General features: G+C 34.7%; 1 protein-coding gene across 1 annotated transcript; it reads right to left on the reverse strand.

Annotated features, from left to right (window-relative positions):
* Positions 1 to 48045: 48045 nt before the first annotated feature.
* Positions 48046 to 50647, reverse strand: LOC149236345 (aluminum-activated malate transporter 10-like). The gene is made up of 6 exons (XM_089368858.1): positions 50115 to 50647; positions 49797 to 49937; positions 49427 to 49699; positions 49083 to 49162; positions 48826 to 48969; positions 48046 to 48729 (listed from the first exon to the last, which is right to left on the reverse strand). Exons 1-6 carry the CDS (start codon positions 50452 to 50454, stop codon positions 48046 to 48048), a joined length of 1662 nt encoding a protein of 553 aa, XP_089224984.1. The 5' UTR covers positions 50455 to 50647.
* Between the last annotated feature and the right edge of the window lie 21442 nt (positions 50648 to 72089).

Below are 72089 nucleotides of genomic sequence, written 5' to 3' on the forward strand. Positions count from 1 at the left end.
TTTTCTAGCAATTTCGTCACTGGAAAACAATACCCAAAAATTGAAACTAATAAACTGCCATAACTATCCCTAACAATACCCAAAAATTGAAACTAATAAAAAAAAATATACTGCCATAACTATCCCTAATATCTCTAAAGAGATGAAGAAGTCGGAATTACGATATCCCACACTAATATACCTACTCCCAACTATGGTGGGACCCTACTGGAGGTCAGAGGTCGTGCTTACCTTTTCCGTGACTTTTATATGTCCGCGCACCCAACTTTACCAATGGCCCACCATGAGGACTTGGAGTCGGAGGTCCACCTTGAACAGTCCGTTCGGAATTTGACAATGGATCCGACTACACTACCCCACCTATGTTTGCGTTCGAAGGAAGAGGGCTCGATCTGACTTAAGGATGCCCCATTGCTCCCTCTAATATTTTATGAGCCACCGTGCCATCGTTATGCCGGTAACCCCAAACCAGTTTGAGCCTGCCATCTAAAGGTGGAAATAGTGTGTATCAAACACCGAAATATTTTATAAGGTATCAGTGTGGAGCGATAAGGAATCGTTCTTCATGCAAGGGCGTCTGTAGTTGGTGGTTTTTTTTTATTTGGTTTCACCACGCCACTAGAGAAGTCGCACTATTTCCCTGTGATGATCTGAATCGAATCGGATCAGATCTACCTTAATCATTTTATGGAGTCTATTTGCGTAGGGATCAGAACGGAGGCAACATTTTTCCAGGGACAGACTTAGAAGCCTCAACATTAGTGACAAGACGAGTAAAATAAAATCTTCTTTCAGCCTTCCAGCAGTGTCTGAGAAACTGAATCTGTATTGTGGTCAGAGTGGAGCATGGTCAGTGTGTGGTATGATTGAAGTTCACCACAGTGCAAACATTACTGCAATTGCTGCAGATCGACGCGGTCAACAGTTGATAGCCCGTTGGATGTTGACCTTTCCATAGAGCTACAAAAGAGTGTGAGCGTTGAGCTGTTGACTAGAATTGAGCACCGAGATGTTGACAGTAGCTTGTGGAGCTAACAACTGCGTGCAGTCTGTGTGTTGTTGTTATTTGTGGTGAGAAGTCAAAATCCATTGGAGAAGAAGATTTTTGCCGGCTGTGAAGTTTGCGTTTGCTGCTTTGTTTGCCAGATCAATAGAATTTGTGTTGCAGAGATTGAAGATGATTGCTGGAGGACTGCTGATCAAGAAGAGTAACATTGGCGGTTGTTTATTCAATCATCACTGGATGCGAGTTTAATGTGTATTTCTATACATAGAGATCTCAAACTGCCTGCTCAGCGTTTTGGAGTAAAGGATTTGGTGGCGAATTCAGCAATGGGTCAACAAAAGAGACTAAAACAATCTCGAAGGAAATGAAGGAGAAAGCATCAAGGACAGATGCAATATATTGTTTCGCTGAATTTTGTGAAGAGTTTCTAGTGGACGTTGATGGACTTATAGCTGATCAAGTCAAGGATCATGATGCGGATTTAGAATTTGATGAAATCGTTAAGAGGTTAATCACAGATCTACCTTTTTTTTCAGGTATGAATTATGAAAGCTCTGCAACTAAAATGAAAACAACATTATGGAAGGTAAATTTATTGAATTATGTTGAAGATGCTATCAATTTAAACTATGATAGCGGAGATGCATTAACATTACGTCTTATAACATCTACATTAGATTAAAACATCATGTTCAACATTCTACATGAATATGGTAAGATTCAAAATGTAAAAGTTTTGTGGGATATTTTAGAAATGAAGTAGAGTTTGAATGAGGCCAAAGATGATGAAGTTATTTCTCTTGAAAATAAAGATTGTGTTTTCAATCCCATAACTGATTGTGATACTGAACGTGTCAACATTAAAGATGCAAGGATGGGTGATGAATGTGTGCCTATAATTGACATTAAAACATGTGATGATGAAGATACAACCATTATTGTAGAATCTGAATTTCTTTGTGAAGAAAGCTTCCCTAACGTGGATACCTATGAATTCAAATCTGATGAGATTTATTTATATCATGGCGAATAGCTCAATCTGATGCATGAAAAGCATCTTATTGATGAGTTGTTCTTCAGTGAGAAGAAAAAATTATCTCCATATATAAATCAAATGCTGGACAACATGTTTGCAGCTACAAAATTTACTAACGAGGTTGAAGGCATGAATCAACAAACTATGTCAACAGAGAGAGATGTATAAATGAAAGATCTCTTGAAGGAGCAGGAAGACAAGAGCCAATATGGTCCTCTTTATGAATCTAAAATTTCTTTTAAGTGTGTAGATATTCACATTCAAGAAGAAACAATTGAAAATTCCCAACGACCTGCAACATTGAATGTTATTCTACAATCGAGATCAAGAAAGAGGAGGATAAGAGTTCAAGCGTTCTGCCTTTGGGGAAGAAAACATCAAAAGGATGAGAAGCTCCATCACTACCTTAAGGCAAGAAAAGAGAAGAGGAAACTTCATTGACAAATGAATAAGCATGGACTCTCAAGCAAGAAGACAAAAATGAAATTTGAGTTACCAAGTTTTTTATGTACTCGTGTAAGCCTAGTTGAGACTAGACCAGAAGGTGTATGCTATTTTTCCAAGCACCCTTTCTCCATTAAGGGGGAGTGTTGAAGATAATGGAGAAATATATTTTAAGAGGGAGTCAGTTCATTAGTTGATTGTATGCCTTTGATTAGGATTTAGTTCCTATTCCTTTGAAGGTTGTTTTGACTTCCCTATTTGAGTGTAAGTTATAGATATTCATGTGTGTAATGAAATGATGTAGAGCGTTATGCCAATGGCAGTCTCCAGCAGTAGTCTCTCACCTGAGAGCTGCCTTTAGAGCACATATAAATTTTTTTCTTATGGGCTTATTCTAATTGATTTTTGTTTGGTTTTTGGAATTCAAAAATATAATTAAGCAGATGGTATATTTATTTTGGAATAGGATTTTGGAGTTTTAATTTAGTTGTTAATAATTATGATGAAGACGTTTTTATTGTGATGTTCTTCTTATTAACATTGTAGAGATTATTAGGCCAACATTTTAGAGATTTTGACGAGGCCATGAAAACTCTAGGTGGTGTTTTTAGTGATTTCGATGAGGTCATGAAAACTCTAGGTGGTGTTCTTAGTCAGCCCTCCATTTAAAGTTGTGGCTAGTGAGCCCTCTGTTTAATGCCATGGGTAGTTAGCCCTCCATTTAAGGCCCGTGCCCTTTGTACCCTAAGGTGCAAGTGCCACTTTAATCATTACTTGGATTGTAGGATTTAAATTTCACTGAATATATATATATATATATATATATATATATATATATATATATATATATATATATTAGTAGTAGTATCTACACATTTTAGTTATAGTTATAAATTAAAAAATGAAATTTATTTTAAAAACAGTTATGTTTTTTTCTTTTTTAATTAAATCGATTAATTAAAATAAAATAAAAAAGATACATGAATATGAGTTATGGTATTTTGTATACATGTTATTAGTAAGCTATGGTATTGGCCCAAGTTTGCATGTGAGGATTATATGTGTGTGTGTGTGTGTGTGTGACAAGCCAAGTGGAAATGGAGGTTAGGGGAGGAGGGGAAGGCACGACATGCCTTTAACATTGCATTTAATAGGATAAGTGGTGCGGCCTTCCATCCCCATGCAGTGCATGCAAACATAAAGCCATTCTCCATGTTATGTACAACCTTCATCCATCCATTTGTCCTGTGCATTGAGAATTTGATGTTTGGAATTTATGGTGGATCTAGTCACCCTACCCACCACTAATGGAATCATTGCCTCAACAGTTTTTAAGAACCATACCAATTCTAGGAGGAAACTCAACTGATGAATGGTGTGACATTTGGATTATTTCCAAGTCTAGGTCACTTGCCTTTAGTTTTGGAACATCAGGGACTTGCATATGCATGCATTTCATTTCATCCCCCAAGTGTCAAAGGAATAATTGTTCAAATGAGAGTGGATGTTGGCCATGCTCCAAAACTCCAATGCTGAGCTTTTACACCAAGATATGCTGTTAGTGGTATTGGGGATAAGGTTTTTTACTGTTGGCAGTGCCAACCTTTATTCTACATATGAGATTGTGCAAGCTTCAGTGAAGGAATAATGTTAACAGTATTAGGTTTCAACGTTATCCTTCCTTTCATGTTGTTTACTGTTATGATTTTAAGTTAACTTGGTTCAATTTTTTATATTTCAATTTAATTCTTTAACAGATTCACTGGGATTGGTTCTTTGTTTCCACTAGCATGATGGGGTTTATATCAGGAGGTGGTTTTTCATTTGTATGGTGTATGGGTTGTTTTTTCCTACAGGTTTGTGTCACCTCGTTTCCTCTTCTCTTATAAGATTTTCTTCAGTTTTCGTTTATTTAAAATACTTCTTCTTTTCCAGAGTTTGGTATGTGTCATTTGTCTAACTTCGTTCTTTTCCTATTGTGGCATTATGCTATGGCAACACATGTGTAGCTGCAACGATGATGGGGGTAGAGGATAAAAGGGTTTCCTGCGTGCTGAAGAAAAGACCTAGGAAGATGCAACCATTTTTCACTCTGCCACTCCTTTGAATATTTGTGAAGAAATTCGCTACCTAGAAACCTACACTAACAAAGACTTCCAAGAATACTTTGACTCTGATATCATGGAGGAAGTACCGACTTGGCTTCTTAAAACTCTTCATAGTAGGGGAAGAAGGGACCAGTACCTAAATTCTCTCACCCTCCATTGGAAGTTAAAAACTCTTTTGGAAAGAGTTCAGAAACAATAACATGAAGATTATAATGATATTATTTCTTCCCTGAATGACATAAAAAGGGTGCAACATCATCAACACTCTTGTTTGGTTAGATCAGATGCTTGTTTGGCTCATATGGAAATCCATCTTGAATGTGAAATAAAGCCTTCTGCTCTGTTGGTACCAATGCACAAGATATTACTCTAGCGACCGCATTAGATTTTTTATCACCTAGCATGACTTATTGATCACTCGAGTAGACTCTTTATTTTGACTCACGTTATTACATTATCGGTCAATACATTTAATATTCCTCATGGAAGATTGAGACTAATGGTATGAAATTTGTTGATTTCAAATGTTTGGAACAGTGTAATATGAAACTTTGAAGTAATAAAAAAATTAACTTACAAAAAAAAGTTATAGTTTAGTTAGTTTTTATGATTTGATGTTGGATTATGTTACTCCTACTTGTATTAATTGTGAACATTGGCTCAATGAGCAATTTGACATTGTTCTTTATGGGTTGGTTAGTTTTAATTGGTTTAAGATATATTCTCCAACTAGATGATTTCTAGATTGGTGTGTGGTTGAGATATTGCTCAATTGATTGATTTCACAATCAAAGTATCTTGTCAATATTCAAAAATCATTATTGTATTTATACATGTCATTATAAAAAGATAAAGTGTACTTAACACATTTGTGCGTTTAATAATGTCTATTCTCCAATATTTTCATTTTGTATCATAACAAGTATGGGCATGACTCCCTTAGGGGAGGGCCGAGAACACATGAAGAGTATAATATATTGGTTGTGAATAGACTTTTTTTTTGTATCTATGGTTTGGTCCATCATGATGTGATTCATAGGCTTCAACATTGGGAAAGGAATCCAATAAATTTTTATTTGAAAGAGAAGGCCAAGATTGAGTTTGAAGTACTTGTATGAGAAAATAAAGTGATTGGAAGAAATTTTGGTGGTTGGATTAGAAGAATTTGTTGGATACTTGAGTGGCCATCATTACCAATTCTTCTCGTGGCCTAGAAGTTGAAAAACCTCCACTTGACTGCCAATGGTGCCAAGGGACAATTTTCCTCTTTTATTCTTCTTGTAATATGAATAATGCAATGACATTATTCAAGTTGACAATCACTTTGGAATAATTCCCCCACATTAAAGGGTTTGTGATTATTAATATTGGAGTCTCAAATAGCAGGTTCAAAATCGTGGATTGTATTGTCAAGTGCGTTGAATTATGGGAAGAGGCCAATAGTGCTAAGGGACAATTTGTCTTATTTTATTATTCTTGTAATATGAAGTGTGTAGTGACATTGTTCATGTCAAAAATGATTTTGGAAGAATTCCCCCACGTTAAATGGTTTGTAACTATTAATATTGAAGTCTCAAATAGCAAGTTCAAAATCGTGGATTGTATTGTGAAGTGTGTAGAATTATGAGAAGAACCCACTGTGCTAGCGTAATATCTTTCTTTCAATGGGAGTTTGGCAACTACCAGTGTCAATATATACACATAATAGTGTCCCCAATCTACATCATGGTCACACATGAATAAAGAATTAGTTCCAAGAATTGTCACTAGGAACTAGTCAAATAATAGTAATTCTATCCCTATAGTGTACTTATATACAAACTACCAGTGTCACTATCTACCATAATAGTCTCCTCGATCTACATAAAAACCTGTGAATAAAAAATTGGTTCCAAGCTCCTTTTGGTCAATCTGGAACAACTCCAACAAATCAAGGAATTTCCCACAAATGTCTAAATACACTATGAGAAAACATCATCTTATTGTGAATGGATTGAATCTGGTTTCCAGAGCACATTATCTTATTGTGAAGTTGTTATGCAAAGAAGCCCTTATGAAGAAGGAGAAAGTTCACATGAAAAATCCCATGGTTGGTAGTCAATGTCATGAGGACACTATTAGGACAAAAAGAGTTTTTGGAAATAGAGATTAATTCATTTACAAAATGTTTCTATCAATGTGCCTTCATGATACTTTTCATTGAGCACATTGATATTGTCATTCATCCCACAGTGAATGAACAACAAGTTTGTGATTTTTCAAAGATTCAAATATATGTATTGCATTCTTGAGACTATTTTAATTTGAAAAATCATATATAGAATGTATGTGAATATTCGATTAAAAAACATGTAAACGAAAATTGACCACTTATCATATATTGATAATATTTACTCACATTTGTTGGATAATATAATTCCAACCACCTACTAGGTGTCACATATTTCCATCCAAGTGTCCTAGTTCAGTTTCAATTAGTCTAATTTAGTTTAGTCTCACTGTAGTCATATATTGTTGATGTCCCCAATGTAATCTTATTTAATTAATTCATAATATTGAGAAGAGAAATAATCTTCTCCGGGATTTCTCTTCATTTTTTGTCATGGTATCAGAGCGTGGACTGCGTAAGACTCTTTAAGATCCGTGGAGAGAAGAGGCGAGGTCGCCTAAGACTGTAGAGAGAGTTGCATCTCAATTGTTTTTTGTAGCAAGTGTCGTTTGAGTTCGTGGGCAAAAAGCTGAGGAGAAAGTGTGAAAGCAACTTTGATTTTGCACCTGTGAATAAAGATAAGTGTGTCAATTTCACACCTGTGAAGAGAACCAAATGCGGCAATTTTACTCCTCACAAAAGGAAGAGTGCGTAAAAGAATCACAAACTTGTAAAATTGTAGAATTTTTACAATTAACACATCTGATTGAGAGAATGCACAAAATTGCCCATAAAGCATGTGTAGAGAACTCTTCGTGACCATTATTTTCTTAAAAGGCATAGAGAGAATTATTGTAACAAAGCCCATGTATTGTTTTAAAAGGAGGCATCATCCATATTTTTTTTGAAGGGGTCTATTTTAAGAGGTTTTGTCCATATTTAAAGGTCTAACTGCTCTTTAAATTTGTTTGTTTAAAGAGGATTATTTAAAAGAAAAATTAGAAATCGTTTGTGGGAATAATGATATTAATATAAAATTAGAAATCATTTGTGGGCATAATGATATTAAAAAAAAAAAAATTGTGAAAGCATTATTTTTGAAGAGAATTTGTAGAAATTGAACAAAGGAGTTACCACAGTTCGTTTTTCTTATTGAGTTGTAGTGAGCCAACACTTAACAAATGGGAAAAGCTAAGAGACAATGAAAATATAATTGGAAACAACTAGAATGAATGAAGCAAAGACAAGAAAGGAGGCATGTGATATCCTTGAGAAGAATTTTGGTGTAAGGGGTAACATTGAAGTTGAAGATGAAGGTCGATATATACAGTAGATCTACAACAAGATAAAAAATTTGTTGAATCCCACTGTGCACAGCCACAAGTGGATGGAAATTTGGTGATCCTAGGAACAGAGCTTGTTGATGACACTTGGTGATTCCAACAACAGATCTTGCTGATAAAAATTTGGTGAATCTAGCAACAAATCTTGCTGATGGAAATTTGGTGAATCCAACAACAGAGCTTGTTGATGACAATGAAACTGCTATTGGAGAAGTCAATATTATGGTGAATCCAACAATTCAACTTGTTGATGTTAAATTTGATGAGACTTGTTACCTCGTGATGAATGGTTGCATATGATGCAACAAAAATAGCATATCGACATAATGCTATTCAATGAGGGAAACCCACTTGAATATGAAAACCAAGTGGAGGACAACCTATCTACAACAACACAGATTAGTAAAGAAGTAAAAGAGACAGAGATCAAGACAAAAATAAAGGCAGAGGCAAAGAAGGAATCCCATAAAGATAAAACAGAGATATAAGAAAAGGTAGAGTAGGAAGCACAACAACATAATTCTCTCATTATAGAGAATAAGGAACAAAACCAATGTGGTTCTGTAGATGTTTTTACACTTACCATTGATTTCCAATCTGCGGGTAAAGAGGATGATTATGAAGAAGAGTTAAATTTCCTTGAAGCATGGATTGCAACACTATGCTTTGATAAAGTCCGCATAGAGGCTGCAAAAATGAATGTTGAAGACAACTTGGATGATAAAAAAATCAATGAAATTTTTAGGTATTGGAGTCCTCAAGAAATATTTTTTATTATAAAGTTATGTTGCAGCAAATTGATGATGAAGATTACAAAACAAGATATGACATGTGGCAACGATCCACATACAAGTCGATTTTTGAAGAAGTCCAGGACATGCTTAGACAACTAGGAACAATGGAACACCTACACCAGCAAATGAAGAAACTAAGGTTTGAAGGATACAACAAGAAGAAAAAGCTTAAACAATTTAGAGGCTACATGATCCAGAAGAAGAGAAGGAAAAATGTAAATCTAGTTGAAGTCAATTTCTAAAATTTAAGCCTAGCTGAGACATAGACCAACAAACATCTTAATTAAAATTTTATGTGGTTGTAAATAGGAAGCAGTTTTGGGGAATCTAATTCCAACCACTTGCTTAGTGTCACATTTGTTGATCCAAGTGTCCTAGTTCAGTTTCAGTTAGTCTAGATTAGTTTAGTTTCACTGCAATCATTTACTGTTGATGTCCCCAATGTAATATTATTTAACTAATTCATAATATTGAGAAGAAAAATCGTATGCTCCATGATTTCTTCTAATTATTTGTCGACATTTAATTTATATGTTTCACTAGTTATATGGATCATTGCATCAATAAACATAGAATTTGTTAAACATATTTGTATATGAAATTGTGTGTACTTTAATATTTTAATTTTATGTGGCTTAGAAAACTTGTTAAGTTAAAGTTTTTATTAGGATCTCTTGATGACTAGCCTATGGCGCATATTTGGGGAGCATGGCTTCTGGAAATATATTATGGTGTCTAAATACATTCCTTAAGGAGATTTGGAGGAGTGGAACCAAGTGTGATCTCCATCGAGGTCTTGCATTTCAGTCATATGGTGGAGCTTAAGGTGAGTGATCCCTTGGTTATGTAACAACCTTCTCCTGATTGTTAGGGATGGGCAAAGAATTTAAGTGGGTTTGGATGCAGTTAAAGGCATGCCAAGATGTCATCTTCTATCGGTTCCTTTAGTCAATTTTCCTAATTAGCAGAGATTCAACAATTTGGCTGGCATTGGGAGAGGATATCAATTCCCTCTATTTATCGCTTCTTGGTCTCGTGCTCGAGACATTGGTATCACTGCTTCCTTGGAGGCTAAATGGGAATCATATCAAGGTAATCTTTGCTACACTAGTATTCATTGGACTCCACATCCGGATAGAATTGCGTGGGGTGAACATTTGTTCGATGGAAGAATCATTGTATCAAAAGCATAGGAGCATATCATTTCTTGCTCACAATCCCTCCCTTTTGTTGAGCTGACTGTTAGGCTATGGGGTTGGGAGGTGCCTCTTAATATTTTATGCTTTTCATGGTTAATTCTCCATAACCGCATTCTCACATGGGACACCCTTCTGAAGAAGGGTTTTATCGGGCATGGAAGATGTTCCTTCTGTATGGCAACGACAGAGGATTGTCTCCATCTTTTCACTCTATTCCCTCTTGCTAGGGACATTTTGAAGTGGGTGACTTCTCTACTAGGCATATAGATTGTAGCTGATATGTCCTCGGTGACTGTTTGGATATTCTCTTGGGAACGCCAAAATAATGAGTATTGAGGTTTTCCTCTCTATATTTTTTGGGGTATTTGGTGGGCACATAATGAATATATATCTGAGGGATCCTCCCCAAATGAAATGTTGATTCCTGCCACATCGTTACTCTCTCTATGGAGATTAGACCATGGGTCCCCAAGGTTTCCCATCAAATTGTATTTTTATTAACCTGGATAATATTCATCTTATTTGTTATTTTTATGGGGCTTTCGCTGGAGGGCGATGTGGGTGTGGTGTCATACTTCATATAGACCATTATATATATTTTCCCTTCCAATGGTTTGGTGGCCTATGTGACAACTGTTGAGCCAAGATGTTGGCATTATGCGGTGCTTTACAAGTGGCCGAGTGGCTTTGTTTTGATAGCATTCGGGTGGTCGGGGATTCCCTTTCCACTATCTGATGGATCTAAGGTAGTTGCATTGTTCAGATTCCAACTCTTCTTAGTTGGATGCAACACATCTTTGTCCTTAAGGCTCTTTTTTCGAAGGTCACCTTTCAACACATTTACAGAGAACATAACACTTAGGTTGATTCCCTCTCAAATTGTGCTTTGTCTCTTTAGCCTACATATATGCACTTTGAACAAGTCATGGATGGTTCTATTCAAAGGGAGGGTTCTTTTGTAATTTTCTAAAGTTCTTGGTCTCTGCTCGGGATTCATTTGGGATATCCGGAGGTTTTCATAGTGGATGGAAATGTCTCCTTTTTGTCTATTTCTTTTCTTGTTTACTTTTGCTCGATTGGTAGTATGTGCACATGGTCCATTTTATTTATGATGCGATTGGAATCCTAATTGTGTTTTTGGCAAGCTGAGAGTATAATTGGGTCAGTGGATGATAAATCTGGAGAGCTACATGTTTGATTTCTCTCTTTGGATAGTTGACGATCATCTTCTGCCCTATTCTTGTTGATATTTCTCTAGTAATGTCTTTGTTCATGCACATATTATCTCTTGAGCAGTCAAATTATTTTTCTGCTCTATTTTTGCTAATATGAAGGGTAAGTTGATGGTGAGACAAAACATACTGATATGAACTATTGTTTTATAGTAAAAAGTGAACAAGATGTAAAATATTTCATTAACGAAAATGTTCTGTTTTTTCTTCGCTGAAAAAATAAAATGTGCTACATAGGATTATTCACATTTTATAGTTTAAACATGTAATTCCACCAAAAAAAACATACATATATATATATATATATGGAATGCACATTTTATAATTTAAACATGTAATTCTAAAAAAACCATATAAATATGTATGGAAGGAATGTCCATGTCCATGTGTGGACTGAATTCTACTGATTTGAGATCTGATCCATCTCCCAGTTATATTTGTCTGCATCATGGAGCACGCCACATGCGGAATGTTACTGTGCTAGTTGGTGGGTTGATGGTGAAAAACGCCTTTACAACTCTATAAAGTTTTCACCATTATATAAAATTATTTTATGTATGTGCCCACTCTGTGGCCCATATTGAATTCATCAGTATATCCGTCTTTATCTTCGCTGTGCTCATCATAGCCTTAGAGACTTGGCCGAATGTGCTCTACCACCCACATTCGAAATTCATACTTGTCATAAACTATAAATGCGACTTGAAAACCCTTTCTGGAGATCCACTTACTGGCCGCCTTTATCCGTTACGTCGTGTTTCATACTGAACAAGTCATTTTTTTGTACGTATTTGTACTTATAAAAGGATAGAAAGGAAACTATGTTGGGACATTGTAGCCAGGCCCTAAACGCTGCATCAAGAGGACTGTCTTCAATTTATTGGACTGGATATATATCCAAATAATTTTGAGAGAAAGAAAGAGCTTGAGTGATATTACAGAACCCAAAATCTGCCGATATATTCAAGGGTTTCTCAGTTTGAAGTTCAGCTCTGAAGCTCATGCTGAAACCATTAGTTGGTATGGGGGCCATGATGATCCAGTCACTGGAAGCGAATACCATCCCAGAGAAATTCTACAACCTTGTGTTTAGGAGAATTTCTCAAGCTTTCCACCAATACAAAAGATCTGTCATTTCTGTGAGCAGAAGGATTTGGCAAGTGGGTGCAGATAATCCTCGAAGAGTTATCGATTCCATCAAAGTTGGCCTTGCACTGTCTTTGGTCTCTGTATTTTACTTCGTTAGGCCATTGTTTGATAGTTTTGGTGGAAATGCCATATGGGCTGTCATGACTGTCGTTGTGGTCTTTGAATTCACTGTAGGTAATTATTCACCAAAATACCTCTCGATATCTTCACACATTTTGAATTTTGGTACGAGGGTTTCATGACTATATAGTATCATTAGACACGCTATTGGGCCTGCACAATAATAAATCAATGTTTTGCTCCTTAATGACATAATGCAGGTGCTACGTTGAGCAAAGGTCTGAACAGATCTTTTGCCACACTGATGGCGGGATTACAGTGGGTGGGGGTGAGGTATGTTGCAGAAGTTACAGAGAAAAACTGCGAACGAGTTATACTAGCTGTCTCTGTTTTTTCCTTAGGTCGATACATCCTCAATCCCAATTATGCAATTATGAATGATATGTTCGATACTTTACTTTTCTTATGTTTATTCTTCGATGATCGATGCAGGTACAGCGTGCACATATTCGCGATTCTTTCCTGTGATCAAGCAAAGATACGATTACGGTGTGGTCATCTTCATTCTTACCTTCAATCTCGTAGCCATTTCTGGTTCTCGCATTGGAAACATTTTAAAATTTGCGCATCAGAGGATAACTATGATAATCATATGGTGTACAATCTGTTTCATGATAAATGTGTTTGCTTTTCCTATATGGGTTGGAGATGATCTTCACAATTCGATTATACATAACCTAGAAGGATGGGCGGGATCTCTCCAAATAAGCGGTAGCCCTGAAAAACAACAAATCATTCATCCCTTTTATAAGCAATTTAAAATTTAGGAATATTTGGGAATCTTTACCTCCATCCCAGAGTTAAAACAATTTGTCCATAATTTGCTTGTGTATTTCAGATTTCACAATATAATTTACTTGTGTATTTCAGTTTTCAAAATATTTTAAAAATTTACATTATTGCAAATTCCAAAAATATTGAAAAAATATTCATTAATTCATGTACTTATAGAATGCGTCTAAATCTTAGAAAATATTTCTAACAAAAGTTATCTCAAACAATTCACTTCTTTCTTATTAATTAAATTCCAAAATATTTCTGAAATCTCAAAATATTCATTCATTTAATAATTGAATTCCAAAATATTTCTAAAATTTGAAAATATTCCGTCATAAATATTCATTTCTTGCAGAAGGCATGTACTTAACGGAATCAAAAGATGGCCCGGAGTCAGACGATGATAAGGTCAGAAGAGGCTATAAATGTGTGTTGAACTTGAAGGCCATAGAAGACTCACTGATAGATATCATGATTAATCAGTATACACTTTAACGAAGAACATTTAATTCTGCGGGCGAATTTCGCCAAATGGGAACCACTGCATGGACGTTTTTATTCAGATATCCATGGCGACTTTATGTAAAAGTTGGAAGCGTGACTCGATACTGTGCGTACTATGGGGAGGCTTTAAATGGATTGTTAAACGCTGAGATTCAGATAATGTTGGTCAAATTTGCATATATATTGCTTCTTATTTTCAGATACGAATCAACTTCATATAATTAATTATTGGTGATGATATTGTCTCATCAGACGCCAATTTCTCGGAGAGAATATTTGAAGAGGTCATGCATTGAAATAGGCAGAGAGTCTGACAATATTCTTCATGAATTGGCTGGCAGTATAAGGACAATGAGAAGTATAAATCCGATTTTAATAATGCATCGGTTAAAGGCAATGGCAGCGGAGCTCCAAAATTCGCTTAGAGCTTAGCCAGAGCTTTTCATCAATACCATGAGTTGGAAAATTGTTGAAGAGAAGCCCTCAAGTACATGAGGATATTTCCAAGAAGACATAACTATATCAGACGAATTCCATGACTCCTGAATACCCAAAAAGACAGAACAAGGCGACAAGGAAACTACAATGTCATTTCAAACTACTTGGGAGGGGGAGATGCGAGAAGACGTATCTAAGACTCAAATGAAATGAAACGGAGACAAGGTTAGAAAGTGTGATTGTGGCAGTAGAGGAGCTGGGAGATGAGGCCAAGTTTAAAAGTACAATTGAGAGAGTAAAATAATCCTCTCCACCATCTTTGACAAAAACAACCACATCTCTAAGAATTTTTTTAATTTATATTATATAAAATTATGTTATTTAATACGACTATTAAAATATTTTATATATGATTCAAACTACAATTTTCTTTTATTATATATATTATAAGTCAATTAAACATAGAAAGAATACACATTAGGTAAGAAAATAATATTACCCTTACATGCTATGTGTAACTCCATATTAAATATTGAAGTATTAAATATCTTTTTCTTACTAAACAATGTTTTTTTTATTTATACATTTAATCACCTTATATCTTCCTATAAAATTTATGTAAATTAAAATGGAAAGTAAAATATTTTATCTATGACTAACCATATTTTTTTTTGTAATTAGTACTTTTAATTTGTCAATAAAAATTTAATGTTATTTAAAAACATCTCCATGTAAAAATTTAATGTTATTTAAAAACATCTCCATGTCTCATGTCAAATTTAAAGGAAAAAATATATTTAAAGAAACTTTATTTAATATTGTTTTCCACATAAATTAATAACTTTGACATAGTCGATAAAAATTTTACAGGTTGTTGTAGTATTATCTTGGAGTGTGTAAATATGATTTTACTTAAAAGAACAAGTAAAATGAAACCCACTAAAAACACTAAAAATAATTGGTAATGTATTATAATTAATATAGATTAATATTAATTATTCAAGTATAAAGGTAGATTAAATTTTTTTGGGTGTTAATATTTTTTAGAGTGCAAAATTTCAAACAATGATTGTATTTTTAGAGATTTAATTTTTTTCATCTCTTGATAGATTTGTTGTTAAAATGGATGTATATTGGTTATATATATACCATGCATAATTTTTTATTATTTAAATTACATTTTTTAATGCATAAATAGATTCAATGCTGTGGAAATCCACTTGAGTATTTTAGATTGTTTACACTACATTGGTTAATAAATATTTGTTTGAAAATTTTGACATGAAAAAAATAACCATTTTAAAAATAGTTATTAGTTTTACTAATTAATTATTATTATTATTTCTATTATTACTTAATATTATTCGCTTTATTAATTACTATTATTATTTTTAATAATAATTGTAAATCCAAGGGATTTATATTAAACCCAAAGATCAATATTATAAATACATAAACCCTAAAATAATAATAATAATAATTATACCCGAATATTAAACCCAATATTATAATATATTAAACCTTAAGATTATAATATTATAAACCTAATGCATGTAAACCCTAAAATAATAAGCACATTAATAAATGTGGTTGATATACGTCGATACACGTATATCAATCACATGCACAACCACATTAGTAAATGTGATTGAAATACATCGATTAACATTAATGGTAGGCGTTAATAAACCCAACGGACAAATATTATAAACCCTAAGGATTAATACCCCAAAGGATTAGTTTTTAGATCCAAGAAATTAACAAAACCAAGGGAATAATATTAAAAACCCAAATGATTAATGAACCGAACGAATTATTAATATTATCAAACCAAGGGATTTATTATAAAATCCAAGAGATTAATAAACCTAAGAGATTAATATTATAAACCCAAGGGATTAATACTACAAACCCTAGGTATTTAGAACCCAAGGGATTAATACTATAAACCCTAGGGATTATAAACCCAATGGACGAATATTATAAACAAGAGATATTAATAAACCCTAATTTTCTAATGTTGAAACACAACATTGAATTGATTTTGTCACGATGTGATGTTGGATTGATTTTTATACCATGCAAATCACAATATGAAATTGTTTTATAGTGTAACAAAGTAATGTTGAAAAATTACAATGTAATGTAAGTTTCTAAAGATGATTGTCATATTGCTTGTCAAATTGTGACAATTTTTGTCACAACGTGACATTAGATAGATTTATTCACCATCCAAATGTTAAAACATTAAATATTAATGTTATTTTAAACCAAAGGACTTATTAAACCCAAGGGACTAATATTATAAACCCTAGGGATTAATATTATAAACCCTAGGTACTAATATTAAAAACCCAACAAATTAATAAACCCAAGGGATTTATAAACCCTACTTTTGTAATGTTGAGAAGAGATATTAAATAAATCACCATGTAATGTAACATTGCAACAATGTGTATCAAATTAATTGTCATCTTACGACAATGTTTCTCACAATCCAACGTTGGTTTGATTTGTGTAGCATGCAAACATCACAATTCGAAGCCGACGAAGCCCTATTGTAGTTTTGCAATGTGATGTTGAAAAAATTGCAATGTAATGTAAGCTACCAACAATGATTGTCATATTTCTTGTCACAATGACATTGGATAGATTTCTACATCATTCAAGCATCATAACATTAAACCCTAAAGTTATTATAAACCCAAGGGATTAATATTATAACCCCTAGGAATTAAAAACCCAAGGGTTTAATATTATAGAACCTAGGAACTATAAACCCAAGGGATTAATATTATAAACTCAAGGAATTAATAAACCCAAGGGATTAATAAACCGTAACTTTGTACTGTTGAGAGGTGATATTGAATAAATTGCAATGTAATATAACATTGCAACAATGAGTATCACATTGATTGTCATCTTATAACAATGTTTTTCACAATCCGACATTGGATTGAATTTTGCACAATGTTTATCACCCCAAAGGATTAATAATATAAACTCAATGGATTAATATTATAAATCCAAAATATTGATATTATAAACCATAAGGATTTAAAACCTAATATATTTATATTACAAACCTAAAGGATCAATATTACAATATTATAAACCAATAATAATGTTTAAATTCAATTACAAAGATAGAATAACATCAAATTTGATGATGGTTATTTTATATGATAGGGATGAATAATAACAAAACTATTAACACAACATATTACTGATGAAAACACAACATGTTACCCATAACAAATATCGGAGTGGCACAACGGAATCACATATTACCTCATCACACAGATAATAATGTAACATGTTCTTCATCATATGTATCAGCGTCGCGCAATGGATGAGTGGCGGTTCCATAACCCACAGGTCCCAAGATCGAAACTTGGCTCCGTTAAATTGAATGTTTGGAGCAATGGGTTATGGGCTCACCACCCTCGTTCTTTTGATGAATGTTTTAGTAATTTCAGCGCTCGGTACCTGAGCAACACATCATTTTAAGAGTTTGGACACCTTTTATTAAATTATGTTGTTTCATACAATTAAAGAAGTAGTTTAACAGTGTAGGCACTTTTTATTAATGCCGCTGACACATGAAATCTATTTATTTCATACCATTTAAGGACAAATTTGAAAAACCTTTTTAACACAAAAGTAGAGAGAGAACAAATTGAAAGAACCAGAAGCTTGCAAGCACCCTCTTTTGGTGTACATGCACTCTTTTGATGCCATTGGCACACAAAAATGAAATATTTAATAGAATTAAAACAATTTAACAGGGAGAAATAAAAGGAGATTCAATTTAAAGATCTAACAGAAAAGCTTCAATAGTTTCCCCTGAGAAGCGAGACAACATTTTAACACATTCAATGATTGTGGACACACGCCCTGTTTGTATGCAGATGCATTTTTCGATGCCACTAGCAATGCATATAAAATAAATCTTTTATGCAATTAAAAGAGGATTAAAGGCAACATTAAAGGGAGGATGAATTTAAAGAACCTTTTTCAGGTAGCAACGAGGAAAACTACAAATTTAAAGAATCGGATTTAAAACACAAAATTGATTTTCACAAGCAAAAATATTCGATTTTATGCCTTGTCTCGCCGAATTCGGGGAGCGAGCGAGCTGCATGTCTTTTTGCATAACGGTGAGCTGCATGTCTTTGTGCATAACGGTGACCCTCTTGGCGTGAATGGCGAAGAGGTTGGTATCTTCGAAGAGACCAACAAGATATGCCTCCACCACTTCTTGCAATGTTGTAACTGCTGACGATGGATCATTGCAACTGTTGACGATTGAAATCTCAGGTCCGTTTTGCAATCTATAGAAGGGAAAATTTTCTGGTATTCTCGGATTTCATGGAGAGAAATAGTAACTCTGAGACTTTTCTTCACTCCACTTGTCACTGATGCAGACTTCATAGCTTCCAATTGTTTCCTTGATGCCTTTTCACATTTCAAACGGCCCTTTATCAACCGGGGATTAATAATATAAACTCAATGGATTAATATTATAAATCCAAGGTATTGATATTATAAATCATAGAAATTTAAAATTTAAGGGATTGATATTACAAATCCAAGGGACTAATATTATAAACCCAAGAAGTATTAGAAGTAACTCATTTTTTTATATAATGTGATCAATTAATTTAATGATTCACTATTTATATATAAATTGGATCATGTGTTGTATTACTACAACAACATTTGTAGTAATGATAGATGGTGCTAAATCAAACATCTTTCACTTTAAGAGCGGACTTCGTCAAGGTTATATGTTGTCCCCCTCCTATTTTTGTTAGTCATGGAAGGATTAAGTAGATTGGTTAAGAGCACAAAAAGATGAGGCAAAATTATGGGTGCTCCTATGGTAGGTGAGATCAATCTCACACATATATTATTTGTCAATGTTCAAGATCGATCTCATTGAGACTCGTCATGTTTCAACAATATTTTTATTGGATTTAAGAGATCTGTGGTTTGTATCTTTTGAATTATTGACCGGAGAGTCCACAGTAAGAATATTTTTACACCAACGTTTCGAATCCCAAATGGGATCCATCATCAGGGTATGAGAATGATGATAAAAGAAGAGCAGAATAGAAATGATAAATACTCATGAGGGTAACAATTTTAAGGAGCAGCACAGGTCAGCTGATTCTAAATTTATTATACTTTTATTTTTATTTTTAAATTTATTTTTCAATTTTTAATAAAATTATTTTTATTTATTTAATAGAAATTTTATTAATTTTTTTTTTTTTTTAATAACAAGGTTCATAACCTATAGAATAAGAAGGAAATAGAACTAAAATTTTTGATAAAAGATTGACAGAACCAAATTATATTAATATTCTATATAAATTAATTTAATATATTAATTCATATTAATAATTATAAATAATAAATATTTATAATTGATCAATATAATAATTAATATATTAATTAATAATTATACAGAAATTATTATATTAAAGTCTTAAAAAAATTAATAATTAGGTTAAAGGAGCAGCTATAATAAAGGAAGGGATCATAAATTAATTCTTGAAGAAATACTAAGGAAATATATCAATTTCTATATATAAATTAAATTAATATATGAACCAAATTATATTAATAATTATAAATAATTAATATTTATAATTAATTAATATATTAATTAATAGAAATTAATATATTAAAATACATATAAAGGAGCCTCTGCTTAATGGCAGAGTCCAATAAAGGAGCCTCCATGTATTTAGATGGAAGCACTGCTGTAGAGAATCCAAAAATACGAGCGATGTTCCTTTGAGTGGTAGCAGGGGTATTAAAAAAGAAGATTTGGGATTTGGAGGCATTGATAGAGGTACCAGAGGCTTCAGAGAAGAGAGAGAGCAGATTTTTGAAGGCTTTAGCCTCTTGAGAGGAGGGGTGGCCAAATAGCATAGTATCGTCTACAAACTGTTGGTGGGATAAGGGATGAAGACCGTGGAGAGAAATGCCTTTTAGAGCTTGAGAGGAGACAACAGAGTGGAGAAAATGACTGAGCCCTTCTGCCATGAGGACAAGAAGGAAGGGGGATAGGTTATCCCCTTGATGAATACCACGAGAGGGGCAGAAGGGCGATGAGGGGGAACCATTGAGCAAGACCAAGAAACAGGGAGAGGAGATGAGATTCATGATCCATCTTGTCCAAGTGGAATTGAAGCCAAATGCCAATAACATCTGATGAATATAATTCCAGCTGAGTTTGTCAAAAGCTTTAGAGAGATCAAGCTTTAGAATCATACCTGGTTTTTTCAGAAGCTTTAGAGAGTGGATTACTTCATTTGAAAGAATGATGTCGTCCATTATCTGATGCCCTTCTACGTATCCAGTCTGCTCTGGCGAGATGAGAAGAGGGAGGAGAGGTTTGAGCCTGTTCGCCAGTACTTTGGAGATGAGCTTGTAGATGACGTTGCATAATGCAATCGACCTGTATTTGTCGGGCGTATTTGGTTCATCCCCTTTAGGTACTAGCGCTAAGAAAGTGGCATTTAGGGAGGGTAGAATCTAGTGCATAGATCTTGATTCCTCCACTAATTCCCATACCTCTGTCTTGATGAGCTCCCAAAACTCATGAAAGAAATTGGCGGTGAAACCATCAGGACCAGGTGCCTTGCCATCCTTGAGTTGGGCCATCGCAGCTTCTACTTCCTGTAGTGAAATAGATTGGAGCAGTTTATTGTTATGGTCCTCCGTTATGATTTTAGGAATGTGTTGCGTGATGGTTCTAATTTCTTGATCTCTACTTCCTGGAGGCTCCCTGAGAATTTCCTGAAAGTAATCTTTAAATTCCTTCTCCATGTCTTCATGCACTTCTAATATTTCCCCTTGTTGATTGTTGATGAATGCAATGTTGTTGTGCATTCTTCTTTGGATGGCGGATCTATGGAAGAATTTTGTATTCTTCTCCCCTTCCTTGAGCCACCGGATTCTGGACTTTTGACGCCAAAGTATTTCTTCTTGTTGCCTGCAAGCCTCAATTTTAGTCCAAAGGGTCTGCTCCTGATGCGCCTGCTCTTCTGTCCTACCCTCCAAGATGATAGTCTGTTGTAGTGAGCTCATTTGCTATTCCAACTGTTTTCGATTCTCAAAAATGTTGCCAAACTGAGTGCGGTTCCAAACTTTGAGAACTTGTTTTAGGTTTTTTAATTTCTGTTGGAATTGGAACATTTTGGCTCCTTCAGGTGGGATAAAGGATTGCCAGGCCTCACTAACCACTGCCTTGAAGTTAGGATTTGAGAACCAGAAGGCTTCAAATCGAAAAGGTCTGTTGCATCTTGTACCTGGCCGTGACCATTGTAACATAATGGGCTAGTGATCTGATCCTCCTTGGGGCAATATGGAAGCATGAAAGTCCCCTCCCAGGTGTATGGCATTGTCCGAGATGAGGAACCGATCTAGCCTGGAAGCGATATGTTGAGTACCCCTACGCTTATTGGTCCAGGTATATACTCCATTGGAAGTCTGAATATCCATTAATTGATTACTTTGAATAAATTCTTTGAGGCCGCTACTATCACCTTCTAACCTTGTTCTGCCGCCGTGTTTCTCCTCCATCGTCGTTATGATGTTGAAATCGCCGCCACCAATCCAGAGGGGGAACTGCCTGTTAGAATTGAGAATGGTGAGAGTATCCAATAGTTCCAATTTTTGCTGTAAATTTTGCGGAAAATATACATTTGAGAGATGCCCATGAATGTTTGTGCCGATGAGATGGAAGGACGCTTGGATGAGGAAATGGGTGGCATGAAAGTCTTGTAGAGTGAGAACCTGCGGGTTCCACATGATAGCCAGTCCTCCGGAAGCCCCAGAGGCATCTACTGAAACTGAGCAGCTGCCTGACCAGACCTTATTGAGGATTCTTTCTATAGCAGTGTTATTACTTTTCGTTTCTTGAAGAAAAACTAATGATGGTTTTTCTTGCTGGATCAAGTTTTTTAACATTCTGTGTTTTGAGGGGCTATTGAGCCCTCTCACATTCCAAGAGATGAGCTTCATGAGGAACAGTGGGGTTTGGGTTTGTAGAACTTTGTCAACTTAGGGAATCGCCTAGATTCCATAAGTATTTCTCCTACGATAATGGTCCTTTGCAAATCTGTTTTGCGCCCTCTTTTCTTTGTTTCTTTTAGAATTTTTTTTCCATCCCAGGGGCTTCCTACTTGTATACCTAGACTTTTATTGTGCTGAGCTTTGGTTAGAACTCCTTCCAGCCTGTCGATTTGCCATGGGGGTATTGAGTTGTATTCTCTCTGCTTGCAAGCTGTTTCCAATTTGAGGATATCCAGACCATCCAAACTGACATTCTCTAGATCCTCATCCATAATTGTGGGGGTACTCTGATCTTCCATGGATGCGTTGTCATGCAGACTGAGGGCTAGAGCAGCATCTAGCTCCATTGCAGAGGACTGCTGGCCTGACTCTGGAACAGTTTTCTCCGAGGTAGAGGGATGTAAGCCAATACCTGGAACAGGTTTTTCCGAGTCAGAGGAAATTAGTAGGCTGGATGGATCGGATGCGGAGGATGGCCGAGAAGCTTTGATAATCTGGGAGGATGAGGGTGGGGAGGGGATCTCCTGAGGATCGGAGCTTTGATTCTCTGAGGGATCAAGAGAGGAGAGTAAAATGAATCTGTTCTGGGAATCAGGCTTTTTGGGGCTTTCTGGGACTGTAGGATTTTTCTTTGCATGCCTCCGGCGATTAGGGACTTTAATGAATCCTTCAGAGTCTTTGCTAGATTCATTAGCAGAGGTTTTTGGCTGGGTATTCAGAGGAAAATCTCGAAAGAGATGGCCATGTTCATGGCATTTCCGACAACGAAAAGGGATATGCTCGTAATCTAATAGTTGGATCCATTCAAAATCATCATGAAAGAGACTTACTGAGTCTGCAAGAGCTTTGGTCAAGTGCATCTGGACACAGATCCTGGCGTATGAGGTGTATCTATGGGTTTTTGTTTCCTCAACAACTTTCATGAAAACCCCCAATCTATTGCCGATGTCCGCTAGCATTTCCTCTTTCTAGTATTCCACAGGAAGGGAGTACATACGAATCCATACTGGAGCCCAACTAAAATCTTCCCTATCTGGGTTAAACCTAGCTTTCCAGTCACGAAGGTATAGACCTGAGGAGTTAAAAAAGTATGGTCCGGCTTCAAATATGCGAGATTTTTCCTCCACGCAGTGGAAAATGGCCGTGAAGAAGCCTTTGGGGCCAAGCTGCAGAGTGACTTGTCCTTTGGGCTTCCATTTTGAAGCGATCCAGCCCTGCAGAGCCTTTAAGTTGGTCAAAATCCTAGGAATTTTCCTATGAGCGCGTGGTCTTGCATAAATTGGATTTCGTTTTTGATTCGATGACTGGGGAGGTCAACTTTGATTCGTTCTACAGCTTTCGGGATGCATGTTGCCGAGGTTTCCTTTGGCTGTGACGTTGGATACTTTTGGTTCACACCTTTGTCTTTGTCATCCGCTTCACGTGCTGCTGAGGGGTCAGCTTCATTATTGACTAGTTTGGATCCCTGATCTGTTTCTAGGAAACCGCCAAGAGGGGACAGAGGTACTGCAGGCTTGAAAATGTCAGAGGCAGAAGCGTTGAAAGGAGGGGGGGAGGATCCCACCCCTCCCGAAGGCGCATCCATGGGAAGGAGGTCAGAAGGTGCGCTGCGGCGCGAGCTTGGAAAACCAGGAGTGTGCAGGGATTAGGGTTGTCTCGTACTGAGTAGAGCGAGGCATTCGCAGAGCTGATCCTCAGATTATAATTCCATAATTTTGTAATGTTGAAACACGACATTGAATTGATTTTGTTGCGATGTGACGTTGGATTGATTTTTATACCATGCAAATCACAATATGAAGCAGTTTTATAGTATAACAAAGTAACATTGAAAAATTACAATGTAATGTAAGTTTCTAACGATGATTGTCATATTGCTTGTCAAATTGTGACAATTTTTGTCACAATGTGACATTAGATAGGTTTATTCACCATCCAAATGTTAAAACATTAAATGTTAATGTTATTTTAAACCCAAGGACTTATTAAACCCAAGGGACTAATATTATAAACCCTAGGGATTAATACTAAAAACCCAACGAATTAATAAACCCAAGGGATTTATAAACCCTACTTTTGTAATGTTGAGAAGAGATATTAAATAAATCACCATGTAATGTAACATTGCAACAATGCGTATCAAATTAATTGTCATCTTGCGACAATGTTTCTCACAATCCAATGTTGGTTTGATTTGTGTAGCATTGAAACATCACAATTCAAAGCCGACGAAACCCTATTTTAGTTTTGCAATGTGATGTGGAAAAAATTGCAATGTAATGTAAGCTACCAACAATGATTGTCATATTTCTTGTCACAATGGCATTGGATATATTTCTACACCATTCAAGCATCACAACATTAAACCCTAAAGTTATTATAAACCCAAGGGATTAATATTATAAACCCTAGGAATTAAAAACCCAAGGGTTTAATTTTATAGAACCTATGAATTATAAACCCAAGGGATTAATATGATAAACTCAAGGAATTAATAAACCCAAGGGATTAATAAACCGTAACTTTGTCATGTTGAGAGGTGATATTGAATAAATTGCAATGTAATATAACATTGCGACAATGAGTGCCACATTGATTGTAATCTTGTAACAATGTTTTTCACAATACGAAATTGGATTGACTTTTGCACAATGTTTATCACCCCAAGGGATTAATAATATAAACTAAATGGATTAATATTATAAATAGAAAGTATTGATATTATAAACTAGAGGGATTTAAAACCGAATATATTTATATTACAAACCTAAGGGACTAATATATAAACAAAATAATAATGTTTAAATTCAATTACAAAGATAGAATAACATAAACTATCATCAAATTTGATGATGGTTATTTTATATGATAGGGGTGAATAATAACAAAACTATTAACACAACATATTACTGATCAGAACACAACCTATTACCCATCACACATATCGGAGTGGCGCAGCAGAATCACATATTACCTCATCACACAGATAATAATAATATCGGAGTCATGCAATGGATGCATGGCGGGTCCATAACCCACAGGTCCCAAGATTGAAACTTGGCTCTGTTAAATTGAATTTTTGAACCTGTGGGTTATGGGCTCACCACCCTCTTTCTTTTGATGAATGTTTTAGTAATTTCACCACTCGGTACCTGAGCAACACATCATTTTAAGAGTTTGGCCACCTTTTATTAAATTATGTTGTTTCATACAATTAAAGAAGTAGTTTAATAGTGTAGCCACTTTTTATTAATGTCGCTGACACATGAAATTTATTTATTTCATACAATTTAAGGACAAATTTGAAAAACCTTTTCAACACAAAAGTAGAGAGAGAACAAATTGAAAGAACCAGAAGCTTGCAAGCACCCTCTTTTGGTGTACATGCACTCTTTTGATGCCATTCACACATAAAAATGAAATATTTCATAGAATTAAAATAATATTATAGGGAGAAATAAAAGGAGATCAAATTTAAAGATCTAACACAAAAGTTTCAATAGTTTCCCCTGAGAAGTGGAACAACATTTTAACACATTCAATGATTGTGGACACACGCCCTGTTTGTATGCAGATGCATTTTTCTATGCCACTGGCGATTCATATAAAATAAATCTTTTATGCAATTAAAAGAGGATTAAAGGCAACATTAAAGGGAGGATGAATTTAAAGAACCTTTTTCAGGTATCAACGAGGCAAAATCTTTCATACAAATATAAAAGGAGAAACTACAAATTTAAAGAATTGGATTTAGAAACAAAAAATTGATTTCACAAGAAAAAGCATTCGGTTTTATGCCCTGTCTTGCCGAATTCGGGGAGTGAGCAAGCTGCATGTGTTTGTGCATAACAGTGACCCTCTTGGCATGAAGGGGGAAGAGGTTGGTATCTTCAAAGAGACCAACAAGATATGCCTCCACCAATTCTTGCAATGTTGTAATTGCTGATGATGGATCATTGCAACTGTTGATGATTGAAATCTCAGGTTCGTTTTGTAATCTCTAGAAGGGAAACTTTTCTGGTATTCTCGGATTTCATGGAGAGAAATAGTAACTTTGAGACTTTTCTTCACTCCACTTGTCACTGATGCAGACTTCATAGCTGCCAATTGCTTCCTTGGTGCCTTTCCACATTTCAAACCGCCCTTTATCAACCGGGGGGATTAATAATATAAACTCAATGGATTACTATTATAAATCCAAGGTATTGATATTATAAACCATAAGGATTTAAAACCTAAGGGATTGATATTACAAACCCAAGGGACTAATATTATAAACCCATGGAATATTAGAAGTAACTCATTTTTTTATATAATGCGATCAATTAATTTAATGATTTACTATTTATATATATATTGGATCATGTGTTGTATTACTACAAAAACATTTTTAGTAATGATAGATGGTGCTAAATCAAACATCTTTCACGTTAAGAGGGGACTTCGTCAAGGTTATCTGTTGTCCCCCTCCTCTTTTTGTTAGTCATGGAAGGATTAAGTAGATTGGTTAAGAGCATAAAAAGATGAGGCATAATTATGGGTGCTCCTATGGTAGGTGAGATCAATCTCACACATCTATTATATGTCGACGATGTTCTCATTTTTCAGGATCGATCTCATCGAGACTCGTCATGTTTCAATGATATTTTTACTCTTTTTTGCAAAGTGACTGGTATGGTTGCAAATAATTCTAAATCGACTCTCATGGTGGTTGGATGTTCTGAGGATGAGGTATCTTATGGCAGAGGAAATTTCCCTTCTCAGATCAAGATGCTTGAGGAAGGCATAAAATATCTTGGCTTCCATTTAAAACCAAACGACTACATAAAGGCAGATTGGTTGTGGCTGGTAGCTAAAATTGAGAAACAAATACAAACTTGGAGTCATAAGTGGCTATCCCATGTTGGCAGGCTAGTCTTAATCAAATCTGTACTTGAAGCCTTCCCAATATTTTGGATGTCTCTATCTTGAATTCCAAAGGGAATTCTCAAAATTATTTAGAAGTTTTATTGCAATTTTCTATAACGAGGCCTGAAAGAGGGGTGGACCTTTGCATGGGCCAAATGAGAAAAAATCATATTACCCAAAAAGTGGGGAGGGTGGGGTATCAAAAATCTTTATAATTTCTCACAAGCTTTGGCAGCTAAAGCAAGTTGGTGTATTATGTCCTCGCCAAACCTATGGATTGAAGTTGTCACCAAAGATATATATATATATATATAGATATATATACATATATATCCCCTCTCTCTTGTAGATTGGTTTTGGCTACAAAACAGGAATAGATCAAACATTTCTACAATCTGGAAAGTTGTGATTAAGTCCTCCCACCTTATTGCATATGGTCTTGCCAAGCGGATCGGGACTGGTTGTAGAGTTCGTATGAGTCTTGACCCTTGATATGGTAATGAAAACAAGCATATACTCCCTCTTGGACTAGTTGCATACTTAGCATCACAAAGGATCTACTACATTAATAAAATTGTTGACCAAGGTCATCCATCCATTTGGGGACAAATTTGGAAATCTACAGAAGCTTTAAACATACCTAAACAAAGGCACCAGGCCTGGGCAGACTACACTCGTACACTTTCCACTTCTCAAATCCGTATACATGATCCGGAGGACAAGTTACTTTGGGTTCACTCTAAACGGGGCTCTTACTCACCAAAAGATGGTTATTTAAATATCATTGCCTCAAAGGAGCCTAAGTACATCCCTTGATGGTGGAAGCATCTCTGGACGCTAAAGAGTCCAACAAAAGATAGATTATTTTTCTGGTGTGTACTGGAGACTAAATTTCTTTCTAGTGAAAAGTTAAAAAAGAGATCCTTCTATGGCCCATCTTGGTGTGCTTGAAGAATTAGTGGAGCATTTTTTTATGACTTTTCCATTCACTATAAAAGTCTAGAACTTGATTTATCATTGCTTATCTATCAACATCAGATGGCGGGGTGACAATATTTTATAGGCATGGAAGCAATGGTGGTTTGAGGCTTCACTTGTCAAACTTAAAAACCTCTGTCTCCTCACTTACTGGGGGATCTAGCTTGGTAGAAATTGAATTTTTTTTTTAGGAAGTATCCTCTCTACCTAATGCAATTAGTGCCCAAATTACTGCAATATATAAACTTCTTCCCCATGAGGACCAACCCCAGCATACTTGTCCCATTACAGAGGAGGTTATTGATTGCTCCGAGCCTTCGGCATATTTTGATGGAACGGAACAACAAGATTGGTATGGCGAGGGTGATTTTCTTCATATAAATGATACACAACACTTTGAACTAAAGGCGAGATTGGGGCCGAGTACAAACAAATATGCAAAATTGTTCATTTTAAAACTTCTACTATTATTCTCAATTGTAAAAGATTGTCATCACTTATAGGTTTATGGAGATTAAAAGGTGGTTGTGGAATGATTTAATCAATACACTGCATGTCTCACACACTCTCTCTCAACATTTTATAACATTTTATTTGAATTTCTCATGTTAAAATCACATTTGGACTACATTTCTTGTCATTACATTTACAAGGAAATGAATTCGCTTTCCAATAGGTTATCCAAAGAAGCCACAAAACAGGATTTTGGTACTTGAAAAGTGACTGAGCAGAATGGTCAAGACCATTATCAATATTACCATAGAACGTTCACCAAACCTATGTTGGATATTCATGCTTTGTAGTGACCCTTCATGTCATCATTTATTTTTTATCAACACTGTGGGTTTTTTGGACAGTTATGTTTATATAATTTTGTATGTATGGTCATATATAGATCAACATACAGTGTTTATGTTTAGTTTTTCTATTTACGTAACAACTTTGATTGCTGGTACCATTCAACAGTGTCCTTTATCATCATGATACTTCAACATTATCATCATGATACTTCAACAAACACAACATGTAATTTTCTATTTTTTTAGATAATGAAAATTACGATTTTTCCTTGGGGAAAATTATTTACTATTTATAAATATAAATATAAATATGAATATAGTATAATATATTTTTTATTAAGATGATTATAGATTTATCTGGATCATTTAAAGTTTAAAACTTATAAAAATGTTTATATTTTTAGATCTCTCGGGATATTGTGTATATATACACACGATAAGTATAAATAAAGTTAAGATAATGATTAAGATTGTTATTAATGTTCACTAAAATTTATATAATTCATTAAATTTTAGAAAAATTAAAATTTTTAAAAAACTTTTCCAAAATCATCCTAATAAAAATAGATAATATGACTAATATTTTGAAAACAAAATAATATATAATATAATAAAATATACAATTTAATAACAAATACTTTTCAGTTTCTATTACAATTATTTCTTTCAATAACTGCTAATATTTGGGATTCTCCTACATATTAAATTATAAAATTCATGAGACTTTTTTCAATTGAAAAACAAAAATAAAACATGGCAAAAACAAATGAAATAACTTGGATGGAAATGTCCCTCAATATGGAATTATTTATGAGAGTTACTAAAATGAGAGTTACAATTTTATTATTTAATTTTTGGAAATGGCGGAGGAGCTTTCCAGATTTTATAACTGCAGTATGAAATCGAGAAAGCATCTTTCATTGGAATCTGCAGATCGAAGATTTTCAAAAACCCTTTATCATTTGCCTTCAGATCGCAGATCCCAAATATTCGAAACCTTATTATTTAAATGAAATGTCAATGATTTCAAGTTCCACGAGGTACGTGACAAATTCAGAATCTAAGATAAGGACCATTTCATATCAGAAGGCTTTGTTCAACTTATTCATGGTGCACCACAAATCAGCAGACTGTAAAGCATGAGGGCAAATAGAAAAAACAGACAAATATGATTGTGGCCACTAATAAAAGTATCTTCAGTTATTTTTTTATTGGAAAGTCAAAAGGAAAGATAGTGGAAAATACAAAGAAGCATGAAAAGCAAGTATAGCGCGGTTACAGTGGAAATTTAACAGTGCGCAGGAAATGTAATCGAAAAGGAATGCACCTTTAATATTCACGCTTTTGGTCACACATAACATCTGCATACGTCAGTTGAGGTCAACAATGCCTTTGGAGCACAAATAAAGTTTTTGCTTATGGGCTTATTCTAACATTTTAATTTTTCTTTGATCTTGCTTATGGGCTTATTCTAACATTTTAATTTTTCTTTGATCTTGTTTGGGTTTTTGGAATTTTCCGTGTATTTATTTTGAAATAGGATTTTGGAGTTTTAATTTAATTATTAATAATTTATTTATTTTGAAATAGGATTTTGGAGTTTTAATTTAATTATTAATAATTTATTTATTACTTAGATGATAGGATTTAATTTTCATGTAATATTTTAAATTATTTTTAGTAGTATTTATTAATTTTAGTAACCGTTTAAATTAAATATTAAAATTTATTTTAAAAATAGTTATGTTTTTGTATTTTTAATTAAATTAAAAGAAAAAGTGGTATGTAAATATGAGTTATGGTATTTTGAGCATTTGTTACAATGTGACCAATATATATATATATATATATATATATATATAAGGCTGATAAGTGAAGTGGTAATGGAGGGAAAGGCACGTTGCTTACAACCTTGCTGCCTCCCACAACATTTAATAGGGTAAGTGGTGTGGCTTTCCATCCCCATGTAGTGCATGCAAACATCAAACCTTTCTCCATATGATGTACAATCTTCATCCGTCCATTCGCCTTGTGGATTGAGTGTTTGATGTTTTGAATTTATATTGGATTTGGTCACCCTCCCACCGTGACTAATCGGATTATTGCCTCGACCATTTTTTAGAACCATACCAATGCTACAAGGAAACTCAACTGATGAATTACGTGACATTTGACTTTTTTCCAAGTCTGGGTCACTCTCCTTTAGTTTTGGAGAATCGGGCACTTGCATATGCATGCAATTCATTTCATCCCTTGAGGCTTCAAGGAATAACTATTCAAATGAGAGAATGAATGTTGGCCATGTGCCAAAACTCGGTTACACTGAGCTTTTACACCAAGATATGTTGTGGGTGGTATTGGAGCTAATGCTTTTTCACTGTTGGCGACGCCCACCTTTATTCTACATCTAAGATTGTGCAAGCTTCGATTAAGGGACAATAGTAACAGTAGTAGGTTTCAACCTTATCCTTCCTTTCTTGATGTTGATTGTGATGATTTTAAGTTAACTTGGTTTAATTTTTTATATTTCAATTTAATTCTTACCAGGTTCACTGGGATTGGTTCTTTGTGTCCATAAGCGCAAGGGGACTTCTATTTGGAGGTGATTTTTCATGTGTATAGTATATGGGACTCTTTTTTCCTACCGGTTTAGGTCACCCTGTTTCCTCTGCCCCTATGATTTTTTCTTCGGTTTTTGTTTCTTTAAAATACGTCTTCTTTTCTTGAGTCCGGTGTGTGTCATTTGTCTAGCTCTGTTCTTTTCCCATTGTGGAATTATGTTATGGAAATGCATGTGTAGTTGCAGGGGTAGTGGGGGTAGACGATAAAAGGGTTTCCTGCGTGCCCAAGCATAGGCTTAGGAAGATGCAACCATTTTTCACTCTTCCACTCCTTTGAATATCCATGAAGAAAATTTCTAGCTAGCAACCTACACTAATGATGACTTCCAAGCATACTGTGACTCTGAGATCATGAAGGAAGTAGTCACTTCGCTTCCTAAACCTCGTCATAGTAGGGGGAGAAGGGAACAATATCTCACCCTCTATTGGAAGTTGAAAACTCTTTTAGAAAGAGTCCTGAGAGAAACATGAAGATTAGAATGATATTATTTCTTCGTTGAATGAGATAAAAAGGGTGCAACATCATCAATGCTCTTGTTTGGTTAGCTTAGATGCCTATCTGGCTCATATGGAAGTCCATCTTGAATGTGAAATCAAGCCTTCTGCTTTGTTGGTATCAATGCACAAGATCTTACTTTAGTGACCTCATTAGATTTTTGATCACCTAGCATGACTTGTTTTAGTTTTATCTTTCTTCATGACACTTTGTTTGTTGATAACTACAGTAGATTCTTTATTTTGACTCGTGTTATTACATTATCGGTCAATAGATTTGGTTTCCCTCGTGGAAGATTGAGACTCATAATGGTATGAACTCTGTTGATTTGAGATGTTTAGAAGGATGTAATATGAAACTTTGAAGTAATAGAATAATTAACTTACAAAAAAAAAGGTTATAGTTTACTTAGTTTTTATGATTTGATGTTGGATTATGTAAATCCTACTTGTATTAATTGCTAACATTGGATGAATGAGAAATTTTTCATTGTTCCTTATGGGTTGGTTAGTTTTAATTGGTTTAAGACATGTTCTCCAACTAGATTCTTTCTAGATTGGTGTGTGGTTGATATATTGCTCAATAGGTTGATTGCACAACCAAAGTAGCTTGTCAATCTTGAAAAAATATTATTGTATGTATACATGTCATCAAAAAAATTAACATAAAGTGTGCTTAACACATTTGTGTGTGTAATATGCTTATTCTCCAATATTTTAATTTGCTATCAGAGTCGATATGAGGCTTGAATCCCTTAAGGGAGGGCCTAGAAAATGTGAAGAGTAGAATATATTGGTTGTGAATAGATTTTTTTTTTGTATCTATGGTTTGGTCCATCATGATGTGATTCATCAGATTCAACATTGGCAAAGGGAATCCAATAAATTTTTATTGGAAAGAGAAGGCCAAGCTTCTATTTGAGGAATTTTTGGTGGTTGGATTAGAAGGATTTGTTGGAGAATTGAGCGGCCATCATAACCAATTTGTCTAGTGGCCTAGAAGTTGAAAAACCTTCACTTGACTGCCACTGGTGCCAAGGGGAAATGTATCTTCTTTTATTCTTCTTGTAATATGAATTGTGCAATGACATTGTTCATGTTGACAATGATTTTGGAAGAATTAACACACATTAAAGGGTTTGTGATTAAAATATTGGAGTCTCGAATAACACATTCAAAGTCGTGGATTGTATTGTCAAGTGTGTCGAACTATGGGAAGAGGCCACTGTACTAGCATACGATCTTTCTTTCAATGGGAGTTTAACAACTACTAGTGTCACTACCTACACATAATAGTGTCCCCGATCTACATGGTCATCCATGAATACAAAATTGGTTCCAAGAATTGTCATTGGGAAGTAGTCAAAGAATAGTAATTCTATCCCTATAGCGTACTTATAGAGAAACTATGAATGTCACTATCTACCCATAATAATATCCTTGATCTACATAGGCACCCATGAATAAAGAATTGGTTCCAAGAGCCTTCCGATCAATACGTAACAACTCCAACAAATGAAGGAATTGCCTAGGAATGTCTAAATACACTATGAGATGACATCATCTTATTGTGAATGGATTGAATCTCGTTTCTAGAGTACATTATCTTATTCTGAAGTTGTCATGCAAAGAAGACCTTGTGAAGGAGGAGAAAGTTCACATGAAAAATGGCCATAGTTGGTAGTCATGGGGACACTATTAAGATAACGTGAATTTTTTAAATTAGAGGCTAATTCATTTCCAAAAAAGTTTCTATCAATGTGTCTTCGCGATACTTTCTATTGAGCACAATGATATTGCCATTCATCTCATAAAATGAACAAGAATTTTGTGACTTTTCAAGAATTCAAATATATGCATAGCATTTTTTAGACTATTTTAATTTGAAAAATTATATATATAAATTTATGTGAATATTCAATTAAAAAACATATAATTTATTATTAAAATTAATAAATTAAAAATAAATTAACCAAAAACAAAAACCATGGACGAAAATTGCCCATTATCATAGATTGATGATATTTATTCACATTTAATTTATATGCTACACTAGTTATATGGATCATTACATCAACAAACCTAGAATTTGTTAAACATATTTGTATATGAAATAACATGTAATCTAATATTTTAATTTTGTGCAACTTAGAAAACTTGTCAAGCAGGATTATGCACATTTTATAATTTAAACATGTAATTCTAAAAAAACCATATAAATATATATGGAGTGAATGTCCATGTTCCTCTGTGGACTGAATTAGACTGATTTCAGATCTGATCCATCTCTGAGTTATATTTGTCTACATCATGTGGCATGCCACATGTGGTATGGTATTGTGCTAATTGGTGGGTTGATGGTGAAAAATGCCTTTGCAACTGTATAACATTTTCACGGTTTTATAAAATTATTTAATGTTTGTGCCGACTTTGTGGCCTATATTGAATTCCTTAGTATAGCTGTCTGTATATGTGCTGTGCTAATCATAACCCTAGAGACTTGGCAGAATGTGCTCTACCACCCATATTCGAAATTCATACTTGTCATAATCCGCAAATGAAACTATAAAAACCTTCTTGGCCTTTTTGGAGGTCCACTTATTGGTCGCCATTCTCCCTTCCATCGTGTTTCGTACTAAACAAGTCATTTTTTTGTACGCTTTTGTACTTATAAAATAATAGAAAGGGCCTAAAGGCTGCATCAAGAGAACTGTCTTCTATTTATTGGACTAGATATACAACCAAAGAATTTTGAACTTATAAAAGGATATAAAGTGCCTAAACACTGCATCAAGAGGACTATATTCTATTTATTGGACTGGATATACAACCAAAGAATTTTAAGAGAAAGAAATTGCTTGATTGATATTACAAAACCTAAAAGCTGCATATATATTTAGGGCTTTCTCGGTTTGAAGTCTAGCTCTGAAGCTTGCGCTGAAAGAAATTATTGGTATGGGGCGCACAATGATCCAGTCACAGCCTCTGGAATGGAAAATTAGTGTTAAGGAAGGGATGGAAGTGAAGAACATCCCAGAGAAGTTCTACAACATGTGTTTAGGATAATTTTTCAATCTTTCCACCAATACAAAAGATTTGTCATTTATTTGAGCAGAAGGATTTGGTAGGTGGGTGCAGATGATCCTCGAAGAGGTATCCATTCCATAAAAATTGACCTTGCACTATCTTTGGTCTCTGTATTCTACTTTGTTAGGCCATTGTTTGATAGTTTTGGTGGAAATGTCGTATGGGTTGTCATAACTATCGTTGTGGTCTTCGAATTCACTGTAGGTGATTATTCACCAAAATACCTCTGGGTATCTTCACACATTTTGAATTTTTTGGTATGAGGTTTTCATGACTATATAGTATCATTAGACCAGCTATTGAGATTTCACAATAATAAATCAATGTTTTTCTCCTTAATGATATAATGCGGGTGCTACATTGAGCAAAGGTCTGAACCGATCTTTTGCCACACCGATGGCAGGATTACCGGATTGGGGTTCGCTATGTTGCAGAACTTACAGGGAAAAACTGCAAACGGGTTATACTAGCTGTCTTTGTTTTTGCCTTAGGTCGATACATTTTCCTTCCCAAAATAAAATTTTACATGCTATATTCTATGGAGGTTTGTCGTTACACCAAAACCCGTAGGTTTTGATAAACGTTACAAACCAGTAACTAGGATCCCGAGGGTGGAAATTACGGATTCTATAGAGGTGCAGTGATTCTTCCAACATCCCCCCTCAAACGCAACTTGGGGGAATCGAACCTGGGTCCAAGCTCTGATAGCATGTGGAGGTTTTCCGTTACACCAAAACCTGCAGGTGTTGGTAAACATTATAAACCAGTAACTAGGATCCCCAGGGTGGAAATTACAGATTCTATAGAGGTGCGGTGATTCTTCAACCATATTCTATACTTTACCTTTCAGGGTTCTGATGTTTATACTTCCTTTACTTTCTGTGATCGATGTAGGTACATCGTGCACATATTCACATTTATTTCTAGTGATCAAGCAAAGATACGACTATGGGGTGGTCATCTTCATTCTTTTCTTCAATCTCGTAGCCATTTCCGGTTCTCGCATTCAAAACATTTTAAAATTTTCACATCAAAGGATAACTACAATAATCATAGGCTGTACACTCTGTTTCATAATAGAAGTGTTTGCTTTTCCCATATGGGTTGGAGATGATCTTCAAAATTCAATTATTCTTCCCTTTAATGGTTTCGTTTGTGACATATTTACTCCTTCCTATATTTGATTTTAGAAATAACGAGTAAAAACAATTTTTATTTCATTTCAAATTTAGAAATATTCTTAAAATCTACATTATTACGGATTCCAAAAATATATAAAAAAAAATATTCATTCATGCGCTTACGGAACGAGTCCAAATCTTACAAAACATTTTAAAATCTTAAGAACAAAAGCTACTTCAAACAATTCACTTCCCTCTTATTATTTGAATTCCAAAATATTTCCTAAATCAGAAAATATTCATTCATTTATGTGCTTGCAGAAAGTGTCACAGAGTAGTTGTGAAAGATTAATACCATAATGAAACAAGCCACACGTTATATTATATGTGAAAACATAAGGAAATGAATTCACATGATAAATGGAGGCTACAACTTCAAGTACAAAAAAAAACACTTACTGTGATTTATGCATCACTGGGTTGTGGAGTAATATTTCTTCCACGATTTTCTCCTCACTACCTCACATACTTTCACCCTTTCTCACTCTCTAACTTGCCAACATTACAAATTAATTTTACATCCATATTTATCTCAAAAAACAAATTTTACATTAATAAATGACAAAGCAAATAATTTATATGCAACATGGGCGATTTTGCATAGTAAATGGTTTTCTGAACTTGCAGGTGTTGTGGGGTGTGGGTAACGGTTGCGGAGTAAATGCTTACCCATATTTATTTACCAACTTCATTAAGTTCCTTGACTTCTTTGTTTTGTTTCGGAATGGTCAATGTTGTACTTCTGCTCTGACTTTAGTCCTTTCGCCTGCAAACAAAATCACAACCATGCAGAATTTGACTGGGAAAGCATGGTGTTTGTCAGTGCGTTTAAGAAGGTTGTTTAGATTATTATTTCCAACACTCCCCCTTAATCACAACAACCTCCATTGACAATTCCCAAACAATCTCTGAGATAAACAAAATTTTCACGTGACACTGGCTTTGTGAAAATATCAGCAAACTGTTCCTGTGACCTACAGTGCTGCAACACAATTTCATCATTGTTAATCAATTCTTTGATAAAATTATATTTAGCATCAATATGCTTGGTCCTCTTGTGAAAAACAAAATTCTTTGATAATGCAATTGCTGAGGTGTTGTCGCAGAAAATAGTTGTTGTTCCCTCTTGGTCGTGGCGAAGATCCCTCAACATCCTTCTCATCCAAACTGCTTGACACGCTGTTGTTGTTGTGGAAACATATTCAGCTTCTGTTGTTGAAAATGAAACTATCGATTGCTTCTTGGAGGCCCATGAAATGGCTTTGTAACCCAAATGAAAAACATATCCTGACGTGCTCCTTCTGTCATCGACACTTCCTGCCCAATCACTATCAATGTAACCAACCAACTTGAAATCATATGTTGCGGTGTACAAGATGCCATCTATTTTGTCCCATTCACATACCTTAGAATCCTTTTTTTGATTTCCAATGTGTTTCCTTGGGTGTCTCCATCGACCTCGACACCAAACTCACTACATACATTATATCTAGCCTAGTGGCGGTCAAATACATCAAACTGCCTATCATACTTTTGTATAATGTCGAATTTACATTGTTGTTGCAATATTCTTTGCTCAACATCAATCCCATGACAGTTGGAGTTGGTGCAGGCTTGCTATTCTCCATCTTAAACCTCTACAAAATGTCTACTACAAACTTTGCTTGAGAAATAAAAATGGCATTTTATGTTTGCTTTACTTCTATGCCCAAAAAATATCTTAACAACCCCAAGTCAGTCATTTCAAATTCATTCTTCATGACTTGTTTGAAATCAGTGATGAGGAAATCATCATTGCCCCTAAAAATCAAATCATTTACATATAATACGACAATAAGAATTTTATCATCGCTCTCTTTGATGTAGAGAGTGGGTTCACCGTCACATTTGTCGAAACCATTATCTAACAAGTAAGCATCTATCCTGCTATACCATGCACGCGGTGCTTGCTTCAACCCATAAAGAGATTTCCTCAACTTATACACTTTGTCTTCTTGGACTTCTACCTCATAACCAGGTGGTTGTGCAACATACACTTCCTCTTTCAGCACTCCATTCAAGAACATTGATTTTACATCAATTTGATACACTTTCCATTTATGTTGCACGACAATCACCACAATTTTATGCATTGTCTCCATCCTCATGACTGGCGTGAACGTCTTCGCATAGTCTCTTCCATGTCGCTACTTGTAGCCTTTGACAACTAGCCTTGTTTTATGCCTTTCAATTTTACCATTGGCATTGTTTTTGGTCTTATAGACCCACTTCACTCCAATGACTTCTTTTCCTTGCGGAAGGTTCACTAACACCCATGTGTCATTCTTTTATGTTGCTTTTGTTTCTTCCTCCACTGCCGCTACCCATTTTTCTTCTTTGACTGCATCTTCAAAATGGATTGGGTCATCTACATGACAAAATAATGCAAATAAGGAATTCAAACCGGCGCTGCTATCAATTTCATCTTGCTCATAAATTTTATTTTGATTTCTGAATTTTGGTCTTCTTGTGCTTGCTGAAGATGGGCTTGACATGTGACTTGGTGTTGCGCATTGCGGCATGCTTGGAGAAGAACTTTCTTGACTGCATGACACTGTCCTATTATTTTTTGATGGTGTTCCTTGTTGCCTTCTTTGTTGCGCTTGAATAGGAGTAGAGGGAGTAATTGTTGAGGAATTTATTGTTGTTTTCAATTCCTCTTTGTCCTCATGTGGTATATGTGCTTTGACATTGATTGTCTTCTCTAGACTTCCATCCCATGCTTCCTCTTCTATGAACTGCACATCTCTGTTGATTATGACTTTCTTGGTTGATGGATTGTAGAGATTGTATGCCTTGGATTCGTCAATGAATCCAACAAATATACATTTCTCCCCCTTGTTGTCCAACTTCTTCCTCAACTCGTCTGGGACATGGGCATATGGTAGACAACCAAAGACTCTCATGTGAGTGAAACTATGCTTTCTTCCACTCCATGCCTCTTCAGGAACTATGTTCTTGATGATTCCGGTTGGACATCTATTCAAGATATATGATGCATAAGTGACAGCTTCAACCCAATAATCATTTGGAAAATTGTTTTCCTTCAACATACTCCTTGCCATTTCCATAATGGTCCTATTCTTCCTTTCCACCACACGATTTCGTTGAGGTGTATATCTTGCTGTAAATTGCTTATGAATTCCCTGTTCCGAACAAAAAAGTAGGAAATCATTTGAGATGTATTCTCCACCTCTGTCAGTCCTGATGACTTTGATTTAGTGTCCACTTTGCTCGTCAACAAGTGCTTTGTATTGGCGAAGACACTCAAACACTTCACTTTTCTGTTTGAGGAGATAGACCCATGTCTTCCTTGTGTAGTCATCTATGAAGGTCAATAAATAGTGGCTGACACCAATTGATGGTGTCTGCATTGGTCCACATAAATCTGAGTGGGCGATCTCCAAAGGTGCCTTTGCCCTTACTGACTTTCCTGCTGGAAATGTCTCTCTGTGTTGCTTGCCCAAGATACATCCTTCACATAAGCTGTCTGGATTCTCTATGAGTGGTAATCCTTTCACCATGCCTTTCTTATGCAGCAAATTCAAACCTCCAATTTTAAGATGACCAAATCTCAAATGCCATAACCAATTTTCATCTTTAACTTCTGCTTGAAAGTTTACTTGTGTGACAGTTGCATCTTTTCTTCCATCCTCTTGTGAGTTAATTGATAGTTGTGCTTGTGCATCTTCTTCTTTCAAATCTGTTCTTATCTTTAGGGGAAACATTACATTTTTTTTCATATGAACCTTTGCAATCAGTTGTCTTCTTGGAGGCCTATCCAAAATTGTGCACTCATCATTTTTGAAAAAGACATTGTAGCCCTTTTGCATGAACTCTCCAATGCTTATGAGGTTATGCTTCAAACAAGGGACAAAGTAAACATCTAAGATGTTCTTCTTCTGCCCCTTCTTTGTTAGGATATTGACTCTTCCTTTTCCCATGATAGAGACTTTCTATCAGTCCCTAATGTCACTTCAGATTTCACACTTTCATCAAGATTTGAAAACATTTCTATGTTCCCTGACATGTGGTTGCTACACCCTGAATCTGGATAAGATATATCAGTTTATTTTTCTTGTGCAATGTTACAATCTAAAAATATGCTATCATGGTTTTGATTTTCTTGTGTAAAATTTACACTTTGTTTGTTACTAATGTCATATTTATTCTTTCGACATTCATTTGCATAATGACCATACTTCTTACAATAATGACATTGAACTTGAGAATTATCATACCTCTCACCTTGTGCTTGATTTTGGCTTGGGCCTTGACTTGGATTTGATTTCTACCTCTTCCACTTGAGCTTGAAGGGCTGCTTCTTCCACCTCTGTGTGGGGTTCTTCCTCTTCCTCTAGCATATGATCTTCCTCTGCCTCTACCTTGACCAAATGAAACTTGTGTCTTGAAGGCATGCTCCAATGAGGAGCTTTTTTCTCTATTCAGTCTATGTTCATGAGAAATCAGTGATGCATGAAGCTCATCCACTGAGAACTGTGAAAGATCCTTTGTCTGTTTTATGGCCACAACAATGGAATCAAACCTTGTTGGAAAACTTCTCAAAAATTTCTCAACTATTCTCCTTTCTTCAAGCGTCCATCCATGAAACCTTATTTGAGTAATCAATCCAATTACATCTGTAAAAAATGAGTCTACATTCTCAGGCTCTTTCATACAAAGTGTTTCAAAATCTCTTCTCAACATTTGTAGTTTTGTTGTCTTGACTATTTCCATGTCTTCGTAGGCTGTCTAGAGGGTGTCCCATGCTTGTTTGGACTTCGTTGTTGTTGGAACCCTTGGAAAAGCACTTTCATGAATTGCCTGAAAAATGTAGAAGAGGGATTTTTCATCCTTCTTCCTGTTATCCCTCACCAAATCTCTTTCTGCTTGAGACAAAGCATTATATGCTGCTGCAACCGTTGGTTATTGAAAATCATTCTCCACCAAATCCAAAATGTCTTGAGACAAAAATAGGGACTTCATTGTTATAGCCCAATAATCATAATTTTTTCCATTAAAGTGAGGTATCTGAGGATTAGTCAAGCATGTGCTTGATTTTTCCATTTCTGAGTGTAAGAAAAACTTTCTACCTATTGGTAAATATGCTAAGAAATAATTTTCCCTCAAAACAATTTTTTTTTCAACTGTTGGTAAAAACACTTGTTTTTACACTAACAAAGTTCAACCCGCTCTGATACCATGTTAGAAAACAAAATTCGATTGCAGCAAGACAAATCTTATGAGAATTCAGTTGCGTCGAAGTAAGTCTTATGTTGAGGTGGAGTAAAAGCAAAAAGGTTGCAGTAAATTTAGAACTTCTAATATACAATAAGATGCAAGAGGACTAAATAAACCTTGTAAAAATCAAATATTCAATGATCAAATCACTCCTTCCTTATCACTCCTCAAGTTATTTTTGCTATCAACAAAAATGTTATGCCCTTTAACTAAAAAATGGGAAAGTATAATTAGAAATAATGACGACTCAAAAGTGTAGCATAAATCTCTTCACTTTTATTTATTTTTAAATTGTTTCCTTCAAAAGCTTCTCTCTACTATTCTAGCCTCTTTTAAGTAGTTTACAACGTAACAACCTCCAATTATTTTAATTATATATTTAAATATTTTCTTTAGTTTTGGGAGAAGAGGATTAATTGGAGGAAGTAATATATTTTTAAATTATTTATGAGTAGTTGGGGACCCACTTGTCTCATATCCATTGTATAACATTAACATAACCTTTTGACTCCCTTAACCATGAAATATAAATGTTACCATAGTATCATAACAATGTCACCAGACATCATCAACCATAATATCAAAATGCATCATCCTTCGTCAACCATATATATAGAGATAAGGAACATAAAACACAACATAAAAACTCATCATTAATCATCCTTGTGTGTCCCATATGTTCATGTTCAAAAAAACCCATATAATGAAAAATGAGCCTATTCTCATAGTGTATGTCTGTAGTGAAGTCTGAAAAATAAGTAAAAACAAAGTTAAACCAAAATCTTAGTCAAGATAGATCTAGATATCTGTGTGATTCTATGACTTGTGTCTTCTCAACAATCCTATTTCCTTCTTGTATTCTAATGCAAGACAAGTAATGAAATTTTCTTCCTTATCCATTATCAATTATAGGGATTCTTGTGTGAGAATGGATAGAGGTAGATTTAGTGCAAGAAGGAAAATGTAAGGTAGTTGATGTAACTTTTGTCATTTTGTTTGTGTAGGTGATATCAATGGTTGATGTGTATGAGAATGTATAACATGTGATAAATCAGAAAGAATTTGAGGTACAACAATTGGAATTGGACTCTCATGATGGGACCTTGAAGGCCAGTAAGTATTACGAGAGACTAGTGTAACATGTTTAGGCTCCCATCCATAATGTATTTGGGGATGTTGGTAGGGGAATGGATGAGGCTCAGGGATCTCCATGATGTTGGGATTTGGCTGAGGGGAATTATGCCATACATGTGGGGTAGGAAGAGTTCCTCTTAGTTATAAGTGGTTGGTTTGCGTGAGCTAAGTAAACTCATCAAAATTTGCATCAAAACAAATGGAAAACTTGATTATTTTGTTTTTGCTTTCATGCCAAGTCACATTAGCTCTTATTCCCTTTTCCCTTCAATTTCCTCAGGAACAACTACTAAAGAAACTCATATCCCTATAAATAACAAATTTATTCATGACATCATAAACCTTATTTACATGATAACTAAACAAATTAAATATTCACCAGCATAGCTCTTACCTAACACAACAATCTGGGTGCTTGAAATAACAAATTAAATGGAGAGGTGAAGATGAAAAAAATGTCGTGTCGATGCATATGTATCTAGGTTTATTGACTATTAAGCGCATGCAAGTGAAGAATATAACTGCATGAGGATGCCATTTTACAACATGGAAGCTTAATGAATGCAACAACTTATCAACAACTATAACAGGATGAGCTTTTACAACATGAAAGCAATGACTGCAACAACATATCAAAAACTACAGGAGGATGTCTAATTTGAAGCCATTGTTACAACTTGCTTATGAATAATGGACAAAGTTCTGGTTGTAAGCAAGTTGCCTCAACAATTAGGTTATTTTAGTTATACTTGTAAGTAAAATAAACTTTAGAATTAATAAGGTACCAACTTCAGTGGCTTTTTTTTTAATGAGCACATATAAAAAAAGGTGATACGATATGGCATGACATGGAGTGGGTGTTCACTATGTATTTTGAGACAACAAAATATAGCGAGGTAAAATGTACCAAAGACAATCAACATTCTGGAATTGGAATCAGACATTTCCAAGTTCCTTTAAGTATTTAATAACTAATAAACATATAGGGAAATTGTTTAAGAGAACATGGCAATAATGCAGGTTGAGGTAATGTGTCCAATGCGAATAACAATTTCCTATAAAACTATTTATTTACTAGTGCATTTGAAAGACATTTTTAAATTTCCAATATAGTGGGTTTAACAAGGGGGGATTATTAGCTTAAAGGGGGATTATTAGCTTACTTGTCTTTATCAATTTTTAGATGATATGTCTTATGCAGGGGAAACATATCAAGTAAGGCTAAGTGTACATAGCTCATAAGATAAATTTCTCGTATATGTAACTTTGCTTTATTCTTGAGAAGAAAAACCCTCACAAAAATAACATTGTAATATATGGATAGGAAAACATGGTATGGAGGGACCATGAAAATGTAAAAGGGAAATAGAGTAGCTGTTAGACTTTAAACCTAGAGTTTTCAGCATAATGTCATTTATCATAACCACGAAAGCCTAGATAGGAATGTAAATAATCATCACATAACCATTTTCATTTTAATCCCACAAAATGAAACAATCATAAAAAGTTGGAATAGTTGGTGCACAATAAACCTAGAACAATAATAGAAAGAATTGATTCATTAGGATTGCAGACTCGAAGAGGTGGCCAGTAAAACAGGGGGATAAGCCCTCTCTGAGCTATCTACAATTTTTTCAGAGTGGAATACTCAGTGAGTGAGAGAGGGAAATCCCACACAAGAATGATAACATGGACATCATAACGATGAGTCAACACCCTACAACTAGCTCAAGATGGGAATTCAAATAAGAAGTGTGAAAGTTGTAGCCTTGTAGAGGGTTGTTACATACAACATTTTAAACAAAATATAACAATAACATGTGTTGGTTTCCTTAGAGAACATGATCCATGTTTCTTTTTTACAAAAAAAAGATGCAGGTAAGAAAAACATGAGTAGGGGAGGGACATGGGAGAAAATAAAAATAATGAATGAGAGATTAGCATAGCATGAAATGTAGATAGAGCCATAGAGAGAAACCATTCAATCATTCAACTTTACAATTAAATCTCTTCCTCATTGAAAACAAAAAATGAGAATGTGTGTGTTGAGGATTCTTATACTGTTAATTGTGGACTGAAAGCTATTATCCAAGTGCAACAACCAACGCATTCAACGTAATTTTATCTCAAGTCAAGGTTCAAATCAAGCCAAGAAGGAAATTTGCCAAATATAATAGTTATGGAATGCATAGTTGAATGTGAAGTTTATTAGTGACCTGCATTTAGTACTAGGCACTCGAAACATATCATACATACATCCCAAAAAATACCTTGGGATGTGACACATTAGCTATACAAAATAAACATAGTTAAAAGCCAAGCACATTTTAAATTTATGCACCACCATATAATATGACCAAGACTTTTTCAAATTCCCATATAAAATTCCAAACATAATATATGTGTCATATTTATAATAGAACCTCTTAGCTTTAAAGTAGTATCACACCACAAATAAAATACTTATAATATCACAGAACACATAATATATTCCAAGCAATTTGCTATGCCACCCATTACTTATGCCATACAGAAACACGCTCATGTTTCAAACTTTAACGCAACATTGCATTCATATTCTTTAACAAAGCATTGCTCTATTCCTTGACAATGTTCATGTCCTCAATACCTTTGTGAAAGTATTAATGCCATGAGTGTGTTTATACTTGATCACGTAACATATTGACCTCCCCCTTTTGCTTTAAACATAAACATATATAAAAATCATCAGCCTATTGACATGCATGCCCTTTATTAAATTCACGAGAAGATGTTTTTACAAACCCGATACCATGTTTCGGAACCATTAATAGGAGAACTAGATGATACTATTATATGTATGAGCTACCAAAATTGGTCATGCATATCCTCATAACATAACAGAACATGGTGATGGTATCAACCACATAGCCAATAATGCAATTAATAGCTCAGTGAGCTTTTTATTTGTATACACTAAGTTCACTCATGGTTTGGATCGATTTGAAAGTTTTGTTCATGGGATTTGAGCGTATTCCAGTTATAAAAGAAGTTAGAGGTTTGGATCGATTTGGAGGTTTGGATTTGGATTGATTCAGAATTAGGAATTAAATTATGAGCGAATCAGATTGTTGTCAAGCTTATAATGGTAACAACTATGGCAGCAGTCGAATTTAACTGAAAGCCCAATGACATTACAGATATAATAGCATTAGTTTGATTGAGTTTCAATGACGATGAATTGGGGCGGATAGTTTAGCAGACCTGGTCTTGTGTTCGAAACTGACCGAGACTCTCTTTTTTGTGCATTTAAATTTTAAGCAAACAACACTTAGGTTGTTGATGGTTCCGGTCAATTATAAGAAAGTGGGTCAAGAAGAATTGCAGAACTGGGTTGGGTTACTCATCATTTATTTTTGTGCAGGTTGGAAGGTTTTAGTTTCATGCATGCAAGCAACCTATTAAATAAATAAATATAAATATATAAAAGATTTATGAGAAGTGATCGTGTTGAGAAACCATAATATAAAATGTTCTTTAATGAGTCTAAAATATGCCAAACGGTTTGAAAATAGTAGATTTTTAAAAATGTTCAGTGGATACCCTAAAATATGCCAAACTGTTTGAGAATAGTAGCTTTTAAAAAATTGTTCAGTGGATGTTTAGAAAAAAATTTGTCACCAGCGAAGTCTAATAACATTCAGTCCAGAATCCTCCAAATTGTAACCTGGTGTTCAAGTATTTTACCTAGATAGGAAGTGAAGTGGTGTGAAGTTATTTGTTCAAAGTATTTTACCTAGATAGGAAGTGAAGTGGTGTGAAGTTATTTTTTCAAGTATTTTACCTAGATAGGAAGTGAAGTGGTGTGAAGTTATTTTTATTTGGATTAATTTTTAAAATAGTTGTTAATGTATTAATTAACTTATTTATATGAGTTAAATGACTGATAAATGTGGGTAATATTAATTAGTGATAAACATTAAAAAATTATTTTATAATATTTCTTAAATTACTAAAATTGTTTTTTATAAAAATTAACTAAATTTTTTAATTTCTAAATGGTTTGGTTTAACAATATATTTGGACCATAAACTAGTGTAGATCTATTTTAATTTCATATTTATACTATTATTTTGGTTCAACAATATATTTAGTCTATAAACTAGTATAGTTCTATTTTAATTTCAGATTTATTAAGCATTGAGAGGGATATAATCTATCAAGTTGCAAACTTTTCTTCAATTTTTTGCATTCAAAAAAGATATTTGCAACTTGAGGGATTTGATCCCTCTCCATATTTGATAGATTCATAATTAAAATGGGTCTAAGCTAGTCTAAACTCTTATGCATGATCAACAAATATAAAGAATTGAGAGCCACATGACATGAACAATGTTATTTTTGTTGTTGTAAGAAAAAACTATGAGATAATAGAATTTAAATTTAAAAAAATAATGTAATTGTTTTTAATTGGGAAAAATTATTTTTGAAATATAATGTTTTTAAAATAATTACAATAAATCAACATTTAAATAGTAATATGAAATAATCATCTTATTAATAATTAAATGTTAAATAATATTAACAATTCACTATTAAATTATCCATATATTTATTATTCAAAAATTAATTATTAAATGATAAATATATTTATTATTAAAAATTAATTATTAAATTATAAATATTTTTATTATTATAAAAAAAATAGGCGATTGTGAAGCATCAGAGTTGCATCTTTATTGCATCGTTATCTTTGTGAACTTATTTACACGTGCTATACTTAATAAACAACTTTAATGCTAAATTAATTAAATATTTAAAAATAAAATGTAACTTAAAAAAATTCATAAGTTGAATAACAAAATTGTGTCTTTAATGCTAAATAAACTAAATATTTAAAAATAAAATGTAACTCAAAAAAATGCATACGTTGAATAATAAAATTGTGTCTTTTAATCATTCTCATACTATTCAATAGGTTACAACTTTCTGTAGTAGAGTGTTACTACTAGCCGAGGATTATATTTTTCACAATTCTCCTAATTGAATTGAGAAATAAATGCATGATGTGGATTGAGAAAAACTCTGTAATATCTTTTGTCTTGATTATAATCTTCTGTATTCTCTATAAGTCTCTTTAGGCATTGTCTTTGTGCTGGTAAACATTTAGCCTGGAAGGGGAACCATTGGCTTTAATGTTGGAATTGGTGATGCAGATTATCACTCAGAGTAGTGGTGGTTGAAAGATTCGTAGCTGGGGATAGAGTGACGGGTACGATTTGTTCCGTTGAAGTCAGAGTCGTAGTTGTTTTTGTCAAAGATGGTGGAAAGGATTCTTTTACTGCCTGATCGGTATTTCTAAACTTGGCCTTTTCTCCCAGCTCCCTTACTGTACCAATCACGCTCTCTAACCTTGCCACTATTTCTAACAGAAGAGCAGAAAAGCTAGCAAGAGGAAGGACCTCCATAACTGTATAACTGCTTCGTTTCATTTCGCTCATTTCATATAATTTGCTAGCTTGAGTCTTGGATAGGTCCTCTTGCATCTCCCCCTCCAAAGTAGTTTGAAATGACATTGTATTTTCATCATCAGCTTCTTCTGTCATTTTCGGCACTGAGGAGTCATGGAATTTGTCTGATCGAGTTATGTCTTCTTCAACAGTTTTCCAACTCTTGGTATTGATGAAAAGTTCAGGCTGAGCTCTCAGCGAATTTTGGAGTTCCTCTACCATTGCCTTTAACCGATCTGTCATTAAAGTTGGATTTATACTTCTCATTGTCCTTATGCTGTCGACCAGTTCACGAAGAATGTTGGCAGATTCTCTGTCTATATTAATGCATGGCGTCTTCAAATATTCTCTCCGAGAAATTGGAGTCTGATAAGACAACATCATCACCAATAATTAATGATACGAAATTGATCAATATCGGGAAATACAAAAGCAATATTAGGCAAAATTGACCAACATTACCTGAATCTCAGCGTTTAGCAATCCATTTAAAGCCTCCACACAGTAGGCGCTGTATCTAGTCACGCTTCCAACTTTTAGATAAAATTGCCATGGATATCTGAAAAAGAAACGTCCATGCGGTGGTTCCCATCTGGCGAAATTCGCCTGCAGAATTTAAAAATAATCGTTAAAGTTAAATGGATAGCCAAACTTATCTATATCTACCAGTGTATATTGATAAAAGATGATAGTGTATATTGATGAATTATGATATCTACCAGTGAGTCTTCTGTGGCCTTCGAGTTCAACACACATTTATAGCCCGATCCGACCTTGTCATCGTCTGAATCCTGGCCATCTTTTGAGTCCAAAAAGTATTATGTGACGCATTCTGTAATCACATAAACCGCTGAATATTTTCTCAATATCTTTGGAATTTGTAAATAAAGGAGTGGAGTGAAGTCAATTAAGGACAAATTGTTTTAACTTATTCTTACACCAAAAATTTCCAAATATTTAGGATTGAATAAAGATATCCAAATATTCTGAAAATCAAAAATTAAGATAAAGATAACTTATAAATAGGATAAATGATTTATTGTTTTTCTGTGTGACAAATTACCTTGGAGAGATCCAGCCAATCCTTCTAGGTTATGTATAATCAAATTGTGAAGATCGTCTCTAGCCCATATGGGAAAAGCAAACACAGTTATTATGAAACAGACTGTACACCCAATGATTATCGTAGGTATCCTTTGATCGTCCAATTTTAAAATGTTTTCAACGCGAGAACCAGAAATGGCTACGAGATTGAAGGTGAGAAGGAAGATGACCACCCCGTAATCGTATCTTTGCTTGAGCACATGAAAGAAACGCGAATATGTGCACGTTGTACCTGCATCGATCACCAAAGAATAAACATCACAACACTCAAAGGTGAAGTATCGAATATAACATGCAGAATTGTATTATGGGAAGGAGAAAATATCGACCTAAGGCAAAAACAAAGACACCCACTATAACTCGTTCGCAGTTTTTCCCTGTAAGTTCTGCAACATAGCTCACCCCCACTCCGAGTAATCCCGCCAACAGTGTGGCTAAAGATCTGTTCACACCTTTGCTCAATGTAGCACCTGCATAATAAAATTGAGGCGCAAAACATTAAATTTATTATTGCGAAAAAAACCCAATAGCTGGTCTACTTGATATTATATAGTCATGAAATCCTCCTAACAATTTATTCAAAAAGTGTGAAGATACCTAGAGGCATTTTAATACTTGTAAACAGGAGGTATTTGGTGAATAATTACCTACGGTGAATTCGAACACCACAACGACAGTCATGACAGCCCACATGGCATTTTCACCAAAACTGTCAAACAATGGCCTCACGAAGTAAAATATAGAGACCAAAGTCAGTGCAAGGCCAACTTTGATGGAATGAATAACTCTTCTAGGATCATCTGCACCCACCTGCCAAACCCTTTTGCTCACAGAAAGGACAGATCTTTTGTATTCGTGGAAAGCTTGAGAAATTCTCGTAACCAAACGGTTGCAGAAGTTCTCTTGGATGGTATTCGCTTCCATCCCTTCGTTAACACTAATTTTCCACTCCAGAGGCTGTGACTGAACCAATATCGTGCCCCCCATATTGCTATTGCTTCAGACCTAAACTTCAAACTGAGAAAACCTTGAATATATCAGCAAGTTTCAATCAAGCATTGAATACAACAGCAGGTTTTAAATTTTAATCAACTTATGTTCTGTAATATCACTTGAGCTCTCTCAAAATTCTTTGTCAGTCCAAGAATTTGAAGTCAGTCCCGTTGATGCAGCGTTCCGGGCCTGGCTACAATGTGCCAGAACAGTTTCCTCTCTATCCTTTTATAAGTAAAAAGACGTATAAAAAATGAGTTGTTGAGTACGAAACAGGACTGAGGGGAGGAGGACAGCCTGTAAGTAGACCTCCACTGTTAAAGGGTTTTAGAGGTCGGGAAGGCTTTTCCAGTCGCATTTGTGGAATTTCGAATCGTGGGCGGCCGACCACATTCGGCAAGGTCTCTAGAGCTATAATTAGCACAGCGCATATAAAAATGGATATACAGATAAATTCAATATGGTGCAGAGTGTGGGCATGGACAGTCGCCATCAACGAAGTATTTTATAATGGTTAAAACTTTATACAGTCGATTTTCACCTTTAAACCACCAACTAGCACAGTACCATTCCCCATGTGGCGTGCCACGTGATGCAGAAAATATAACTGGGAGACGGATATACAGATCTCAAATCAGTCCAATTCAGTCCACAGAGGGACATGGGCATTCCCCCACTGTAAGCGCACTCTACTTGCTTTTGTATTTGTTTGGTTTTTTTATTTATTTGCCCTCGTGCTTTTGTATTAGTGGCCACAATTGTATTTGTCTGGTTTTTTAATTTATTTGCCCTCGTGCTTTACTGTCACCTTCATGAATAAGTTGAAGAAAGTCTTCTGACAAGAAACGGACCTTCACGTAACAAAAGACAGTTTTGCATAAATTCTATGTTGGGTAAAAGAAAGCTTTTTTCTTTTCTTCTAAAAGGGACGCTAATTTTTGTTCTATGACTTTTAACTATTGGGGATGACGATTGTATTTTCCGACATTAAATTTGAAATGTAATTCGCCGAATGAAATTTTGAGACCGTTAATTTCAATTTTCAAATCTGAATTTGCCACGTAACTCCTTCAATTCGTAAGAAATGATAGTTCGGCATAAATTTTTTGTTCTGTGCAACAAAATATTTTCTTTTTCTTTTAAACAGAACGGCAATATATATACAAACAAAGTCCATTAATTTCAAATTCCTAGCCACTCTTCCTCGCAGTAGCATTTCTCTTTCTGTAAATGCATGTTTGTTTCTGTAGATGGGCGTTTCTTTTTTTGTCTCTAGTGAGTACTACCGGGCCACCGGCGTTGTTGAAAGTACTAGCATGTCTTTTTAATGTCTTTTCAAGTTCTTCCACTATCAATTCTCCCGCTCGTCACAAAGTGAGACCGTCTTTCTTCCACTATCAATTCTCCCGCTCGTCACAAAGTGAGACCGTCTTTCTTGAATAAAAATTGATGTGGTTGGGTGCACATCAATTTTGAAAAAAATGTATTAAATGAATAAAAATTGATGTGGTTGGGTGCACAAGAGAATGGGTAAATGATTATGTAACTTTTAACAGTAGGTCAACTAAACTCTACCCCATTGGAAAATTCAAGAACCCTTACACATTTCTAGTTAAAAGTGACACTGTCTCGGTTGAAAGCGTTAACATGTGTTGTTAATGTTTAAAAGAAAATTAAAAAAAACTCATCCAATATGAATTCGCTCATAGATCTAGTTGGTGGCTTTTTGGGAAGTAATTTTGAACTATTTATATATAACATTTGCCATTTTTATTTCTAAATAAAAGAACTATTACTTTACATTACATTGAAATGTTTATGTAATGAAAACCTCATATTTTAAATCCTTCATGTTTTAAAATGGAATAATCCAATCATAATCTCAGTCAAAACTTCATGTTTAAACATAAGTCTTGGTGCAAACCATGGCATAATCAAATCATAATCTGAGTCAAACCCTCATAATAAGTCTCAGTGCAAACCTACGTGTAAACCCTCAACCATTTTATTTAAGTGAATGCCCCGTCACCCATGAATCGAAATGTCGAGTTTAGATTGCAAATGGGAAACTTTGGGAAATTTCATACGTGGGAAATTTCATTAACTTTTTTTTTCTTTAGCTGTTGGAGACCAACTATTGGTATAATTACTTAAGATAATGAGGTGTTTTATAAGATAATATATGGATAAAGAGAACCAGTGCTTTGGAATTTTAAAAATAAAAATTTAATAAATAAAATATATTTATTCTTTTAATAAATTATTATATTAATAAAATTATTTTTATTAACATAAACATGAGGACATTTAATTATGGTAGTTTATAGAGCAGTATATTGTCCTTATTCGTAGAATTTTTAAATAAATTAGGTGGTACAAGATTTTTATGAGCTAGTAAATTTTATTTATTATATTTAGCATTTTATGATTAGTAAATTGGGGCATATATTTCACTAGATAGTTCATGATAACATATTTACCAAAATAATTTGAAATCTATTCTACAAAGGCTAAATTTCTTTACAATCTAGATTTGTTAGTCGTTAATTTATTGTTTATCCATGTAACATATAAAATCCAGAAAATAAAGAACCATTAATTACAATCACATACGCAAGATATTCTTTAGAAAACCCTTATGAGAGAAAATCCACTTTGGAAGGTGAGGCCATTGATTTGTTGAGTCAATGGTGGATCTCGTTCGAACTTGAATGACATTTAAGAAGTTCAATTTTTGGGTTTAGGTCCTATAGTTTGACCTTTTAATTTTTTTCCCAATTAATGTTGATTTTCAACAGGTCACAACTTCTCTTCCAAGAGGCATTTATTTGAGAAAAATATATTTTTGGAAAAGTATCAATGAGCACTACATAACCATGCTATTTATAAGGTATTGTAAGCATCTTAACTTAGTAAAAAACTCAAATAATTTCAAGTACACATATCCTCATGTAGTGAGACTTTGCAAATGATCAAGCTATCATACTGCTTCACAAAGAGTCATGTTGCTTCTATGACCATCAAGAATTGTCCCGCTGTTGTTGTCCATACGCCCCCTTTGACATCAATATCATCCTATTGTCATCAATAACAACATTATGTGCAACATTTTAGTTATATGAAATCCTCTACTTGATATTACTTTTATTTTAAAGTTTTCATTAGCCTTGGAAAATAACTACCTTCTAATTTTAAAAGAGCTCCATCTATTTCATTTAAAATAAAAAAACATTAGTATCATTGGTGATGAATGATAAAATTATTGGGTTAAAATCATTAATGCGTCAACACATTTTCTCATCAAAATAACTCTCATGGTACCTCACTTCTTAAATATCCAAAATTGCAAAATAAATACAAATATACAAATCCAAAGGATGTCAAATAAATAAGGATTTGAAAACAATTAAAAAAGAAATGTGGGAAGTATAAGGAAACTCGTTGGGGCTATGGATGTTTGCTAGTAGCTGGTCAATTCTTATATGATACTTAGGCACCTTCGTTAGGGCTATGGATGCTTGTGGCTAGTGAAGCAGTGGCAAGATTAAAAGGGATGAGGAAAATATATATGCAAATTGTTTTGGTAGTATTAAAATTTGGACTTAATGACAAAAGTTCAAAACCAATTGAGCCAATTGTCTTGAATTCATAAATGAACTCCATATTTTTGCTCTTTTGAAAATTATTGGATAAGGGACTTAGTACTCCTAATGATTACTCATATTTGTTTTATAAAAATCAAGTATATTTAGCTTGATTATAATTATCTATGAAATTTTTAAACTTTAGATTTATTTGAACTTCAAATATTTATTGGCAGAGATAATTGTTTCTCCCATTGTATCAACATTTATTGCAAGATCTACAACAAGCCCTCATTTTATTTGTATAAAATAGATATTTTAAAAAATATTCAATTTTAATTAAATTTTGATTTTCCATTTTAAATAACCCTTAAAGACTCGATTGTTTTATATCTTTATCAAATTCAAAAAAAAGGAAAAAACCTAAAAACTTTAAATTTCTAAAAAATCTACATCCAGAGCTATTTAAGTTCATATTCATAATGAAACGTGGATTCATCAAATACCCATATAATTTCTTTTAATATTGATATATTTGGATGGTTTGTCATGTTTCACACACATCTATGTATCGTAGATTCTCAAAATTCTTTCCATTAAGTTTTATTTGTTCAATTGGTTCACTTTTTCCAATGTTTTTTTTTCTATTTATTTTTGGTAACCAAGTGAAAATAAAAGATTCAACATTGTTTTCACCCGAGACTCTTAGATACCTAGATAATCTAAATTTAATAAAATTGATTTCTTTATTTGCACATCCTTTATGTATTGGTTTTCCTTAATTTTTATTAATAAATATATCCAGGTATCTTGTTAAAGCAGATTTGTTAAAGACCCTGAATTTCCTAGATACTCAAATCATTCTAATAATGTTTATTTTTTTGGAATGTTTAATTGTTATTTTTTTAACTCATATATGGAATCTGGTTAACCTATAAAAGTGCATCACTACTTTTGCCCTGAATTATCGGATACATGTGAAATCATAGATTAAAAAAAACTTGGTTTTATCTTGAACAATGTTTTCTCGATTAATGATTTAAAAATACATTTGATTTTATTTAAATAAATACATGTGGTCCAAACATATCTGTTCAAAATTGTTTTAGACCCAAATGCATTGATGCCTAGATTTTGGGATTTCGAAAAGAATGAAAATTTAAAGAAAACAATAATAAAATATTTTTAAATTATTTTCATAGAACATATAGGGTATCTATCTCAAAGTTATTGATGATATCGATAAAACATTTCTCACACTCCAGATGCTTGGATTTCTAAATTTATATCCCTAGAAGACATTTTGGTAGGTAATTAATTCATATATGATGGATATTAACGTTTTTCTCAAGTACGAAAAAATATCTCTACTAGATGAATTTTTGGGATTTTCTGCATGTTATTGAAGAAACTCATAGAAACCTTCACAATCTAAAAGAAATTTAGTATTTAGAGAATATGTTACAGTTCCTATGTTTAAAATAGTTGAAATGTCTTCAAAGAAACTATATTGGATAAAGGATATCATTTTTTCTAATATAATGGTCTACAAAGGAAAATCAAAAGCCACTAAGCTTGTTGTTCAAGACATCAAATCCAAGTAAAAATTAATAGAACTAAAAGAGGAACCATCTGAGGAAAACAATCCTAATTCAACCTTCTTCTCTCATACCACATTCAAGGCCCGATAGGAAAGAACCATGTCATGGGAGGAGATGCATGAATTTTTTGAAAATGATGGATGGAGAAATACACAGGGAAATAGCTCAAAAGTGGACTCTACCCACAATTTAGGTAATTTTGAACTCATCAAGGACACCAAGCTACACAAGTTTGAACTAGGACCATCCATGTTTCCTTATTTTGATATGGTAATTTGGATCATATATCATTCTCATATTCAAACACGTTCAATAGTAAATCACTCAAACAAAGTAATAACTACATGGAAGGCTAAGTTTTAGAATCAATGTTCAGGTTAAGTCTTCCTAAAGTTTATCTTGATAAGGAATACATGCTTGATTTTGAAAAAAATGTATTAAATGAATAAAAATTGATGTGGTTGGGTGCACAAGAGAATGGGTAAATGATTATGTAACTTTTAAGACTAGGTCAACTAAACTCTACCCAATTGGAAAATTCAAGAACCCTTACACATTTCTAGTTAAAATGTTATATAGAATTTATGGAGAATCAAATTTAGGACATTTTAAGTTATAATGGATTCCCTTGGTCTATGGCACGATAAATCATTCTAAGAGGTTCAATTGGGAAAATATTTTGTCACATAACCTATCAAATGCCATCAAGTTTTCAAAATCATCTACACTAGGATTTGGCATAGGTTTTTATATGTTGACTTTCTTAATGGATATTGTAATAGATTTAGTTCCCTTTCTATTGATAAATTGAAATTGATCTTTTAGTGATCATCCCAAATTCATAATTTTTATTTATATACTATGAAAGGCAATATAAAAATCATTTCTATGATATTTGTGACAATTTCATGTGTAATTTTATCGAATTATTTCTGCGAAGTCCCCACCTAGAATCAGGAAAGGAATGCAATAAGGATTACATGGTATTGAGGACCGGTTTGTGGAAGCAAAGTTTTCCTGTCTTATAATATATGGTTGTGAAAATAGTCCTCATGTGCTTCCCAAATTTATTCCTAAAAGACTTGTAGAAAGGGAAATAGCTAACCCAACAACACTTAACAGAATAAAAATGTTACTACACGGAAATTTAAAGAAGGTTTGGCCAAATTTTCCTATTAAAATTGGTCAACTAACTCTTAAAGACATAGGAGATGTAATGGTTGAAGTAAATGGGCTTCATGAAGATTAGTTACATTCTCTCCCTTTTTACAAATATGATCCACACATTCTTTTTAATGTTCATTTGAAGTCTCCTATGTATTAAAAGAATTATATCCATCAAGAACTAATGTTTGAATCTTCTTTTAGACAAGTTGATGCTTTTTATGAGGTTATTTTATAGATTGTTTTGTTAGATGAACTTGGAGAAAATACAAAATATAGAAAACTTTAGACAAAATTCTTATCTCTATTATCTTCAGCAAAGGAGTAAAATCTTGAGTATTCCTTTTTGTATTTATTTTGTTGCTATTTTAAGTTCTCAATTTTCTATTTTCTTCAAAGTTAGATATTTATGTTTTGATGTCAAATTCCTAGTTTCTATTTGCCTTCGAAATTCACATCTGATATGTAAAAGGAATATTGGTTGTCTAGGTTATAGCTTCTATTATCTTGAATATTGTGTCGTAGGGATTTAACAATTTGAAATGGCATTGTACTTTTATAATTAACATGTTTAAATATATTTAAATTTAATTTGGATTTAGTTTTTCCAACTACATTATTTGAAGCAATTTATGTCCATTAGTTTCCAATCTAAGGTTGTAAATGGCATACCTATTTTTTTTCCATGTGGCATTACAAGTATGATTCACAAACGCTATTGTGATCAGTGCTGGTGAGTTTTTGGAGAACAATGCTTTTGCCTAGATAGTCCAATGATATCACTTTCAAGGTTGGTTTTCTATAATAGAATCCCATATATTGTAGGAATAGTTTGTCATATGAGTTCTTGCATGCATAGGAAATGATTCGACATAAATTAGATGATCTAAAAATCTCATTTATTTTGAGTTAAAGGTGGATGTTACTTTTTCTTGATATTTAGAAAAAACATAATGGGCTATGCATCAAATTGTATCCATCATGATTTTTACTCTCTCAAATATCAATGGATTTCCTTACATTATTTAGAAAACATGCTTTTTTCCAGAAGAAATTAATATTTATATTAATTTGAGTAAATATACAAATGGATGCTCCATAAACATCTTATATAGATCTTTCTCAATATATCCTGCTAGACAATTTCTTATTTCAGTTTACTATCTGTAGTGTCCTCTAAACATGTAGTTAACCAAAATTGTATCAGTGTTTTGGACCTGTTGATTGCACATACGTGCACAGGGGTGCTGATATTAAAATTTAAAACTATATCACTGTGAGATGGGCATTGTATGACACTTTCGGAAGAAAGTAAGAGCACGAAAAAATATGTCAGGTCGAAAAAAGGATAAGATTGGGTGCTGTATTGGGGGTTGTGGTAGAACTAATGCCCTCAGACCTCATTAATAAAAATGTCAACACTCGAGAAATACTATTCCCATCATTTTCACTCTTGGTACAATGATGTGGGTCCAATTAGCTATGGTTTGCTTGTTTTTCGTGGTTTGGTTTTATATATAGCTTTCTTCTCACCTGGCATGGGACCATTTCCATGGACAATCAATTCCAAAATGTATCCTTCAAAATATAGAAGTATGTATGGAGGCATTACTGCAATAGTTTGCTGGATATGTCTGGACAACATCATAAGCTAAACTATTTTTGAATTTCAAAAGGCACTTCTCCCTAAACTATTTCTAAGTTCAAGCCTTCCTAGCAGGGGTATTGTTGCAAGTGATAGGGCTTTAAAGATCATATAGGGTTTAAAATTCATTATTTTAGTAGCTTTATATAGCTAACAGGGCCGCGATTTACTGTTGAGTTCAACGGAGTACGAGGTCTTCCCTACCAGGGTCCCATTTTCGCTTGGGTTTGCCAAACCCATATGTCATGCTGAAAAAAGGATAAGGTTGGGTGTATATTGGGGACTCTAGCATAACTAATTCCATCATACCTCATTAATAAAAAGGAAAACATCCGAGAAATACTATTCCCATCATTTGCGCTCTTGTTACAATGATGTGGGTCCAATTAGCTATGGTTTGGTTTTATATATAGCTTTCATCTCACTTGGCATGGGACCAGTTCATGGACAATCAATTTTGAAATTTATCCTTAAAATAAAGAAGTATGTGTGGAGGCATTGATGCAATACTTTGTTGGATATTTAATTTTATTTTTTCAAAGAGATTCCTATATTTTATTGATGTGATAGGCACATCCAAAACATTTATATTATTTGCAACTATTGTTGGGGGTGCATTTCTTTTTGTCCTTGCTTTTGTTCCTGAGATTAAAGGCATGAGCTTCAGGGAGGTCGATAAATTATGACAAGGGAGATTATATAGTGGTAGTATAGGTGAGGAAGCTTCTTTTAACAAAACCCTTCTTGATGATCATCATACATTCTTAAGTAGAAAATCAGATGTTGAAATATCTTGTGAGAGAGGGCATTAAAATCAATTGCTGCAAATATGTGGATCCTTATTTTGTACTTTATTATCTTTCTTCTTTTCCCATTAGAAATGTCAGAAATGTTCAAATTAAAATTTTAATTTATGACCTGTCACTATCTAATTATAATAGGACCCTCATACAAGTAAGATACCCAATTCTTTAATGGCATGATCTATGTGTACTACAACTGTAGGCTGTGGTTGAAGTGGATTGATAAAATACCTAACACATAAGATATTATGTTGGATGAAATTGACACCACAACTCAACCTGGATGCTAAGAGGTCTATCATGGAAGATGCACCTAAGTGGTTGGAGAAGGATGTCAATTTGTTTGAGCCTCAAGGATATGGCTGTTGAGGGGTAGCAAAAGGAGGAGGATGTTCCACTTCGAAAGAAAACACCTTTGGAGGAGGATATTGAGAGTGTTTCACTGGAAATATCTCCGTAGAGACAAGTAGCGAGAAGAAGACATTTCACTTTCACTTCAGCTTCCACATCAACTCTTGTACCCATTACTTTTAGAGGAAGAGTGATTTCCTTTACCCATAAAAGAGGTAAGGGAAATCGATGATTCCCTGGAATATTTATTATTTATATAATCTAAATGACTCATGAGATTAATTTATTATTTTCTTGATATGATTTCATATTAGCCTGTTAGGACGAGGATTCAGTATCTATGTGTAATGTCTCATTCGACATCTTAGGCCGATATTTACCTGAAAACTAAATATGATAAACTTAAAAAGAAAATTATGTACTCTCTAACTAAATATCTCTATCATCAAATAAAAATTTGGTGATATGTCTGATTGTATCTGCAGTTAATTATGGTCATGGCCCAAGCTGAAAAATTACAAATATATTTATGTGGGAAATCTTTAGACTACACAAAATTCCAAAGGTTATGATCTCTAATAGAGAAGTGAAAATTCACATCAACATTCTAGAAAATTGTCTTTACGGGCTTAGGTACTCAGGTTCAGTATAGCACTGCATATCTCCTGCAAACCAATGGGTAGACGTAACGAGTAAATAAAATGATGGAAGATATGTCAAAAATGTATGTAATGCAACAACCAAGCTAATGAGAGGAGTACCTCCAATTAGTGGAGTTTGCGTACAATAACAGTTATCACGAATCGCTAAAAATGAACCATTTTGAAGTTTTATATGGAAGCAGGTGCAGAACCCCCATTAACTAGAACAACCTAGAAGATAAGTTAATATTAGGACCTAATATGTTATCAGAGATGTAACTCACTATGAAAAAGGTTTGATAAAATTTGAAGGCTTCCCAAGATAGGAATAAATCATTTGAAGATAAGAAAAGGACGTATAAGAAGTTTCAAGTAGGAGATCACATGTATGTTGGAGTGTTATGCAACCACCTCACAAAATAGAGAAGGTATAGATCAACGACATCAAAATTAGCCTCTTAAAGGGGGAAACCTCCTTTACATTACATAAATGAACAATTATTGGATGATTCAAATGACAAAACCTCCTTTTTATATATAGGAGTCTAAGGGGTCACAATATAATCAAAGCCGACATAACAATAATAATGCAAGGGCACAAAAATAAAAATAGTGGGCTTCTACGGGGCATAATAATAACAATATGGGGACTACATGGGAACAACAATAACAATAATGGGGCTACACTGACAATAAAAATGAGGGAACACACTAGTATTATAGCGACCTAAAATGCCCCTCTCCTTCAAAAAATTGTTGTCCTCAACGCTTTAGTTGTTCTGGATTCTTCTATATAAAATTCTCATCCTCCCTTGTGGAATCTTCTGCGTGTAAGTTCTTCCACTTTATGAGATACTTTGAAATTGATCGATTTCATAGTTGTCAAGTTCTTGTTTCTGTGACTGCTTGAGGTTCCAATATGATTTTCCCTTCCTCGTCAAGTTTTGGTAATATTGTTTGAACTGGGAGCTTGTCACCTATAACCTTCTTTAAGCATGAAACATGGAAAACTAGGTGTACTCCAGAAGATGCAGGAAGCTCCAATTTGTATACCATAGTACTAATCGTTTGCAACACCTTGTAAGGACCATACACTTTTGTGATAATTTATTATCCTTCTTATCTTGCTTGAGGGACATTTGTTTGTATGGTTGTAGCTGTAAAATTACCTAGTCGCCCACATCAAAACTTCTTTCACTGTGATGTTGATCTGCCTATTGTTTCATTCTATCATGCACCAAAGTGAGGTTATCCTTTAAGAGTTGGAGAACTTTTTGTTGATGATTGATGTGATCTTCCACTGCTTGAACCTTAGAATTATTGTCCAAGACATTTTCGAGATCTGGAGAAATAAATGATTTCGATGTTTGCACCTCTAGTGAACATAATTGTGCAATTACCCGTCATTGTTTTTTATTTAGAATCTTTGTCATGCCATTAGAGATGATTAACTTTCCTAGTTTCCCTGTGATACCCCTTAATTCAACTTCCTTTCCTTCCAAAATAAATTTCAAGAAAAGTTATTGTAAACTAAAATTTATTGTACCCAAAGATTATAACCATTGGACTCCTAGTACAACATCAGCACCACCCATTGGAATGGAAAGCATTGGACTATTCAATACATATTCTCCCATGGATAGCTTGATATTATGGCACTTTCTAGAGAAATTTATGGTTCCTCCATTTGTAACCATCACTTGACACTTGGGTGCTAGTTATAGGAAGTAATTCAATTCCTTGGCTATCTTACAATGAATAAAATTATGGGTACTACCCGAATCAATCAACACTATTACCTTTTTCTTCTTGATATGTCCTTCAATATTGACAGTTTGAGGAGTGGTAATTCCTGTCAATGTATTACAAGAAATGGTCGTATTCATTTCTTCTTTCGCTGGGGTTGGTAACTGGTATGTATCCTCTTCTTTTTACATTTCTTGTTCCTTTTCTTCCTCCTCCTCCCAATCTATCTAAATTAATTTCTTCTCAACATACTTATGAACTTTAGTGTAATTGTTATCACAATTGTAAGAAGTCCCTTTTGTTTTTTTGTTCCTCCAACTATTTTGTTGTCACCCTTGTAGGTTGCGAAAGGCTAGGAGAAGCAACACTTTCGTCTTTATAGTTGTGAGTGGTAGACTTCCTTCTTGCCATAATTTGTCTTTCCACTTTTCTGGCCACCCTGAATGCCTTCTACAATGAATCAGTTTCCCAAAAGTGAACCTCATGTTGGATGTTATCCTTTAAAGTCCCTTTGAAGACATCAATCCTATGCTCCTCTGGAATATAATTCACCCTGATATTCAATTTTTGGAGGTCCTCAATGTGCTCTGCCATTGAACCCTTTTGTTTGAGATTTATCAATTGGCTAAAGAAGGTGTGCTATCATTTCCTCCATAAAAATTGACCAAGTGAAAAGTGGTTTACGAGAAAAAAGTCGTCGATACCATACAAGTTGATTCGATTCTAAATACAAGGATGGAATGGGTACTTTTAGTGTGTGTTGCATGTTATGGAGATCCGTGCCATCAAACTTCCTCATATCGATCTTTGGAATATGGTGGGTATTCAATCCAAAGTTACAGTCTATGAAATCATGATTAACATTCCTTTTGTTCTCATCATGAGTTTCATCTAATACCTTATTTCCATTAGGAAGCATCTCTTGTAGCAATTTTTTCAAGCCTTCCTTCAAACCTTCCATGTCTTCTTTTAAATAATTATTCAAACATTCCATGTTGTCCTTAATTTTTTCTTCTATGAAATCTTTCAAACCTTCCATGTATGATTTTAAACCATCCATCATAGTTTCGATTTCATTTTTGGTTACTCTTTGTGTGAGTGAAATTTGTTGCACTTGGTCTCGTAATTTTGCTATATCATGTTTCATTTATTCCTCTTCTTCATGCATCATATCAGAGAATTCTATTTTCTTAATAGGTGTTTCAATTTTCTTGCTTCAAGTCATTTTCAAATCAAACAATGATATTTATGCTTCACTATTCCCCTCGAATCACTTCAAACGGTTTTTTCAAACAAAACTTATGAATTTTTTTTAGAATACACACCTTTTTCTTTCTTTTTAGGATCTCCATGTTGAATATCTTGTATCTCTATAAATTCTGATCTCCAATGTCTTAAACTCAGTCTTGTGGTAGCCCTATGAGTCTTATTTCCAATGCTACAAGTTAGACCAAATTTAGATTCTTCAAGGCAAAGTTATGCCCAATCTACCACGATGACCTGATTATAGACTAGTTTAGTAGAGTGAACCTATACGGAGTGCCACGTGTCATTGTTTCAACCTTCATCCATAAAAATTATATAAAAACTACTACAGTCTATTATCTTTCAGCCATGTTTTACAAAATACTAAATCGGATGGTCGTAGAGGAACATATGATGGTTTTCCCAAGATCACCTATTTGAGACGAAATTTTCGATCATTCAGAAACCATAAATTCATTTGATCATATCTCTGAAAATATAGTGAACTAAGATCTGAAATTTTTGCATGAAGTTCATCAGGATTTTGACTTCTTGTGATAAAAAAATTCAGCTTCTTAAACTTCATAGAAAAATGTTATAGTGAAAATTCCACGATGACCTGTTTGTAGTAGCGAAACCCTATAATGCAAGACTCCAATACCAAATGTTATGCAACGAGCTCACAAAATAGAGAAGAGATAGATCAACGATTTCAAAACTAGCCTCTTCGAGGGGGAAACCTCCTTTAAATTACACAAATGAACAATTATTGGATGATTCAAATGAAAAAACCTCCTTTCTCTATATAGGAGTCTAAGGGGTCACAACATAATTAGAGCCGAGATAACAATAGTAATGTAAGGGCACAAGAATAAAAATAGTGGGCTTCTATGGGGCACAATAATGACAATATGGGGACTACATGGGCACAACAATAACAATAAGGGGGCTACATTGACAATAACAGTGAGGGAATACACTAGTATTATAGGGACCTAACATCAAGTGAAACCCAAGAAAAACACCATGCAGTGGAAGGGATGTGCGAAATTAGCCCCTCGATATTGTGGACCCTTCCAGATCCTAGAAAGGGTTGGACCTGTTGCTTATCAACTTGCATTACAAAGCTACATGCATGTTCACAATACCTTCCACATTTTCTTATTAAAAAAATATGTGTATGACCCTAGACATATAGTTAACTAGAAAGAGGTGCTCGTAAAAAATATATATTAATAATAAATAATATTTTTTGATAGTTGATTATTTTTATTAAACACTCATAAGTAATGAGATTTCGTGATGTGGAACTGGTATAACTAGACAAAGAGTTCATGGTAGAACCTATATGTATTTTCGGTCAGAGAGAAACAATGATACGAAGGTGAGTTACATTAGGGGAATTTTGAGGTCTAAAATGGGCCTCCTAAGGAAATTATAACATAATAGTGGAAATAATAAAATAAGATTAGATTGCATCATCAAATTTTAGAGGCAAAAAAGAAAAAAACTATTTTTTCAACTCGTATTTTGAACTTATCTCGCTATGGGTTTACTCAAATTTCCAGCGACAACTCTCGTTGGATGAAAAATTTGATTCCTCATCCATGAATTACCCATGTTGCATATGTTCGATGGACTCTTCTACACTAAAAATGAGAAATAAATAAAAAATGTGATTGCAATCACTTTTTTCATGTATTTCTCATTTTTCATGTAACAATCCAAGGAGTACCCATGTTGCATACTTTCGATGGACCTTACTACACTAAAGATGAGAAATATATGAAAAATGTGATTACAATCATGTTTTTCATGTATTTCCCATTTTCTGTGTAGCAAGGTCCATCAAAAGTATGCAACATGGGTATTCTTTGGATGAAGAATTAAATTTTGCATCCAACAAGTACTTCCACTCGAAATTTGAGTAAAAAATTAGGGAGATAAGTTGAAAATACGACTTAAAAAACTAGTTTTATTATTTTATTTTTTTTAATATTTTTAGTTTTTTACTCCAAAAATGGTGAATCATCCCCCATTGTTGAGATCATCATCTTGAATCCTAATGGTTCTTATAAAGTTTATTTTGGTTGTACAATTTTGTTAGGAGACCCATTTTATACCTCAAAATTCCCCTAATGTCACCTAGGTTAAAGTGCAGTGGAGGAACTTTATCTCAAAACCACCTGGGAGGACAAAACCTGATGAGGAAATCATACCTTGACCTGTTCCAAGGGCACGAGTAAACAAAGAGGACAACATTTTTCTCAAGGGAGGGGGGAGATGTAAGACCCCTGGGAATGTAAATAATTGTTATTTACTTTTACTATGAATGACTCAGTAATTTGGATTTGATAGAGATTTGTACAAGAATTTAGATGATAAAAGTTTGTTTATTATTTATTTAAAAAAAATATGTTATGATAAGTCATAGAAATGAAAAGAAAGACTTTAAGAAAAGAGGAAACTTGAGTTTTCAGGTAGGTAGATAGTTACTGTCTTCCTTGGAGATACTTAAAAGAAAACATCTCAGTTGGGAAAGCCATGAGTGGCTAGAGAGTGTGGTAAGTGGAAACAAAAATCAAAGGACATACACATGATGTTGTCAAGGTGGGTAGGTGCACTCTAAAAGGGGTTTTTGAGCTAGTGGTAAACAAGTGGAACCTTGGAACAAATATCTGGATTGTATTGGAGGGCTTGAGGTCTCAGAAATAGTTGATGTCTTAAACTGCTCTAAAATCTAGGAGGCTTGGGGAGAGACTTGGACGTAATTTCCAATCTCAAGGTTGGGTAACACGGACTCTCTTTTGTGGTTTTTTTCTCTGGAAGAGCTATAGCTGAGACATATAAGCATTAATTTCTTTAAATTGAATTTTCTATAATTTTTAAATGTTTCATTCTCAAAATATTTTGGAATTTTCAAATGTTGAAGAGGGTTTTATTTATTTATTTTCCAGGTTTAAGTTATGGCTACACTAAACTGATAAATCAATTAGAAACTACATTATGAGTAAGTTATTGTCAAGGAAGAAACCTAGTATAAGTCCTCTATGCATGCAGAATAAAGTCATTACCGTGGTGCATGATACAAATTCCTTTATAGTAAAATATTTTTGTGTTTGGACAAAGTATGATCATGGAATGTATAGCTTGCTCCAACACGTTATAAAAAAGAACGAAATGAAAGAATTGGTCTTGATCCTGAGTGAATAACTTCAATTACATTTATTGTTGTGTGTGGTAGGGAACGAGGACTTTAGAATAACGAAAGACATGTTAGCATCAAAAGAAAAAAGAGGGAAGTCTCTAAACTAGAACTTAATAATATTGTTGTAGACAACCACATGTGCTATTACAATATAGTGGAGGAAGGTTAGTTTCTCATTGCAAACCACAGGCTCACCAGAGAAGAAATCCTCTTCCTATACAAGACATTAGTACCGAAAACAAGTGAAATAAGTTCCGTGAACAAAGCAATCCTCTTCCTATACAAGACATTAGTACTGAAAACAAGCGAAACAAGTTCCGTGACCAAATCCTGTAACCTTAAAGGTAATGATTGGAAACTATTAAAAAATGCCAGTAAACATTACCAACACATCAAGTATGAATTTAATTGCATAAACAAAACTAGTAATACAAACTTACAGTCATCAAGCAATGAGTGAAAAACCTGAACACCAACAAATAGAACACATATAAATGGTCGGTACCTCAAGAGCACCAAATTATCAATATGACAACATTATTGGCAATCAATTAGACAAGAAAGTAGAATACAAAATAGTCATTGCATGCCAAAGCAATAACCTCTGTTTTAGTAACCCGACCTTAAGAAAAGAATGGAAAGTGATATTCACATAACATAACCCATTAACAAAAAGTATTTTATTATTAAATTGAACAGATGAAACCAGGGTATAAATTACATTGCACAATTGTTCCGAGAAGAAAAACCCCCTTTTTCTTCTTAAGAGAGAAGAAAAAAAACCATCTACAAATTGAACCTCTAACTTCCTCACAAGATAAATTACCAAACACTATTCGGAGGAGCTTCATAAATCTCTTAAGTTCTGAAATTATTAAATTACAGATCACAACAGTGGTCAAAATATATATATAACACGTGCAAACCCTAGCTCATATCTTCAAGTAGTTGATTGCCAAATAATAGGGTAATAATTCCAGGAGCCTGGTACAATAGAAGGTATCCAAGAACAAGAATCGGTGCCATGAAATTCGAACCGAAACTGTCATAAATAAACTTTATAGAAATTGTATAAATTTCGCACCTGTAAGGAAAACAAGGAAGTCATGGGAATCACAATAGTCAATAAAATCATATATAGCGCATACAAGTTGAATATATTATAACCCAGTCAACCAAACCCGTGAAGGGAAGACATCTAAAAATCCTAACGTAGATAGAAGCGTTTTTACCTTAGAAAACATGTCGAGAGAATGATAGGAGGGTTTGTATTGAGATACTACCAAATGAATATGTAGAAAGGTACAAAAAATGTGAAGAGAATATTATTACCTTGAAGGCTACGTATTATATTTCATTCCCAAGCAGGAACATTCCAAAGTTGAACTGATTTACCCTCCATAATACCCGAGCATAGAAACAATCAGAACAAATCTTGTAAGACATCTGAAGAAAAGGCTTAGAAACAAAAGTAAGGACCCTATTTCAAGTGTAGCTATGCACGCTGACTTACAGGGAGAAGATGACTGGGCTAGAGTCGAGAATTCCTTGGCGTGAAGGTTGTAGAGGTGTAACATTGGTAGGGAAAAATGGTGTTGCCGATAGGGAGTTGGGGGGCTAGGAACGAGTACTATCAATCGATCCTCTGCAATCCTCGCTGTCCGATGGAAACCCTAGTACGTGGACAACAGGGATCATCACAAATGTGGATTATAATTAATTTCGGGTTCATGGAAGATAACAAGACTGGCGGTGTAACGCCCACAAGCTGCGGTTAGCAGACGAGCGAGGGCGCAAACAAGCGAGACGAGCCGCAAGTCGCACGAAGGAAACAAGTGAAAAATGCAAAGTTTGGGAGTTTGGTATGTTTATACCGTGTGGGCGGTCCAGGGCGACCCGACGAGTGGGCGAGCCAACGGGCGAGCCGACGAGAGAAACAACAAACGGGCCGACTGTTGCATATGCCTTGGTGGGTCGGCTGGGTGCCCCACGATATGGAGTGAACGCATATGAATAGGTGGTGGATTGTTGGAGTTGGATCATCAAATCAATGAGCTTCTAAGGCGTCCAAGTGTGGAGGATAAAGAGAAGTACGAAGTTGGTGAATTGGTGAAGGCGTGGTGTAGGCGGTTGCAGGCCGTAGCACCTACGCCGAACCGGGTAGACTCGTGCAGCCCGTAGGGCATGCTAGGGTGCACGGGCAGTGTGCCGGGTTAACTGAACAGGGTGTAAGAGGGCATTCGTGCAGACCGTTCAGGGCATTTGTGTAGACCGTTCAGGGCGTTTGTGCAGACCGTTCAGGGTGTTCATGCAGACCATTTAGGGCGTTCGTGCAGACCATTCAGGGCACCGTTCAGGAATCGTTTGGGAGGATCGTTCAGGGCTGAACGATGGTTCATGCAGGGCGACACGGAGGTGTGCCTGCCGAACGGTGGAAAGGTGGAATGAATTGTTGGGTTGAGAACAAAGGTGCGGCCATCGTGCAGAGGTGCCCCAAGTTGGCACGATGACATGGGTGGGCAGTGCCCAAGTTGGGCAAACGACACGGAGGTTGAACGAACGTGTTCAGGGCTAAACGGAGAGTTGGGCGAGTCGTGCGGCGACTGTTCGGGTGTGCCGACGAGTTGGGCAACCGAGTTTGACAAAAGTTGTAAAATTGGCTAAGTGTAAATTTGGCGTTTCCTCCAAGATTTAACTTGTACATGAAATTTATATATATTGATATATGAGCAGACTCACATCGGGGAGTTGCACCTCCCTTTATACTGTTGTGCATTTATACATGTTAATGCTATTATGATGAATGTTTATGGTTTTCATCGTGTATAAAGGATAATTTAATACTTGGTAACAAAGAAATAAACTAAGTACAAATGTTAGTCGTAGTACATGACCATGAGTATTGGTGAAAAGAAAAGGGTCAATGGTGCCACACCTTGCTATAGTGCAGTTGGAAGATTACCACCAATGTAGGGGTGTGACAGTTGGTATCAGAGCTGATTCTGGTTTGTAGGAGACCTAGTGAATGGTGAAAGAAGTGTAAACACTTCGTGACAAATTTAGCAGAGGTGAAGCATTGTGCTTGGGCCAAGCTGAACGACAAGGCATGGCAGGTTTGGAAGAATGCGAAGGGAAGCTCTTGCTGACCTTCTACAAGTTGAAGCGGATGAAAGAAGAGAACCCACGGATTCAAGATAAACTTGAAGTCTTGGAAAAGAATGTTGAAGATGAACTTTTTCGACTTGGTTGGGTAATGAAGCAGGATGTAGCTGCAGATTGCGATGACAAAGAAGAGGAAGCCGTGATGTTTGAGGATGTTGTAGATATGACAATGATGGAGGATGAACTTGAGATTGATCAAGTTGGACGAGGATCATGCAGATTGCAAACATGGGTAGATGAGGAGCCTCATGGTGATGTAAGTACTACTGATACTTTTGTTTTAGTTGAGCTTTTGGTAGATGAACCGTATGCAGGAAAGCACAATATCAGTTTGTCGATGCAAGGGAGGATCTTACCATGGATTTCTACAATGAGACCTTTTATGGAGAAGAAAGGACCATTCACTGTTGCAGGACTTGTTGGGGTTGTTTGTGACCTTATGGCAGAAGGTACAAGGGCCCGTGACAAGGGAGGAACATGATGATCGTTGTGAAGGATTGGGTCATGCTTTAGCCACATGGAGAATTAGCTAAGTGCTCGGCATGACTCATGGACAGATTAGAGGAGGGCACACACTTGAATATGGCGATACTTGGGTTGACTTCTCATGGCTGAGACCAAGAGGAAGTCTTGGTGGGACCTTTAATGGGGGAGCTATGATGGAAGAGACTCATATGATGTGATGATGATATGGTTGGGTGACCAAGTTCACTAGACCGATTTGCAGGCTTGGATGAGGATGATTGATTGTTGTGATGGGTCTACTTAGTTGGAAAACATGGGTAACTTGTGTCATTAACATCAGGTTGGAGACATGGAGCATGGCAGTCTTATGCAGGGACATTATGCAGGAGCACCTGTAGAGGTGTCCTTTATGGGCATCCAATGAGGAGTGCCAAGGCAGGGATGTTTTGCAGGTGGATTTGCTAGTGTCACATGTAGACTTATTAGTCAATGGAGAGGTTGTGCACTCTTGTACAACAAGGCCATGGACTTGGATGAAATTGTGAGTAGACTATGGAGCATTCCTACTACATGGAGAGCTGAGGCATCTTGCAGAGACCTTTGGGACGAGACTTGTATGCTTGCTGAGATGTTGGTTGGATTTGACTCATGGAGCTCATGATGATACAAGGTTGTAACTTTTGAGGACTTCATATATGGTGGACTTGGAGGATCTGATGCATTGAGGAGCTGAGGTCAGGGACTTTGATGCAGGATGGGGTGCATACTTTTGAGTACATGTATGGGTGTGCTTGAAAGAGTGACTTGATGAGGAGGATCGATATGAGACACTTTGGAGTGATGGAGTTACAATGATGATGATGCCATGGTGGCAACACTTGGGCATGGGTTGAGCCAAGACTTAACCAGTTTTGACACATGGGAGCTGATTGATCTATGATCATGGGCATCACATGGGAAATGTGACAGGTGTATACTTGTTTCTATGGTAGACTTGAGGGATGGCACATTACAGATATGATGGAGGTTGCTTCATGGACCTCGATGTGGCACATCGAGAGTTGAGTTTGATGAGAGGATCTCTTCACTTTGAGGAGATGGAGATTTTGCAGATGGATGATGATGTTGGGATAGATGTTGCTGATTTCATGCAGCACATTGGTACCAAACATCATGGACAACATGTTGCAGACGAGATGGGGACTACTTCATGGACCTGGACATGGCTTATATGGAGATGGATTCTTGATCTAGTTGATGTTGTGGCAGAAGTCTGAAAAACGACTGATGATGGCATGAGGATGTGCATTCTCATGGTTTGAGCGTGACAATTGGATTAGCTACCCAACTAGTTCAAGTCATGGGGGCTATAGTGTGTACAGAGATGTGTTAGCATTGTGTTGGAGTATCATGGCAGCAGTTCACACAATAACGATACATGATGAGGTCGACATGATATGTTGTGTTGAAAAATGGAAACAAGAAATGCTAAAAGTAGAAGTGCTAAAAATATCAGTTTGGGTACCAGTGCTGGATTGGGCAACAGGGAGTGAAAAATGGAAGTGCTAAAAATAGAAGTTCTATTTTTAGCAGTTCAAATGGATTCCTATTTTTAGTCGGTCCCTCGACTAGAAATAGGAAGTAAAATTCGAATTTGATATTAACAACATTTTGTAAATTAATTAATTAATTCAAGTTGAGTTAATTAGTTAAGGAATTATGGACTTGAAGTCTATGTGAGGACATGCAACAGTTTATCTATTAATTAATGAATTTATCCATTAGTTAAAGAGATAAGAGTGAGTTGTAATTAGTTGGCTCAGTTAACTGAGTCAAGTCCAGTTAGATTAATTTAACAGTTTGTTAAATTAATGAGAGTTCAATTAGTTAATGCTTGCATGCATGTAACTACTGTATTTTAGATAACTGAGTATTCACTCATGGATAACTCATGCATGTCAGTTCAGACAGAGACCCAGTTGAGATCAAAGAAGGGACAGTGTACTATCAGTTG

This window comes from Pinus tabuliformis, chromosome 8, assembly GCF_031772625.1.
Source record: "Pinus tabuliformis cultivar Carrire ecotype Pingquan chromosome 8, CPIR1, whole genome shotgun sequence".
Lineage (NCBI taxonomy): Eukaryota > Viridiplantae > Streptophyta > Pinopsida > Pinales > Pinaceae > Pinus > Pinus tabuliformis.

What these genes read in the sequence shown, in the direction of transcription:
- LOC149236345 (XM_089368858.1), bottom strand. Translation starts at nt 50,454, where the DNA reads ATGGGGGGCACGATATTGGTTCAGTCACAGCCTCTGGAGTGGAAAATT. An exon ending in TGTCTTTGTTTTTGCCTTAG is followed by an intron (nt 49,700 to 49,796) that starts GTCGATATTTTC and finishes TGATCGATGCAG; the next exon opens with GTACAACGTGCACATATTCG. An exon ending in AGGCCACAGAAGACTCACTG is followed by an intron (nt 48,970 to 49,082) that starts GTAGATATCATA and finishes TAAATTCTGCAG; the next exon opens with GCGAATTTCGCCAGATGGGA.